The 60,948-nt window shown below is 33.7% G+C and overlaps 5 protein-coding genes and 1 pseudogene across 5 annotated transcripts; 3 read left to right on the forward strand and 3 right to left on the reverse strand.

The window, feature by feature from the left end:
- Positions 1–7,252: 7,252 nt before the first annotated feature.
- LOC108999037 (amino acid permease 4-like) lies at positions 7,253–11,026 on the reverse strand. Its single transcript, XM_018975832.2, has 7 exons — positions 10,962–11,026; positions 10,449–10,519; positions 9,260–9,496; positions 8,769–8,871; positions 8,404–8,627; positions 8,150–8,292; positions 7,253–8,083 (listed from the first exon to the last, which is right to left on the reverse strand). Exons 2-7 carry the CDS (start codon positions 10,507–10,509, stop codon positions 7,427–7,429), a joined length of 1,425 nt encoding a protein of 474 aa, XP_018831377.2. The 5' UTR covers positions 10,510–10,519; positions 10,962–11,026; the 3' UTR covers positions 7,253–7,426.
- Positions 11,027–30,857: 19,831 nt separating this feature from the next.
- Positions 30,858–34,534, reverse strand: LOC108999036 (amino acid permease 3-like). The gene is made up of 6 exons (XM_018975831.2): positions 34,414–34,534; positions 32,766–33,002; positions 32,282–32,384; positions 31,898–32,133; positions 31,575–31,717; positions 30,858–31,508 (listed from the first exon to the last, which is right to left on the reverse strand). The coding sequence occupies exons 1-6, from the start codon at positions 34,532–34,534 to the stop codon at positions 30,858–30,860; spliced, it is 1,491 nt and encodes a 496-aa protein (XP_018831376.1).
- A 2,840-nt stretch (positions 34,535–37,374) lies between these two features.
- Positions 37,375–40,320, forward strand: LOC108999057 (ankyrin repeat-containing protein ITN1-like). Its single transcript, XM_035686074.1, has 4 exons — positions 37,375–37,657; positions 37,844–37,993; positions 39,159–39,598; positions 39,727–40,320. Exons 1-4 carry the CDS (start codon positions 37,375–37,377, stop codon positions 40,318–40,320), a joined length of 1,467 nt encoding a protein of 488 aa, XP_035541967.1.
- Positions 40,321–45,174: 4,854 nt separating this feature from the next.
- LOC108999040 (cyclin-A1-4-like) lies at positions 45,175–50,028 on the forward strand. The gene is made up of 11 exons (XM_035685996.1): positions 45,175–45,447; positions 46,331–46,760; positions 46,980–47,116; positions 47,260–47,352; positions 47,590–47,723; positions 47,850–47,925; positions 48,030–48,106; positions 48,192–48,225; positions 48,556–48,705; positions 48,820–48,954; positions 49,642–50,028. The coding sequence occupies exons 1-11, from the start codon at positions 45,256–45,258 to the stop codon at positions 49,711–49,713; spliced, it is 1,530 nt and encodes a 509-aa protein (XP_035541889.1). The 5' UTR covers positions 45,175–45,255; the 3' UTR covers positions 49,714–50,028.
- Positions 50,029–55,078: 5,050 nt separating this feature from the next.
- On the forward strand, positions 55,079–56,020 carry LOC118344734 (annotated as a pseudogene).
- Positions 56,021–56,937: 917 nt separating this feature from the next.
- Positions 56,938–60,109, reverse strand: LOC109008811 (amino acid permease 3-like). Its single transcript, XM_035686075.1, has 6 exons — positions 60,009–60,109; positions 59,231–59,328; positions 58,946–59,039; positions 58,580–58,794; positions 57,750–57,901; positions 56,938–57,594 (listed from the first exon to the last, which is right to left on the reverse strand). Exons 1-6 carry the CDS (start codon positions 60,107–60,109, stop codon positions 56,938–56,940), a joined length of 1,317 nt encoding a protein of 438 aa, XP_035541968.1.
- Between the last annotated feature and the right edge of the window lie 839 nt (positions 60,110–60,948).

The raw sequence follows: 60,948 nt of genomic DNA on the forward strand, positions 1-60,948 counted from the left end.
GTTCACTTAATCTAATATAATTCACTTCATCTATCAAGCATAGGTAATTGCCCTTAATAAATAAAGTGGTTAACTCTTGCTATTTTTTTTATGGATGAAATAATAAGGATAGCCCAAAGGTTGATAGTAATAAGTAAGGATCCATAGTCTTGCCTATATAAAGGAGCTTGTGTTTTCCATTAGACTCACCCCATAAAGTTCTAAGGCAAAATACTAGAAGTCTCTTCTCTATAGAAAATCTCTACTCTTTTTTGTAGGTTTTTTAGTTCCCAAACCCAAATGGCTGAAGGCCGTAAAAGATCCAATAGATCTCTTTATTCTTTCAAGAAGATTTTACATTCTATTCTATTCAACAAAGCAATTGGACCAACCAGAATGCATGCAATTGAATATATTTTCTTAGCATTTGGTCACTCAAAATAGTTTCCATGAATTTGTCATTAAAAGTACTGCCTTACACATCTTGTAAAACTCCAATAAATTGACTAGCCCCAATTTGTGATAAGCTACATCGGTGTCCGTTCTACTGTGGAGAAAACATATGAAAATGGGAGAAAAAAATAGCTTCCAATCCTACACAAAAGGATTGTTCTATGTATGCGCATAATTTCCATGTAAAGGCTTTTACCTTTCCTACTTTCTTGGTAACCATGGGAGTGGCCACCAAAATGCTAAAATTGCGTACAGTTAGGACTGCCCTACTTAGCCAGTGGCTACAAAACTGAGGCCCTGCTCTTTTCGAAAACAAAATCTGACCAAATTTAATCATTCTATTAATAACATATCGTTACTATTTTTAGCTCCTGTTGGGCCTCTATGTGTTGAGCCCGGTTCTATTTGTGGCAACTCGGTTGATGACCCAACCTGACAATGATCCATTGCATTTTTTTTTTTAATGGATTTTCAATGATCCTTTTTGACCCGTTTAGCTCTTGATCTGACCCGACCCTCTGTTTAGGGTTTACTATATATTGTACAATACGCTTGTATGGTTGCCACATTGTATCTTTGATTATCATTAGAAATAAAGATTCTTTGTAGCTTTGTAGACATTGACACCTTGTCGAATCACGTAAACTTTGTGCAGTGTGTGATTTATTCCACTTTTTTTTTCTTATTGTTCCTAACAGCTCCCTGCTTGATAATATTTGTAACAGTTGAGCAGAAATGTAGGATGATGCAAGATTTGAACCTTTAATCAGTTTATATTTTCTTTTTGCAGATATTGGTGTCCGAAAGAAGCATATGTCAAGGCCATAGGGAGCGGACTGGCATACGAGTTGGACAAAGTGGAGTTTCATAATACCAGATGGCCGAGCATATCTATTAAAAATAATGGGGAGGATGCGAGGGAGTGGAAATTTTGGCTTTTTGAGTTGGGGAAAAGACATTGGGTTAGTTTTCTTCCGTGTTTTAGCTTATATCTTTCATTGAATTCTTGGCTCAGTATGCTGTAACAATACAGCAGTTGGACAATATGACATGAAAAGCTAACATGCATGATAAATTTTCATCAGAGTGAGATGCATTCGAAGCTTTTATTGAACTTAGGATGGCTCATGTTATAAAATAAAATTACTCTTAATCGGGTCCGATATAAGTGGGTAGCTTGGCCCCGCCTCCCCTGTATGGAAGTGGATCTCCGTCTCAAGCCGATGTCGGGGGGCTGACTAAATTAATATCCGGGTCTTCAAATGGGGCTGATGGAGGTGACCGCCTCTCGCCTAAATATATATATAAATTGTATTTATATATATATATAAAAAAAAGACCTGCATGGAACGCATCGCCATGCCCAGGTTTTTTTTTTTTAACCCACCCCCCAGCCCCCCCTCTTGATTCCCTCCCTCGCTCAGACCCTCAGTTGCTCTCAGTCTTTCCCTCTCTTTGAGTTCCTGGCGCCTCACCGAGTCCCTCTCTTTGCATCGTCGTCCTCATCACCGTTGTCGTCGCAGGATTCGCACCCGGTCCCTCTCTCTTCATCTCCGTCACCAAAGATCCGAAGGTAAGAAGCCTTAAATTCAAAATTTTTTTTTTTTTTGTGATTTATATTTTTAATAGAAATTGGAGAAAGGATATGGTTTATCGGAGATGGAGGATGAGATTTTGTGAATTGTGTACTGTGGAGCTTAGACTATGCATGTGGTTTGAACTTTGAATGAGTCTCGTGCATGTGATTTTTTTTTCTGTAATTATTATTTTTTTGTTTGATTTATAATTTAAAGAGTGCCATATTATTTGTGTCTAATTAATTTGAATTGGAACCCTAAATTAATTTAGGGCTCCAATCCGAAACCCTAAATTAATTTAGGGGTTGCAAAGATTGAAACCCTAAACGAAATACGCTAAATTAATTTAGGAGTTTCAAAGATTGAAAGCTCTAAATTAATTTAGGGGTTTAATCTTTAAAATTCCTATGCACTAGGGGTTTAAAAACAGAATTTCATGTTTCCTACCAAATTGAACAAAAAAAAAAACTAGAATGCACTAAGGTATTTCACTACAATCATCTCATTTTAACTCAAACTTGAAAGGGGTAGACCATCTTAGACTTTAGTTGGTAAGTGTATACTTCAACAAACTTGATAAGGCATTGACCATGTACAGTAGGGATGCCAATTCATATTGACATAAAGAATCAAGATGTTAGGTAAGACATGGATCAATTTTTTTTAATCATTCTTGCTCTTTCTATTTTTATTCTCGAGCTTTGTTTTAGTATTTACCTGCATATATATAACATAATTCTTTACCTAAAAATGGCAAAAAAAAAAAAAAAAGAGATAAAAAAGGCATATTATGTTAGTTCGGGCTGACCAAATATTGTTTTGACTTTGAGTATGTGATTTGAATGGTTATTATATAGTCATATCGTCTTGGACTGTATACAAATTCTATTCTAAATTTATTACAATGTGTCCTATAATGTGATTATATAAGAGATTTTGAATATCCTGTTAATTAAATTATTTATTAATACATAGATTTTATCCTTTATAATCTTCAAAAAACTAGAAGGATATTAATGCGTGGTGCCTTATAATTGTAGAGTATATGAATGTGAAGTGATACTTTTTTTTACTCTATTTTTTTTTATGTTCATTATATAGTTGCTATGCTTATAGTCATTCAAGTCTAAGAAACTATAATCTATATTGTTAATATATAGTTGGCATGTTGCTATATTTTCTATAATTTCAGATTTCTTTTTTGCTTGAGTTCATGGATATGCCAGCAGATTCTAGTGCCAGCTCTCCTTTTCAGGCCGAGGGCACCCCTATCCCTACACCTACACTTACCCCTCCTACTCATATTCCTACCCCTAGCCCTATGACACCTTGCCTTGCCCCCAAGCCCAGTAAGAAACCTACTTCAATAGTTTGGAGTCATTTTACCAAACTAGAGGGTGGTGACCCAGATAACCCCCAAGCCAAGTGTAACCACTGTGAAAAAATTTATAGATGTTACTATAGGAAACATGGCTCCTCACAATTAAAGGTGCAAATAGAAGAGCAATGCAAAAAAGGTCTAATATTAAGATCATTACAACAGAAAAACCAATCTAGGCTAGAAATTGGACTTCAAAAAATGACGGATGAGACTAGTGGGGGTGCAACTTTGAGGGGGTATACTAAGTATGATCCCGATGAGTGTAGAATACACCTAGCTCGTATGGTGATCATGGACGAGCTACATTTTCAACTTGTTGATGGGAAAGGGTTCCAAGCGTATTCTCGCTACTTGAAACCAAAGTTTAATATTCGTTCTCGCCACACGGTAGCAAAGGAGGTAAAAAAATATATTTACATTGAAAATAAGAAGTTGATGGGTCAATTGGCGGATCAATTTATTTGTCTCATCACTAACACTTGGATATCGATCCAAAATTTTAAATATATGTCTTTGACTGTGCATTTTATTGATTGTCATTGGACATTGCAAAAGAAAATTATAAAATTTTATAAAATCACCAATCATAAGGATAAGACAATTGGGAAGGCCTTGGAGGCCGCAATAAATGAGTGGGGGTTCACTCGAGTTATTACAGTCACAGTCGATAATGCCTCATCTAACGATGTCGCATTGAGACATCTGAAAACCTATCTTAGAGAGGCAAATAAGACACTCATGGGTGGTGAGTGTCTGCATATGAGATGTGCGGCACATATTCTGAATCTGATTGTCATTGATGGTTTGAGCGATCTTCATGATTCAATTGCTCAGGTTGGGACTGCTATGAGATGGGTGAGATCTTCTCCTTCAAGGTTGGAGAAATTCAAGGTTGCTGCGAGATCTACTGGTTTAAAATCTAAGAAGGGTCTTTGTACTGATATGCCTACACAATAGAACTCAACATTTCTGATGTTGGAGGCAGCCCAAGAATATAAGTTGGCATTTGCATTATTGGATGATGAAGACATCCAATATATTAAATATTTTAATAATCACGGGGGATTAGAGAAACCAGTAAATGATGATTGGGAAATTGTAGCTATTTTTGTAGAGTTTTTTAGACTTTTTTACGATGTCACCACGAGGCTATCTGTAACTTTGTACCCTACATCTAATGTTGTATGTCAACAAATATGTAGGGTAAAAGAAGAATTAGATGACATGGTCGCGGGTAGTCACATTAGGCTGCGGGAGATGATATTGATTATGAGGACAAAGTACGACAAGGATTGGAGAGATTTAACTAGGGCTAATATTTTGTTATATGTAACTGTCATCTTTGACCTGAGGTATAAGTTGGATGGTATGATATTTGGATTGGGCCTTGCATACGGGCAAGTATGGGCTGAGCTTATTGCAGCAAGGGTTCAGGAAACCCTTAATGGATTATTTGATGAGTTTTCCACTCTGTGAAGTTGTAATATTGTGGCACCTACACCTACTCCATCAGCCTCAGGCTCACAGTTTCCTGAAGTCGAGGTTGGGAAAAGACGTAGATTAGAGTAAGGCGAGAGGAATGAGCAGACCCCCTTTCTCCGGAGTTCTGTAGAGGCACAGTCAGAGATAGACAGATACTTAGTAGCAGAGATTCTACAATTTTCATGAGATTTCGATATATTAAGTTGGTGGAAGGTGAATGCCATGAAGTATCCCATCTTTGGAGAGATAGCCCGCACACTTTTGGCCATCCCTGTTAGCATCGTAACCTCAGAGTCGGCTTTTAGCACCGAAGGGCGTGTATTAGATTCATTTCAGAGTTCATTAGCTCTTGCTACTGTGGAGGCTTTGATTTGCAAGCAGAATTGGATCAAGGGAACTCCAATTCATGTTCCGGATGTTCTTGAGTATGAGGAGGCCGACGTCGAGGAGGCCGACGTCGAGGAGGAGGGTGATGATCAGCCTGGATCTGGTATTTATTTTAATTTCATTTTCTAATTTCTAATTTTAATTTATTTATCTTCATTTAACTGGTATTCATTAATTTGATTTCAAATTTAATACTTATAGTGATACATGAGACGGTGTCTACGGTTACTTCCGATGCAGTATGACTTTGTATTGGACCCACCATTGCCATGGTTTGCACAATTTCTCCCCTAATTATTTTTTGTATTTAAAATTTTGTTTCATCTTTATAACTTAATTCTAATTTGTTTTATTTTTAACTTATTAATATTTCAGGTTTTATAACTTATTAACTTTTTTATGATCTTGATTTTCAGTTTCACAGCAATCGACACAACTCACTATTTAGTGAACTCACCGCTACGGCTCCATCCCAAAATCAAATTGATCAAATTGAAAAAATATGATTTTGTTAATTTACAATTAATTGTAATGTTACTACAATAGTTAATTGTATAATTTATAATATTTATTTTTTTTAGAGGAGTTTATAATAGTGTAATAGTTTATTAATTCTCTTAATTTGTATCATTGTAAACTACTTATTTTATCTCAGCGCCTTTGTGATGATTATTATTTAATTAGTTAATAGTTAAAACTTAATATCTACTTAATAGTTCAATCTATGATTATATATATATATATATATATATATTTTTTTTCAATTTTTAAATCTATATATTTCTTAAGTTAAATTATGAGTCCAAAGTGGCCCAAAAATCGATTCTGAGCCATTTAGAGTCTAGAAAATTATACTGGGCCGAAGGCCCATTAAGAGGATGCTGGGATGCGGACGGATGGGAGTCTACCCCTGCACCCTGGCGGATGCACGGGATAGGGGTACGGGGAAAAATTCCCCACCCCTGCATATGCAGTGGTGGGGGGCGGGGGAGGGGTGGCCCCACCCATAGGGCCGGGTATCACCCCTACTGGGACAATGGAACATATACGCAGATGTAAATGTAACTTGAGAACTAACAATACCGGCACCTACGTAGGCGGCACTTTAAACTGGGCGAACCACTGCATGCTAGTGTGTATATATAAACATATATATATATATATATATATATATATATATATGTGGAGACCGAGCCAGCAGTACGCCTACTTTATAGTCAATGTTTCTAGCGATCTATTTGGACGTGCTTAAACTCGTACAGATTTTGGCGTTTCGGCCCAAAGTGGAGTTCAATACGGCTTTGCCTTCAAGTCCTAAATTTGGGTGCATCATCGTTACAATAGCTGCAGCTGCTGCCAATACTGTTGATGTTTTTCTCAATGGGTCTCATGAACCCATCATGCCCAATCGCTGTTAGGTTGAACATCGATCTTGTATTAATTAAGATTAACGTCTACAATTTGATCTTTAATATCAATTTATAAGGTTTAGCACTCTTAATTAATTTCTTGTTACTTAGAAGTCTAGAGAATCATGTTGATGATCATCTGCTGCCTAAGCCTTACCTTTTAATGATGATTGTTGTACGTTGCCAACCGACCTTTGATTACTTCATAACTTGAAAGAAAAATTCCTAAATGTATAGAATATTAATCTAATTAAGGGTAATTAGAACATGAAATTGGGTGCTTTCTTATACCTATATATCATGTGTGTGTGAAAGAGAGAGTATGTATAAATTAATTAGATATCGCACTTATTTTATCATCCTTCTAACATCATATTTAATTTTGACAAAATATATTATTTATATTACATATATGATCTCTGTCGAGAGATTTTAATGATATATTAGCGATTTACTTGGAAATTAATTAAATAAATTTAGCATGTCTTTCCTACACATTGTACGAGTTTTCCCACGATTTTCAATTATCTTACGGTACGTACCTAGCTACATACTGAAATTATATTATTCTAGGCCAGGTTGGCTGCAACAATCGCTATGATCATCATTACAAAGTAGGTCAGCAGATCAACATTTTCTAGATTTCCCTAGCTAGTACAACGAAATTATATTATTTAGATTTATAACTCATTTCAACTCATCTCACTACTATTCATCAATTTTAACCCATCCAATCATGCCCGATCGTTATCATTCAATCATGACCAATCATAACGATCGGGCATGATTGGATTATAAGAATCCTGGAGAAAAACATCGACAATATTGGCAGCAGCTGCAGCTATGGTAACGATGAGGATTCCGCAACTAATCATCTGAAGCCCCAGACCTCTTGCGCTCCACATTGGTATTTTCTTTTCCATTATATAAATCTTCACTGGGAAGTAAAATACGATGGGCCAAAATGCTAGAATCTCAATGAGTACAAGAATGTCCAAGTAAATCGCTAGAAACATTGATAACAAAGTGGTCACGATCACGAAAAATGTCCTCAAAACCAACTGGAAGAGCTTGAATTCGTAGGTCCAGATTTTAATTTTCCTCTTGATGAATTCATTATCCGGACTAAATCTTTTCACAGCAGCTTTCTCAAACATTGCGAAAATGGGTTGGACAAAAATTTGGTATGCACCTGCATAGTGGAGTACCATTGCAGAAATTGCTATGTTTAGAAGCCAATGATGTTCATAGAAGCCATAAAGGAATATGTATTCAGTGGTTTCCTCTCCCAAAGCAGCGTAACCCAGGCAGCCAAAAAATAGGCACATACAGGCTGTGGCTGGAAGGCCATAATGAATGGCCTTCCTCATGATTTTCTGGGCCTCTTGAGCTGGTAATCCACGGCCAATTGTGTCCTGTTTTACAATTTGGTTATCTCATATTGTAAGTCGAATTAACATTTTAGATGAAAATATATATACCTCAATTTCAAGAAGGACGCTAGAGAAATCGAATGCGCCAGCTATATCCCCAAGCGCATTAAAGATCAGCCGCGTCTTTTTGGCTCGAGTCATATTAATGTTACCATGAGGCTCCAGACTTCCTTTGATGCTCCAATTATTACCTTGTAATATTTATGCAAGGTGAAATATATACTGACTTGCTATTGGATATCCCTGTACGTACGTACGTACGTACATATATTTTAATCCAAAGAAAAGTTATGCATACTGACTTGCTATTTTGGTGAGAGAAAGGCCAACACCAATTGATGAATAAATTAGGAACGCCCCGAAACAGAGAAGGGTGAGCCAACGTAAGCGACGAAAATCGGAAATTTGGGAGAGAAGTATTTGAGTGACACCAAATACAATGAAATACGGTTTCTGATAAACCCAACATGGTATCTTAAAGCTGCCGTTGTTGTTTTTGGTGCATTTAGAGACCCATTGGATATCCCTGTACGTACGTACGTCAAATCAAATCAAAATCCAAGTAAACGGCCCATGCATGCATCAGCCGCATACTAATCGAGTTAAACTCCAAATGTAAGAGGGCAAATGTATATTAATCAAGATCAGATCTATCAAACAAACGTACGCCATCATTTGGGATGCTGAGTCTGTGTACAAACTGGCAGTCACAAGAAGATTCAAGTACTGAATTACCCAGCATATCTTGACATTTGCAGTACGGCCGGCACCTTGAAAAACAGCCAAATAAATTTAGGGTTAAATCTAAGATTATTCTTTGCATGGTTTTCTTATTACTTGTTTGTTAAAAACTCTTTGGATTTTATTAAGTTTCATGTTTTGTATGAATAAATTTATAATTTGTATCTAGAAATTATATTTTTAATAGTACTTTTTGTATTATATAATATAATATATATATATATATTAATACGATATGCAAGGATTATGGAATGTGTAAAAAAAAAAAAAATTAGTTACTTTTAGAATAATATAATTTCACCCCAAAAAAAAAAAAAAAGTTTATTCCTTGATCATCATCATCAAGAACAGTACTCGATCACTTTGTGATCAATTTGACCACTGATTGAAAACAAAAATTTCGTAGGATTTCAATACCTAGATAGGATCGAATGACGTCCATGTAAGCGGGATTTCTCTTGTCAGGGTCATCAGGTGAAAAATAGAAGTCGCAGAGGATTATGGAGGCAATCCAAGTAAGGAAGGAGAACAAAATTATCGCAGCAGGACCAGCAATCCATCCAAGCTGAGCCATGTTCCAAGCCAAGGACAAGACCCCAGGCCCAGCCACAGCCAGTAGTATGAAACCAGTTGCAGTCAAAACCGGCCATGGCACTGGTTTAAATTAAATTTTAACACCAAACACCAAATCAGTTTACTTTTGTATATTTTGAAAAGAAAATTCATCATTTTAATGATTACGTACCAAGTACAGGATAAGAATTAAAAGATTACTTAAACATAAGAAGTTTCAAGTTTGAATAAAAAATAAAAAAAATAAAAGCATCTAACATGTCAATTGATTTCAATGTTTTTTTAACAAATAAAGATTATTATTTATCACATAATTCCTTCTCAATATAAACTAGCAAATAATTTATAAGAAAAAGTCACTTATTTTATCAAGAAACGGCCTTATCTCAACAATATTAAAAGTAAAAAACAGACGTTCAATTTTTTTTTTTTTTTAAATCTAGTCTTAACAACGTTTATGGTTTAGAGTTTTTAATTGGCTTGTCCATATTGTTCAACATAAGTTTTCAAAACAAAAGCTAAAGAAAATGACACATGAAAAGTCATATTATGATGAATCAACGAGCATATATATGATTGATAGAGAATAAAATATATTTGAGATTAAAATAATGAAAAATGATAGTATTTCTCATGGTTTTGCCAGCTCATTTTGACAGCTGATATATTTTTTAATTATTTTTTATTTAATAGTTAAATATGTGACTATTATTGTATTCTTTTAAAAATTTTTTTATAAAAAGTATAATAATTTACACTAAAGGGCACATCCAAAGGTATGCGCTAGACAGCATAGCAAAAGCACCCAAAAAAATTTTTTATATTATAATATTCTTTTTATATTTATTCTTCCATAATTTTAGATTAAATTAATAAAAAAATATCAGAATTTCAGGAGGAGGGAATGGATCTAGATTTAGGGGATGAAACTAATTGAGTTCTTCTACTCATCATTTCTACACTCCATATTTGTTAAGGAAAAATATAAAAAATTATGTGGGTGTATATATGGTGTAGGCCGGATGTTAGCCACCTCGCGGGTCTTGGCCGGGTAGCTGCTGCCCGTTATTGTTGGTTGAACTGTTGTCCACCATGTTTGTTGATCTGAAAGGTCAGAGTGCAAGAAGTTGTGGTTAGATTGATACTGCTTGTGTGGAATAGAAATAAAATTAGGTATAATATGCAGTTTCGATGAATCTGAATAAAAGCTTTAGTAGCTTCCAGTCATCATTTAGGATAGCTCGAAAGAGAGGAGCATAAAAAGCATGAGATTGAGATAATGAGCTATCACCCTCTTCTATTATTTTCTTTGATCTTTTCTAAGATCAATATTGAAAATTAATTACAAGAATTAATATGATATTACGTATGTATGAATGAGTGGATATACAATATATGGGTGACGATTGAGTACTTATATAAAATAATAACAGAAAAATAAAAATATCTGAAACATAAATTAATTTTTTATATATGTCGAAATACAATATTCAATCAAGCATGCATGCAGGACAATCAAAAACACCGAAGGTAACCAGCTTCGTACCTCGATCAAGTTGATAAGCTAGCTTCAGAAAGACTAATGCGGTTTTTGATACAGATCTCACCCTTTGGACGAGAGTTTTGGTACAAGTGGATTAGATTTTATAGATCCACGTCCACCACTACCATGTAGAGATCATGGCCGTCTAGGCTGGTTTGGATAGAGATGTTTTCATCTCATTTAATATTATCTTATCTCAAAATTTAAATATTATAAATATAAATAATTTTTAATTTTTAATTTTTAACTTTTTTATCTAATCATTAATATATAATTATTACAATTTTATGAAACTTTTAAATAAAATATAAAAAATAAATCAATTTTTTTTCAAATTCTAAAATAAACATAATATTAAAAAATAATATTTTAATTTTATAATATTTTTTTCAACTTTTTTTCTCTTCTTTCTCAAAACTTTACAAAATATTTTAATTCAAACTATCTCACTACTATTCACAATTCTTCTCATCTTATTTTATCTCAATTTATTATTCAAACCAATCCTAAAACTGGATAAATATTACAATATTGACTATATTGTCCAAATTAAAATATAGAAGAAAACACAATATTGGTTCTTTAAAATGCCGCAAAAGCTGTCCATAAAAACTGACATTAATGTGATCATTTTCTTACATGGTAACTCTTGTGAAATCTCTAAAATATACCTTTCATTCAGCCCAATAATTATGTATTATAAAATTAATTAAAATTTAAATCTTAACGATTTGAGTATATAATAACTTTTAAATATTTTTTCTTCTTAATTTTTCAATCTAATGATCGTAGCTAAAGTAATGGTAATGAAAATTATTAAACTCTGGTAGTTGAAGGCATAAATTCAATAATTTATGATAGGCAGTCGAATTAGGCCGTATAAAAGAGAGTCAAGCGCATTTGGTCTTTCTTCATTCTAATGGTTCAATTAATATTGCCAACGAGAACACAGTTGTTTTATTAAAGTCTTTTATTCACGTGGTTGAGCTGTTTCTTTGGATTTTTATAGCCATCGATAAATTGTACGTATGTAGAGCTATTATACTCTGCTGTTTCATTAAAGTCAATTTTGACAGCACAAAGGTTGGCTGACATAATAATGTTATCTTTTTTTTTATAACATATGATGAATGCATTAAACAAATATAATAATAATAATATTTTTTAATTTTTTTTAACAACATAATACTGTCAATAAAGTAAATAGTATAAATTTAACAATACATTATCATGTGAATTCTCAATCTTTTTATTGATTATAAAAAAAATTGATAACGTTATACTATTCTCTGTTAAATATTAACATATCAAAATCTAAGATTGAAATAATAATATAGATTCTCCTTTTGCAGGAACAAGAAAGTCTTGCCAACTATAATCTAACCAATTATATGTTAAATCACATTTAAATCGTGCTTGTGTTTAGACCTGTCCTGAAACAGAAACAAATTATATAAGTTTAAGTTTTTTTTATTTGTATTGTCTAATAATATTTTTGTTATTTATACCATCTCTAATGACTTTTTTTATAGGACAAGATGGTATCACTTTTAGAAATTAATTGTTGTGGGTCTATATGATGAATTATCTGTGAACGATATTCAAATATTTCTCAGATTCTTGAATCACGTTCTGGATATTTGAGGGGCTTAGAACGTTGGGTGGAGCTTTCCTCAGCATTATCATCCTCTCCTCAAGTCAGATCAAATAACAACTCTCGAGAATTAGAGAAAGCAAAGCTCGAGATCGAACATTAGAGTTCCAAGCAAAGAGAGGTGTAGACTCAGTTAAATTAGGCAACGAATATAGAGGCAATATTAAAACAAAACGTACAGAAGAAGCTAGAGATTCAAACCCAAAAAAGTTCGAGCAGTAGTAATTAATGTTATCCCAAAACTCTATGCCACCACAATCCTAGAATTTATTTTTCTTTAGTTGTATTTTTATTATTCTCACTTAAACATTTGAACAATTTGATGTTTTAATTACAATATTTAATATTAGTTTCATATTTTTAATTTACACTATATTATATCATGAGTACCGTTCGAACGTAAAATACCCAGTTTGAAAGATAATTTGCAATTTATTACCATTCGGATGCATTTTAGCTTCCGTTTGAATTATCAATCAAAACTATTCAAATGATTTGAAAACTGTCAATTCTATTTGAATAGATTAATTGTCTGTTCGAACAGACTTCATATTTGAACATTCAAACAAATAATAATTTGTTCGAATACATTTATCATCATTCAAATATACCATATGCCTTTTGAATAAAAATATTGAACCACGCGTTTGAATAGATGTTTTCAATTTGAACATATATAAATCGTGTTCAATCAGAGTATTTTTGTTCGAACATAAATATAGATGTTTGAACAAAAATAAATTGTTTGAACACTCCATCCATACGATCAAGATCAAATACATTCGTCTCGCTCAAATCAAATTTTGATAGAGTTTGAATAGATACTTGGCCGTTTGAACAGATTATGTTCCATTTGAATGAATTTTTGGAATGAAATCTTTTCGTCCCAAACGAATATTCTCGTTCGAAGGATTTGACTGGTTCCACCAGATTTTGTTCCAAATTAGAATGCGAAAGTTGTGGATGGAACTGTACTACATGAGTGATGTCCCTATATAACAAGGCTGGGAGTATATGGGACGCGTAAAAGCGACTGAACAGGGGGTATCCAATTCCAAACCCAAACAAACCAACTCGACCAGAAACTCAGTAGATGACAGAAGTGACAGAAGTGACAGAAGTGAACATTAATAATTCCAGTGACTGAACAGTGAACCATATTGGCTGGGGGTGGCAGAAGTGATCAGTGATTAAAGGGGGAGGGGTATGAGGGTCGTCATGTACTTAAGGGGGTCTATTTAATAATAATATCCAAGGATTTAATTGAAGGACTGATTTGTTAAATAATAATAATAATTTAAGGACTGATCACTACCTTAAAAAAGGAAAAAAAAAATACAGAAAGAAAGAAAGAAAGGCTTTAATGAAACATCAGAGTATAATAGCTCTATACGTACAATTTCTCAATGATTATAAAATAATATATCTTGTAACCTTGAATTTATCTTGTAACGTAAAATAATTTATAAAATTAACATCATATTTACGTAAATAAATTTAGATTGTAAAAAAATTATGTATGTATCATTAATCTTTTAGAAGAAGACACAAGCTTCCAAATTACTTGGCCTAAAGAATCAACTATGTTGGACATCGATTAAAGGAGATTGAAAAATAATCTGCATTTTTCCATACACAGTACGGGTTGTCTTATGTACATGCGTGACAGCTAGCTCACTTTACTCTGCATTTGTCAAACGTACCTATAGATAATTATGAATGATAGTCAAGGCAAATGTCCTTAACTTGCAGGCGTGTGTTTGATTGCATGATCTGCAGAGCTTGATAGTCGGTTATCAATCGATTGTTGACTTGAGATGGATGGCTTGATTTGTTCAGTATAATTGTCATGAACAGATTTCTCTCTAACATCTATATATAAGTCTAGTCCACTTTGTAGCAAAAGTCCCGTGCAAGGACGTTAATCGGTCACAGTCAGAAACCCGTCTGTAATACCAGCGGTACCGTCTATAATTGATCCATTTGCTTCCCCGATCACTGCCTAAGAAAATGAGCCATTTTCTAAGTTTATCAAATAGTGTATTTTTTTTTTAATATATTTTTTTAATCAACATAAATATTTTTTAAAAAAATAAAAATTTCACAATATTAATAAAAATTATTTCCTTAAGTGAAAATAAATCTCATTCGAAACACCAATTTAAAATTCAAATTCGAATCCCAAAATGTAAGAAAATTCCACGGTTGCTGCAAAAGGTCTTCCACATAATGACAAAATTCGCGAAAAAGACACTCCGATTATGACATTATCGCTGCTCAGCTTTAATGGTAGTTAAAGCAGTATATTAAATTATTTATTATATTTTATATATAAATTAAAAAAAATAATAATAAAATTAAATACATTAAAATGAATTTTGAATGAAAAGGTGGCCCAATGCAGTTGGTTACAGTGGTTTAGCTGTTTCTTTGGATATGAAAACCTCTTCGAGATTTTTATAACCATCGAGAAATTGTACGCATGTATACCTATACTCTGATGTTTACTTTAAAGTAAATTTTGACAGCGTCACAGCTCCAAGGTTGGTTGTTGTGAAGTGACATCATTCAGTCTTTAATTAATGTATATTTTTTCTAGATGTATAGAGATTATTATTTCATATAATTATTATAATTTTTTAAATATTTATATAATAAATAATAAATAATTTAATTTTAATAATATTTTATTAAATTTTTAACTTTTATTTTATTTAATTGTATCTCATTTATATAATCAAATGAGGCCTAAATCCTTTATATAATAAGTTAGATGTATTTTAAAATAAAAATAAATTTATAATCTAATAAATTATAACAAACTAAATGAATTTATAAATCTATTTTGTGTAACTTTTTTTTATGACTAAAATATTATTTTTGAGCGTTACTTGATCAGCGTGGATTATTCAGTAGTTGCCATTCTCCATCTTCTGTACTAAATGGGTAGTTATAACCATCACCTACCTACACGAACCCGCATGCAGAAGTCTCCGGCCCTTTCCGAAGTCTTCCTTTTTTTTTTATTTCCTTTAAGAATAATGCTAGAGCCCCCCCGCCAGCCCCCCCGCCGGGGCTCCCGTTGGGACCTCCTGTATTTTTTTATATTTTTTTTTTTGTTTTTAGTTTTATATAAATTTTTTTAATAATTTTAAATATTTTAAAAAATAAAAAATTTATTAAATTATTAAAAAATACTTTCATAATTACGAAATAAAATATTAAAATATTAAAAAATATTTTAATATTTTATTTCGTAATTATGAAAGTATTTTTTAATAATTTTTTTTTTACTTTCTGGTCAAGACAGTATTTTTTTAATGATATTTTAAATTTATTTTATTTTTTTAAAATATTAAAAAGTATTAAAAACATCTATATAAAAAATAACTTAAAAAAATACATGAAAAAACACTGTTAGAGCCAGCAGGAGCTCCAGCGGTGGTTCTACCATCATCTTTTATAAAAAAAAATTCATAATATTATTAAACAATACTTTCTTAATCACGAAGTAAAATAAAAAATATTTTTTATAATTTTTATTTTACTTTATGATTAAGGAAGTATTTTTTAATAATTTTTTTCTACTTTTTGAAAAAAAATATTTTTAATGATGTTTTAAATTTATTTTATATTTTAAAAATATTAAAATAAAAAATATTAAAAAAATCTATATAAAAAATAACTTGAAAAAAAAAACCGTGTAAATAGTAAATACACGTTGCAGCTCCAGCGGAAGGGCATCTTAGAGATTTGGGTTTTGTTGGAGTTCCGTTTACTTTGTGTAATAGACGTGAAGGTGAAGGTGTTATTAGTGAAATGTTGGATCGTTTTCTTGCAAATTCGGGATGGTGCTCTGCTTTTCCGAATTTAACAGTTCAAAATGGAGGAGCAGCTTATTCGGATCATGTTCCCATTTGGTTAGATACTCGAGGAGGCTTAACTAGTAGGGGTGGAGTTAAACCTTTTCGGTTTGAGGCTATGTGGGTGGGTGAAAAGGATTGTGTTGCCATCATTGAAAGGGAGTGGAGGGGCGAAGAGGGATTTGCTCCTAAGTCTATTCATCAAGTAATGGATTGTATTTCAAAGTGTGCAACTGAATTGAAAAGATGGAATCAAAGATCTTTTGGTCATGTTCAAAGAGAGCTTGCCAGTGCAAAATTGAGATTTAAGAATATTCATGAAGTTGATCCAACTTGTCAGTCTATGTCACTCCATAAAGATGCATGTGATGATGTTCAAAAGTGGCTAGAGAGGGACGAGCTCATGTGGAAACAACGCTCCCGAGTCTTGTGGCTTAAAGAATGGGATAGTAATTCACGATACTTCCATTCTAAAGCTACTACCAGAAGAAGGAAGAATAAAATTTTACAGCTGGAAGATGGTAGGGGTGTTTGGACGAGTGGAGAGCAGATGACTGAACTGATCGTGGAGTATTTTCAGAGTCTCTTCACAACTACAGATCGAGTTGAAGTAGATGATGTTTTATCAGGGGTGGAGTATAAAGTTACTGGTTTAATGAATGATGACTTAACTAGACCTTATGAGGCAGCTGAAGTGGAGGTTGCTATTAAGCAAATGCACCCTTCAAAGGCTTCGGGCCCAGATGGAATGTCCCCTATTTTTTTCCAAAAATATTGTGGGGTGTTGGGTAAATCCGTAATTGAAGCTGTGCTGAATGTTTTGAATTCTGGAAATTTTTCGAGAGAGGTAAATCATACTTTTATTACATTGATTCCAAAGAAGCCTGACTCAGTTAAAGTCGCTGATTTCCGTCCTATTAGCCTTTGCAATGTTCTTTATAAGATCATGTCTAAAGTTATTGTGAATAGACTAAAACAAATTCTGCCTTTGGTTATTTCGAAGTCCCAATGTGCTTTTGTTCCCAATAGGCAGATTACGGACAATGTTTTAGTGGCTTATGAACTATTGCATTATCTTCGGAACAAGAGAAATGGAAAAAATGGTTTTATGTCTATAAAACTTGATATGAGCAAGGTGTATGATAGGGTGAAGTGGTGTTATTTAAAAAGAATCATGGGGGCTCTTGGTTTTGCACAAAAGGTGACAGATCCTATCATGAAATGTGTCTCAACTGTTTCTTTTTCAGTTCTTGTGAATGGGAGTCCAGAATGGCATATTATTCCGAGTAGAGGGCTTAGACAGGGCGATCCCTTGTCTCCCTATCTTTTCTTCTCTGCACTGAAGGTTTGATTAGTTTGTTAAAGAGGCATGAGGGTCCAGGTATGGTCGAGGGGGTTAGAATTTGTAGAGGGGGGCCAAGAGTCAATCATTTGTTATTCGCGGATGATACTGTGATCTTTTGTAGAGCTGATATTGGTACTAATGAAAAGATCCAGCTTCTCTAGGATGACTATGAGAAGGCCTCAGGGCAGTGTATAAACAAATAGAAGACTTCTATGGTCTTTAGTAAAAATGTGGATGAGGTCTTGCAAACAGAAATTATGCAACTATGGGGTGGAAGTTCTACACAGCAGTATGAAAAATATTTGGGGCTACCACCAATGGTTGGGATATCAAAACAGTGGGCTTTTTCTGGTATTAAACATCGGTTGTGGCAAAAACTTCAAGTGTGGAAAGGGAATATGATTTCTCAAGGCGGTAGAGAAGTTTTGGTAAAAGCTGTAGCTATGTCATTACCAACTTATGCTATGAGTTGCTTTTTATTTCCAAAGGCTTTGTGTCATGAGTTAGAGATGATGATGGCTCGGTTTTGGTGGGGTAATCAAGCTCAAGGAAAGAAAATTCATTGGGCTAGTTGGGATAAACTTTGTGTTTCTAAATTTTGGGGTGGTTTGGGCTTCAAGAAATTTAGTGATTTCAACTTGGCTCTACTTGCAAAACAAGGTTGGGGGCTTCTCACACAACAGAATTCTCTCCTCTAACGAGTGTTTAAAACAAGGTACTTTCCAAATTGTAGTTTGTTTGAGGCCAAGATTGATATTAATGCATCTTATGTTTGGAAGGGTATTTTTAGTGCTCTGCCTTTGTTAAAAACTGGTTGTATGTGGAGAGTGGGAAATGGTCGAAGTATTAGAGATTCTCTCAACTCTTGGATACCTGGTTGTGGACGAGATGAGGTTCAGGGAGCTATGGAGCAGCTGAATAATACTACTTTGATGGTTCATGAATTAATTGAGGATAGTACAGGTTGGTGGAAGATTGATGTGGTTAGAGCTCTCTTTGATCCAAGGTTGGCAAATTTGATTCTAAAAATTAATATCTGCTTATCTGAAGAAGACTCTTGGTTTTGGGCTCCAGAACGAAGTGGTTCTTACTCAGTCAAGAGTGGTTATAAGGTATTACAATGGGAAGCTTCTCAGACTCTAGGTGAGGGGTTCAGATGTGAACAAATTTTGAAGTTTTGGAAGTGTTTATGGCAATTGAAGATTCTCCAGAAAATGAAGATTTTTGCATGGAGGGCATGCCACGAATACTTGCCTACTTTTCAGAATTTGCGACAAATGAAGAATTTGCGACAAAGGAAGATAAAGAATGAGGATAGATGTGTTTTCTGCAATCTGTGTTCTGAAGATATAGCCCATGCATTATTTTTCTGTCCTATAATTCATGATGTGTTCCTGCAGTATTTACCTTCCTTGCGAACCTTACACTCTCCTTTATCTTTTTGGGATTTGGTGCTGCATGTTAGAGATAAGGGTGGTACTGAAATGCTTGCTACATTTTTTGTTATTTGCTGGGCTTTATGGTATCGAAGGAACTAGTTTTTATATGAAAAGGTGGTGCATCAATGTACAGCTGTGGTAAATAATGCCATTTCCATGCAATCTGCTTACAAACAGGTGCAAATATTTGATGGTTTTGGTAAGGAAGTAACAAAGGTGCTCTGTTGGTCTCCTCCCCCATCGGGTTTCCTGAAATTAAATGTGGATGGTGCTATCTTCCCTGATCAACATAAGGCAGGTATTGGGATTATACTTCGGGATGATAAAGGCTGTGTGGTTGCTGCTTGTAGTAAGTTAGAAGGTGATGTTTCTTCTCCAGAGTTTATTGAGGCAAGTGCAATGTTGAGGGGTTTACAGTTTTGTGCTCAATAGGGTGTTCAAAAATTGATGTTGGAAACATATTGTTTTGCACTCCCAAACTGAGTTTTTTTTTACAAATTTTGCATTTCTTATTCATGATATTCGACGAATGTTGAGGGGTTTTCAAGAGGTTCAGATTCTACATGTCAACCGGATTGGTAATGAAGCAGCGCACCAATTAACGAGAAATGCATGGAATGTTGAGGATATTGTAATGTGGTGGGGATCTTGTCCTTCTTTTGTATCACAAGTTGTATGGCTTGATAGAAACAATGTCTTATAAAGACTTTTCTATTTGGAATGAATGAATCATTGGTTATCAAAAACAAAAACAAAAAAACTCCTATTTTGATATTTTTTTGTTTCTTTTTTTCCCCTTTAAAATTTGTATCAAAGGTGGTGGCAAGGGAATTTCGGCTAGGTCAATGGATTGGATCAAAGGTGGCTAGGGTTAGGATTCCTAGAGTTTAGGAAATTCTTATGGAAGGCTAGGGTTACCAAATAAGGCAAGATTTGTGTATAGTAAGATGGAGAGTTAGTGGGTTTCGGTTAGGGCTGATGATTATGATGGATGAAGAGTAATATGAGATATGGACAATTAGGGCAAACACTATAATGACCGAATTATACTGTATGGATGGATTAAATGGGACAATGGAAATATATGGATGAACATGCATGAACAAGATGGATGAACAAGATGGAAAAATATGATCAAAGAATGAATGAACTCAATAAAAGAATATGAAGACTCTCTTTTTGGTTTATGTGGATATTTTGATATGCAAGAAAAGATATGAACATCAAGGATAATCGATGAATATGTATGGACATTCAAGAACACACTGATGAAAACGAAGATAACAAACCAACTTTGATTCATGAATTTCACAAAGTTGAAAGGAAACAAGATAGATTGAACTACACATATTCATATATTGCAAGGTGATGATCCTCTACTAGGGATTCACGAATATCATCCAAGTAGCTCAAATGCTAAGCATCGAATTATTCACAAGAACAAGCCAAACCGTTCCACATAGGGAAAAATGTCAAATGATCAAAGATTCTAAACTAAGGTGCTAAGGGTCATATTTATAGAGAATACAAAGTGGAAATCCTAATAGGTCATTTGATAAATAAAATAAATAAATAAGTGATAGTGGTGTGGGGACCGTGGGGGCTCACGACATTGGCTTTCTCTTGACTACACATGCATGCCTAGGACCTTCTTCTAGGGCGATTTTTTATTGGGTTTTGATGAGTTTCCAGTAGTAGCGGTGAGGCTAGGCGGTGCACGATAACGCTTGGTTGAGCTGAAAGAGAATCGGTTTGAGGCTTCCATCAGGTTGAGAGAGCTGATGAGAGAGAGGGATAGATAAATCTGAGTGATGCGTTTTACATTAAAAAAGAAAAAAAGAAAAAAAAAAAAGTAGACACATCACGTATGCTACGGATCAACTGGGAACAGGGGCTGATCTGTAGCATTACTCTTCATCTTAAATGTATGATTGGAAATGGTATCTCATCTCACTATGAGATTTGGATGAAAAATCTTGACTCGTCTCATCTACCTGGCATTCTTTGAAGACGAGAAGATAATCCCTTCTTTCTTATTTTTGCACAGTCAAACCCAAAAGAAAAGAGCATTTATTTCTCCCCCTCACACTCGACTCTTTTCGAAGCACACCTTCAGCTTCCCAAAACCTCCTACTCAGTACGTTTCTGCATGGGAAAGATGGCTTGGTCTTCAAATCCTTAGTTTCGGGTGCCTCATCGTTACGATAGCTGCTGTTGCTGCCAATGTTGTTGAAAATTTTCTCGAAGGGTCTTATAAGCCCATAATGCCCAATCGCTATTAGATTGGACATTGATGATCTTAGCGATGAATTAAGATTGTGATCTACCATTTCTTGAAGAATATTGTATTTGCAGGTTGAGCAGTACTCTTTTATATTCCTTGATTATAAAAAGTCTCGAGAATGTTGATCTGCGACTCGACTCTTAATGATTGTTGTAGCCTGCAACCTGCAGCTCGGTTTCTATAGTTACTGATTCATGCATGTGTAAAATATATAGGCCTAGTTTAGTTTGTTTTGTAGCCGCCGCCTTAATTTACTATCGATTGATTTGTAGTTTAATTGGTGTATCCCCATTTTTAGTAACAAAGTGGAGGATGAAATATTTTCCAGCTAATTTCTTGCTGGTACTGCACCAATTAATTGTCTTGGCCTTGCTTTTCTGATGACCTGCAGTATTCGGTGTACATGATTATTACTTCATGACCTATCTAATAGCTGAGAGAGAGAGAGAGTCATGCAAACTGGTTAAAATAGTATGCCAATCATGACTTTTAATTAATCCAAGTACAACAGCTTGTTTAATTAAACGAGTTAAACTTCCATCTTTAATCCAATAATCTCTCTATATATTTAGTTGGTGTTAGGTTTTGACCAACGTATTGATTAATCATCCGGCCGGTATGGACTATTTGAATTGATCTTTTAAATTTTTTTAAATCAAGCTCAAGATCACAAGACCTGATTTATAGGCTGAAAATATGCTTGTAACAGCAAACAAATATTCTGTAATAGCTGTAACAATCACGTGTAAATGTGTTGTAACTGTTACGCTTAATTTTAGTTTTCTTTCCTAGAATAGAGTATGTGTACAATCAATTGAAAATGTGTGAGAAAAATTTTCCCTTGATAGCAATAAGAAAGATCATTTCTCTGTGTTCATATCTCTCAAAACTTCATCAGATACCACTGAACGTAAGATCATCACTTAAAAGTTTTAAAAGTTTATAAAGTCGGTGAGGAGACAATTAAGTAAATTTAATTATTTTTAGTTATGTTCAAACTCTACTTAACGTCATGTGGACTACCTCCTTAATAATTGGTTTTATGTAAAATATATACTTCCAATGCATTTTTCAAAGTGAACTGACGAGATGCACGTAATCATGTCTGAAAATGATGAAATGAAAGAGTACTCTTGCGCAAGAGCCATCAAGAAAATGAAGGAAACCTAAAAAATATGATTTAATATGATCTACAAAATCAATGCACTCCAAACTTCATAATTTCTAAAAAATATTTCCAAACTTTGCAAACAAAAACAAACCCCTGAAAAACATGCGATCAAACCAAAATTGATTTTTATGTCGTCCCATTAAGTAGAAATTAGAAATGATTAGAGTACTATCGAGAATGAGAAAAAAACATGAAAGTTGTCGGTGAGAGTGTAAGTTAATTAGGGCAGAAAGGGTTTATCGAAAATATACATGAAAACCTAACTATTCCCTTCTATCTTCTCTTTCTCTACTCTCTCATCTCTTCCTGGAGGTGCCCACAAAGAGTTTCTGAGTCCTTTCTAATTCCTATTATAAATTTGGGGTGCAACAAGTAGTATCCAGAGCCATCGATCACTGTGCACTGCTTTACATTAAGACGACTAAAGGGACAAGATTCACCCAACTACAAGATGGGCTCATTGCCCTAAAAAAAGCTACAGAGTTCCAATACAATGAGATAAAAAAGACATCTGATGCAAAGTTCTCACACCTAGATACATAAATGTCTACTCTCAAAAGGCAATGAGATACGGTTATCAATACGAATGTTCAATCCCACCAACCTATCCATAGCCTAGTCAAAATACAAGAAGAAAAAGGTAACCTCTCCAAAAGAAACCCAAGAACCAGTATAAACTATTCACCTGACCAGGGAGTCTTCAAAACCCCAAACAGCTACCAAACCAAACCCAGCAAACACCACCCAAACACACCAACCTTTCCCATTCATAAAATAAGCCAAACCCAGATGAAAGAAAGAAGAGAGAAAGGCATTTATTACCATTGTGATGCAAAATGGATCTCGGGGTATAGATGTCAAAATCCGAAATTGTATTTACTGGAAGAAGTGTTTCTGGACAGTGACATTAGTGGGAGTTTTAAGGAGGAAAAGGGTGAGGAAGAGGAAGAAAACCAAGCTGTTTTTGACATGTCAATGGCTAAAACTATTCCTGAAATTTCATTACATGCAATAACCGGATCTCATAAACCATGTACCATGAGCGTGAAAGGAAGAGTAGGAAATCAATGGGTGACTATATTAATTGACACCCGCGGGTTTACACATAATTTTTTGGACCCAACAATCCTAAAAAAAATCCAACTAGCTTGTGGATAACTTGGAAAAAGTCAAGGTAAGGGTGGCCAATGGAGACCTTATTCCAAGTGAACGGAGGTGCAATGACTTAAGGGTCGTAATTTAGGGGACTGCATTCCATTTGGAAGTGCAAATTCTGGTCTTAGTTGGATGTGATATGGTGTTGGGAATGAAATGGCGAAAAGAGTTAGGTACTGTTTTGTGGGATTTTGAGAAGCTAACCTTGCAATTTTGTTATGGAAGAAAAAGAAGTTTTGTTGCAGGGACTTATAGCAGTGCAGTTGATTGAGGAAGGGGTGTTACATACCCTCCAAAAGCTAGAAAACAAAGGGATGATTCTGCAACTCTTAGAAGCAAAAAATGGCAGTACACAACAACTTACCTCACAAATTTCAACAGCTATTCAAGTCCTATTAAATCAGTTTGACGATGTGTTTTTCGAGCCAAAAGGTCTACCACCCTCACGAACCGATGACCACTCTATAAACCTCATTGTAACACTCAGGTCTAGCACAAAGCTTGTGCACAAATTTGTTTTATTTTAATTTTATTTTTTCTTTCTAGGATTTCAACCAGCTAATTAGGCATCATCTCATGCACATAGAATCTCCCTCAACTAGGGTTACTCTTGTCGTCAGTTTTCTCCACGGCATGCAGGTTCCTATCCCCACGATATTCACTACAACAGAGAGATTTACATTCACGATTATGCAGTTTTTCTCCCTCTCTTTTCCTCTAGGATTTTTCTTTTAATCACTTATAAATATGCATGTTTTCCTCCCATCCACTGGAGAAACCACCACTGTCGTAAACCATAGACCCACATTGTCATGACCTAAAGCCTTCCGCCCCTACATCTGGATGGATCGAGAGAAAATGGAGCAAAGCCACGGTTCACTACACGCGGTAGTCCACTGCCCAACCCCACGAAGGAACTGCAACCACCACGTTATCTCTGTTTCCACCCCAAAACTGCGAGCCTCCATCTCGTGTAACCACCCTCTCCCCACTGCGAACCACTCTAGCGTATAGGTTCTCCTTCCATGGTTCCTGTGAACCAACCACTATCCAAACACGTTCAACAACTTTTAGCCACCACGTCACAGCCTCCTCCCCCTGATCAGCCACCGTGCAATGAAAACATCCTCCACAAAACTGCCCACGCCTTCGTGCTCAACCACCGAAAGGAAAATCTGGACTGTTGTGCCATGTTTTTGCACACCCAAAACAAAGGAAGTGTTTCTCCCACCTTGAACCACTGCACCCACCCTCCACCGAGAGCTCCATCACGTTGAGGACCCACATAAATCACCGTCACCTCTCCTTTTCCACCGCAACCCAACTCCGCCACAACCTTTTTCCCCCACGGTGTCGCTACCTCTTAGTTTTCCTTGGGTAAGTGCTGCTGCCGCTGCTCACATCTTGGTCCTCTATTTTTGTGGTAGTTTACTAAAAAAAAAAAAAATTTGTGTCTCGGTTAACCTAATAGATGAGATGTACTATTACCATTTTTCCCCTTAGTATGATGAATCCAGATATATTATTCTGAATGTTTAGGCTAATGGATTTATATTTTAATGAGTTTATTATGTATATTGGGTTTGAAATCATGAGTTTTATATTACGTGCAGGTTATATTTTTTTATTTGGACGTTGACGTTCAACTTATAGTACTAAGTTAATATACAGATGCTTTTAACAGAGCAATTATAAGTTGATCATGTTTTAGTTTTTATATATTAAACTCACTTTGTATGAGTTTTGTTTTAAATACATATTAAATAAATATTTGAAATATATTATTAGTATTAATATATTTTTTTAGAAGTGCATAGTAGTGCAAGAATTTTATTTTGAATTCTTTAAAGAGAAACTAATTAGTCTACTTTTATTAAATGAAATATTTGCTCTCCTACTTTAATCAGTTTTGTTTTAATGAGTCGTTAAACCAGAAATGTATTTTATGGCATAATTGTATTTATTATTAATATTATTATGCAATTTTAGAAATATTCTAAGTTTAATAGTTATGTTGATATTGAAAGAATTTAGGAAATAATGATATTTTAGAGTTAAGAGAAATTTTAGGTTTTGACGTATTAAAATAAGTATTTCAGGTTTAAGCATTTGATATACGTGTTCAATAGGAAATTTATGAGAGTATGTGACTATTTTATAGGTGACGGTTGATTTTCGTTCAGTACTGCTGTGGAGAAATTCTGAAAAGTTAAGTAGTCCAGGTAAGCAGGGTTCATATACTAGTTTTGCACAAAAGAAATGAAATGAAGTTGACTTTGAAAATATGCATGTTTGTTTTTTTAAAAGCAATCTGAAAACAATCTCAAATATTTGTTCTGCATATGTATAAATTCTATATAAGTGAAATTATTTTTTGTCATGACTGGTGTAGACATTAGCGAATTTTGTACATTCTGTTTCTGACTTATGCAAAAAGAGTGAATATGAAAATCTAAAAGTTTTTGCTATGAACAAATGAAGATGTTTTGATTCTGTTTATTTTGAACATGTGAAATGATCTGAAACTATTTAGTATTTGGTTTTTATATGATGTGGCATTTGAAAATCTTGACATGAATTTCTGATTCTGTATTTGAATAATATTTGGTTCCGATGTTGTTTTGTTTTATTTCTATTAAGGCTGTCACAGGTATAATGATGGTTTATAACCGTACAACGGGGGTAAAACATGGTATACGGCTCAACCATGGGTATAATGATGGTATATAACCCTACCACAGTTGTGAAATATGATATCTGTCTCGATGAAATGTTTCGGTATGATATGAAGATGATGTCTCAGTTTATAATATGCTGAAAGATTTTTGAATAAGAAAGTTTTCTGAAAATTTGTCTCTGATGTTTTGTAACAAGTTTAGTTTATACATTTTGAAAGTAAATATATTGTTTCTGCATTCTGAAAATAAATATTTTGTTCAGCATACCAAACTTTATAAATGCTCACATTTACATGCTAGTATAAGTTCTTTACTTACTGAATTGTTGATAACTCACCCCTTATCTCCACAATATTTTTCAGATATTTTGATGGTTTAGCTGAGGATCAAGATTATGAGGTATTCGATGAGATGATTTAAGTATAGTGGATTAAGCATAGAAAATTTTTTTGAGTATTGGCGATTTTTATTAAGAAATTTTATTGTATTATGATGACTTGACATTTTGAAAAATTGGTTATATTGAAGAAACTATTTGGAATCAAAATTTCTGTATGATATTGAAAATTTGGTGTCTATTATTATACTGTTGAAATGTGAATTCAATTGATAGGAAACAACTCTTCTACCCTTGCGGGACCGGGGTATTACACTCATACCCAACACAATACCCAACACTAAGAATGAGAAGTTCCATTGTATGGTATTTAATCTATTGTTCAAATCTTACAACTGGAAATCTATTGTATTGTTGTGAGTATTAGGATTTGGGAGGGACAATTTCAGTACAAGTTTTGAAAGCCCTAAGTATTTGGGGGGGTTGGAGGGGGAAATTTAATTATATAAAAAAAATTATAATTATTTACATACTATATTAATTTTTTTAAAACATTTGGGGTCAACTTTTAAGGAAACAACTTCTCAAATGGGAAGTAAATAGAACAAGAAAGAAATTACTGCCAAACAATGTAAGCATATAAATGAGAAAATCTACTACCTTATTTGTGGTTTTTTTGCTGCCTTATAATTAGCATTTATTGGAAATGAAAAATGCTACTATGCCGCTTCACTTTGACCCTTTCATTTTTACCGCTCATATATTTAATTTTTTTTTAAATATTTTTTTATTTAATCATTAAGGAAATAACTATTAGTGTATTGATATTTTTTTAAAATGTTTAAACATGTTTAAAAAATATTTGAAATAAAAAGTATATAAAATGAAAAGTGCAAATCGCACTAGAGACACACCAAGTGAGCAAATTAATGAGGCATAGAAGCACTACTCATTCGAAAATCTACTTCTAGAAAAAAGGCTTCAATTGTTTGCCATGTTGGCCGGGGTTGTGTCTAGGATTTAGGCCCAATTTAGATAGTGAGATAAAATAAGATGATTTTAAATGAAAGTTGAAAATTAAATGAAATATTATTTTTTTAATGTTACTATTATATTAAAATTTGAAAAAGTTGAATTATTTATTATATTTTGTATAAAGATTTGAAAAAGTTATAATAATGAGACGAGATGAAATGAGATAAGATGAAACCGTTTTTATATCCAAATGGAGTCTAGTGATTGTTATTAATTTCCTAAATTTCACTTCTTGAGTACTTCCTTTTATATTTTGGGTTTTTATATCCTTGACTCCTTTTCTTAATTCTTTGTTGGTATTTTGAGGACTTCTTCAAATATTGGACTCCAAATATCAAAAGTTGTTTCTTTGTAAAATTGATGTTCTATATTGTGATATAAACAATGTAATATCTAACATGCTGTGTATTGTGTGTGTTAATGTATGTATTATTTATTTTATTTTATAAAAAATGGAATAGGCAATAAAAAAAATTCTAACATGCTTATAAAAATATCCATTATATAAAAGTTAATAAGTATAATGGCCTATAAAATAAACCCTTTTAAAAAATGTAAAAAAAAAAAACAAAAATAAAAATTCATAAAAATGCCTAACATAAACCCGATATCCCTCCGAGTTTTTAGACCCTATTTCTGTAGGCTTTTTAAAACCTGAATACAGATCATTCAAATATTGCCGGGCACCCAGATTCGTAAGTGTTCTACAGCATGGTGATAATTAACGGCTTTTTTTTTTTTGTTTTTTAAATCGGCGGCTCTTGTAGATGGGGATCTCGAGATCCTAATAATTATTTTATTTAATACTTAAAGAAGCATTTTTTAAAAATGTTATAGTTTTTTTTTTTTAAATACAATCAGAATTCCCATACGTGGCTGTCACTCACAGCATTTGATTGGATGATCCCCTACCTCATGTATCTATATAACCTTGATCTGTCTGATCTGCTTAATATCGTGTTTTAGAATTGAGAAAACCTTCTCGCAGGTCCCAACCTTCTCGTAGGTCGTATGGTGTGCGGCGGCATGCATTTGAATGTGGACGATCTGGGTTGATGGTTCTGAGGAGAAAAGAATATACGGGTGAGTGTCAAGGTCCTTGCTTTTTGATTTGCTATGGTGCAATGCAGTCCAAAATGAGAATGTGTGCTTAGGTGATGTGTTAGCTCCTTATTGGCTTCCAGTAAACTTATATTATTTTAATGTACCAATGTTTATATTCATAAGAATATAAAATATACTATTGATCATTTATCTTAACCATGATACTTACAATTGCCATCAAGTGATTCATGAAAAATTATTTTCTGTATTCTACCTAATATCAATAATTTGATACGACATCATGATAGATAAAAGAATTACAGTGAACATGATAACGAGTAGCATTTTTCTTTATAAGATCATTTAAACATGTATCATGTCAGGCAAATTTATAATTCTAGCAAGAAAAATGAAATCTTGATCACTAAGGCAACACCCAAGTCATATTGCTGAGAAGAAGATTACTAACCTGAAATCTTTTGGGAATAAAACTATATATATATATATATATAATATTTTGCTTGAAATTAGTTGTTCTTTGTCGATCATTATAAAGCATGCATTTATATCATTAATATCTTCGCTAAAACCTTCACAAATGATCCTTTGTATAATAGCTGTCTATAGCGCCATCATCGTTCAGAGTTGCTCTTGTATAGTGGTACTATCAATGTGTTTGTGTTAGTAATAATATTGAGATGACTCCAGACTCGCTGTTGTTTTCATCAACTGAATTTGCTTAGTAAATAATTCGCAGCACAGTGAGTACTCTACAATATCTATGTTTTACTCACTCAAACATTACATTAATTCTCAATTAGTAAAGTGTGTCAATTCATGTACAAACCTATTACACTTCATAATTGGCAAGTTGTAAAATGAATTTTCAGATACTTGCACACCTTCAACCATGGTTTATGCTTGCGCAAGTCTTTCTCTACACAGCTCATCATGGCTTACTTTGACACTAAATGGGCTGGTTGCCGGATAATGGGCGTTCCCCTGGTGGTCATTGCATTTTTCTTGGTCCAAACCTCATTTCTTGGCGAGCCCAGCCTTAAGCAACATATTGAGGCAAGAAGCAGTATAGAATCTAAGTCCCGCTCCCTTGCTAACACCATGACTGAAGTTCAATGGCTACAACACCTTCTTCAAGAAATCGGCCTTTTCCTTCCCTCTCCACCCATCCTTGATCGGGTGTGATAACATTTGAGCTACTTATTTGTCTTCGAATCCTGTTTTTCATGCTCGAACAAAGCATATCAAGCTGGATTTTCAATTTATAATTGATAAAGTCTCCTCTAGAATGTTGGATGTTCGATTCATTTTAACTAAAAGATCAACTCGCAGACATATTTACCAAACCTATTGTCGCCGCAAGGTTCCAATTTCTCACTTACAAGCTCAACGTCCAATACACGCCGTTTCACTTGATGGGGTGTGCAGAAGCAGATGACTCTCAACAAAAATTCAAATCTAATAAATGTGATTCAGCCCAAGAAAATAGCAATTACTATGATAACAGATCAAAATGTTCACCTGTTATTAAACATCCAACAGATAACATGAGTTTTAAAATTTGTAAATATATACTTGGATAGATAGTCTTTTGAATTTCAAATTCTAATATATCCTCTGTAATCTTATCTCTAGTCTACACAATATAAATAAATTTAGCATGTCTTTCCTACACATTGTATGAGACGATTTTCCCATGATATTCAATTATCTTACGGTACGTACCTAGCTACATATATACTGACATTATATTATTCCAGGCCAGGTTGGCTGCAACACTCGATATGATCATTACATAGTAAGTCAGCAAATCAACATTTTCTAGATGTCCCTTTCTAGTACAACGAAATTACTCTGGCCAGAAATTGAACAGAATCTAATAATAGCGATTCGGCATGATTGGATTATAAGAATCCTGGAGAAAAACATCGACAATATTGGCAGCAGCTACAGCCATGGTAACGATGAGGATCCCGAAACTCATCATCTGAAGCCCCAGACCTCTTGCGCTCCACATTGGTATTTTCTTTTCCATTATATAAATCTTCACTGGGAAGTAAAATACGATGGGCCAAAATGCTAGAATCTTAATGAGTTCAAGAATGTCCAAGTAAATCGCTAGAAACATTGATAACAAAGTGGTCACGATCACGAAAAATGTCCTCAAAACCAATTGGAAGAGCTTGAATTCGTAGGTCCAGATTTTAATTTTCCTCTTGATGAATTCATTATCCGGACTAAATCTTTTCACAACAGCTTTCTCAAACATTGCGAAAATGGGTTGGATAAAAAGTTGGTATGCACCTGCATAGTGGAGTACCATTGCAGCAGTTGCTATGTTTAGAAGCCAATGAGGTTTATAGAAGCCATAAAGGAATATGTATTCAGGGGAATCCTCTCCCAAAGCAGCGTAACCCAGGCTGCCAAAAAACAGGTACACACAGGTTGCGGCTGGAAGGCCATAATGAATGGCCTTCCTCATGATTTTCTGGGCCTCTTGTGCTGGTAATCCACCGCCAATTGTGTCCTGTTTTACAATTTGGTTATCTCATATTGTAAGTCGAATTAACATTTTAGATGAAAATATATATACCTCAATTTCAAGAAGGACGCTAGAGAAATCGAATCCGTCAGCTATATGCCCAAGCGCTTTAAAGATCAGCCACGTCTTTTTGGCTCGAGTCATATTAATATTACCTTGAGGCTCCAGACTTCCTTTGATGCTCCACTTATCACCTGTAATATTTATGCAAGGTGAAATATATATAAAACCCGCAAAAGTCTCTAAAAATGATTAATATTAACATATATAGCTAATGAAATTTGTCATTTTAAAAGAGTAATGATTAGCTATATATATTTAACAGTACTAATTAAGATAAATGAAATAAACAAAGAAAAGTTATATATACTGACTTGCTATTTTGGTAAAAGAAAGGCCAACACCAATTGATGAAAAAATTAGGAACGCCCCGAAACAGAGAAGGGTGAGCCAACGTAAGCGACGAAAATCGGAAATTTGGGAGAGAAGTATTTGAGTGACACCAAATACAATGTAATACGGTTTCTGATAAACCCAACATGGTATCTTAATGCTGTCATCAACATTAACGTTGTTGCTGTTGGAGCATTTAGAGACCCATTCGATATCCCTGTACGTACGTAAGTCAAATCATATCAAAATCCAAGTAAACAGCCCATGCATGCATGCATCAGCCCTATATATACTAATCGAGTTAAACTCCAACTGTTAAGGGCAAATGTATATTAATCAAGATCAGATCTATCAAACAAACGTACGCCATCATTTGGGATGCTGAGTCTGTGTACAAACTGGCAATCACAAAAAGATTCAAGTACTGAATTACCCAGCATATCTTGACATTTGCAGTACGGCCGGCACCTTGAAAAACAGCCAAATAAATTTAGGGTTAAATCTAAGATTATTCTTTGCATGGGTTTCTCATTACTTGTTTGTTAAAAACTCTTTGGATTTTATTAAGTTTCATGTTTTGTATGAATAAATTTATAATTTGTATCTAGAAATTATATTTTTAATAGTACTTTTTGTATTATATAATATAATATATATTAATACGATATGCAAATGCAAGGATTATGGAATATGTATAAAAAAAATTAATTACTTTTAGAATAATATAAGTTCACCCACAAAAAATAAATTAGTTAATTCCTTGATCATCTTCATCAACAACAGTACTCGATCACTTTGTGATCAATTTGATCACTGATTAAAAACAAAAATTTCGTAGGATTTACGTACCAAGATAGGATCGAATGACGTGCATGTAAGATGGGTTTCTCTTGTCAGGGTCATGAGGTGAAAAATAGAAGTCGCAGAGGATTATGGAGGCAATCCAAGTAAGGAAGGATAACAAAATTATCGCAGCAGGACCAGCAATCCATCCAAGCTGAGCCAAGTTCCAAGCCATGGACAAGACCCCAGGCCCAGCCACAGCTACTAGTATGTAACCAGTTGCAGTCAAAACAGGCCACGCCTCTGGTTTAAATTAAATTTGAACACCAAACACCAAATCAGTTAAGCTTTTCATGTATATTTAGAAAAGAAAATGCATCATTTTAATGATTACGTACCAAATAAATCAACTAGCTATCCAGCCATGCATGACAGAAACCGGGAGTACAAAGGCAGGATTTATGTAAAGGGGCCGTAGTATATATAAAAACTTATACAGGACAAAATTAAAAGATAATCACTTAAAAGCGTGCATGAATATATAAGAAGTTTCAAGTTTGAATAAAAAATAAAAAATAAAAGCATCTAACATGTCAATTATGTTTTTTCAATAAATAAAGATTATTAATTATCACATAATTCATTCTCAATATAGGCTAACAAATAATTTATAAGAAAAACGTCACTTATTTTATCACGAAACCTTATGATCTCAACAATATTAAAAGTCAAAAACATAAGTTCAATTTATTTTTATTTCAAAATCTAGTCTTAATTACAACGTTTATGGTTTAGCGTTTTTGGCTTGTCCATATTGTTCAACTTAAGTTTTCAAAACAAAAGCTAAAATAAATGACCCATGAAAAGTCATACTATGATCAATCGATGAGCATATATATGATTTATAGAGCATAAAATATATTTGAGATTAAAAAAATGGAAAATATAGTATTTTCCTTTAGTTTTGTCATCATTTTGACTGTTTATATATTCTTTATATATTTTTTATTTAATAATTAATAAAGCGACTATTAACGTATTCTTTTTTAAAAATTAATAATCAAAACGGTATCATGTCTGGACAGCATAGTAGAAGCATCCTAGAAAAATTTACATATAATATTCTTTTTTTTTTTATTCTTACATAATTTTAGATTAAATTAATAAAAAAAAATATCAGAATTTCGAGGGGAGGGGATCCTCTAGATTTGTCCCTGACAGAAACGATAATTATCATGTTAATTAAAGTAATATTTATATATATAAATATATATATATATATATATGTGTAGGTTTTGTTACTTATTATCATCTCTATATTATATACTACACATATATTTTTTATTTTTTTATTTTTTTTGCCTACTAAACTAATTAAGTTTTGCTGCTCATTATCTCTACACTGCATACTTATTAAAGAAAAAAATAAAAAATCATCTATGGCTTAGGTATGATAAAGTTTTCTATATAGGGTAGTAATAGTGTTACTACTCATCTACTACTCAAGCGCATTTTAATTTTTTTTTTATCATTTTCTTTTAAGTATTTTTTTAACATTCTTAAACATTAAGAAAAAAAATAAAAAAATATATAACTTTACTAATACTCACTTTCTTAATTAGTAAGTAAAATAAAAAATTACAAAAATTACAAAAAAAAGTAGTAGATGGATAATATTTGGATAGTAATCATATCATTATTCTTCTATATATACCAGTTGGCAGCATGGAGCCGTGGCCATCATGGTCGGCCACCTGTGAGCCACCTCGCCGGGGCAAATCTTGGCCGGGTATAAGCTGCTGCCCGTTATTGTTGGTTGTACTGTTGTCAACCATGTTTGTTGATCTGAAAGGTCAGAGTGCAAGAAGTGGTGGTTAGATCGATACTGCTTGTGTGGAATAGAAAATTAGGTGTTTATAATTTATAAGTAGCTAGCTAGTAACTTATATATACATTGGATGTGCCCACTCAAGCATAAAAGTTAATGTACGTACTGCCTACTCAAGACATCAGGTACTGGGATTACTTGAAAGATCAGACATTCCGATCCCTCTAGACTGATCACAGAAGGCGTGAAAACGAAGTACTGTAGAATCTGCACTTTATTCTCAACGTGGTTTCTTCGCGATGGCGACATAAATTCGACAATTTCTTACTATTTATATAACTTCCACAAATTATTTTTTTTTTAATTTTTATTATTTTTTTCTTTTATCAAATATTTAATATATGAATAATGAATAGAAGAATTGAATTAATTTAAAAAGAATAAACTCAAAAAAAAATATTAAAAATTTATAAAATTTAAAAAAATATTGTGTGTGGAAATTGTGAATCATTGCTCAAATATATAATAAGCGAATTACGTAACGAAGGATCAACCGTACTTTAAAAGTCGCTGAATGAAAAAAATGCAAAATGCATGCATGATGGCGAAGGATCAACCGTACTTTAAATCCGACAATATTCGTAAGAATCGTAACGGGAGCTAGTCCGACATGATGTGCCGTTTGGGCGAAGCCTCCATGAACATCTAAGCTTTATACTGAAGTCCCTAAAATGGACATGTTCTTCTTTTTTTTAAAGCTTCCACCATCCATTTTTAAGGTGTAGGTCCCCTTAGATGCCTCCAAATTTGGTATGTTTTTAATTACGCGTTTGAGTGATGAAATCTTTAAATATCATTCTTTATGTTCGATCTGCATGTGGTGCTTTGTGTTCGATGTCCCTACCATTCCATGCTACTTTTGTTGGTTTTCATGATTTGCTATTAATTTTTTAAAACTCCAAAATTTACTACGAATCAAGGAAAATAAAGCATTAGGCAATGTGGGGTTAAAAGAAAGGAAAAAGCAAGAAAAGAATTCCATTGCTTGAAACCAAAATCAATGACCAGAAGGTTGTGTTTGGTTGTTAGACCAAACTCAACTCATTTCAATTTATCTCAAACCCATTATTGATGGAATCTACTACTTATTAAATTTCCTATATGTAAAAAAGCTAAACCCATTTCAACTTCATACATTTTAACCTACAAACTTAAACTCATCTCAAGTTAATTAAAGTCATCTCAATAAGATCTATAAACTACTGCTATTCACAATTCAACTTAACTTATTTAAACTCATCTCAACATCTAAACACAGTCGAAGTCTTCATCCAACTGAGCATTAGTGGAGATCAGTATTTCAAATGTGTATAATCGAGAACTCCTAAGTGATGTGGAAAAATTCTGTAGGTAAATAGGAGGGCAATACTTCTTGGCCACACAGCAAGAAAATACCTCAGTTAAAAGGTCAGCACATTTGCCGACCAATTAACCGACATATATACAAATTTCAGGAAAATGTACATTAGCATCATTTTTTACACATCCATGCAAATAGGTGAAAACGAAGCCATCTTAAGAAACAATATTAAGTAATATACACATTCTTGATTAATTAATATTGTATAATACGTGGATGTTATAAATTTATAAATCTAATTCACTTTGTGGCAAAACTCTCGTAAAAGGTTGAGACTCGAGAGCATAACACCCCACTTTCTCCCTCTAATTTCCTTTGAGGTCTAGCAATCTCTCTAATATGCACTACAAGAAAACTGTTTATTTGCTACTATTTACAAGAAAACTGTCGTAAATAGTCTTTTTTCGTTGTAATAAAATAGTCACAAATACCCATTTTTCTTGTAATGATGGCTTTTTTGGATCAGTAAGTATGTTAATAAAGGAATGATTTAACCACAAATAGATTTTATAAAAACAAATCTATAAACTAACGTAATTTGATCATGGTACGTCGGATTGTTTATAAAACTATTTTTATTGAAAGTAAATCAAACATATCATATGAATCCATATCAATTTATATGTTTACTTTTATATTTGATATAATACCTTTGATCATATTGATAGTGAAAGTAATAACGTGTTTTCTTTTGTCTTTTAATTTGGTCTTATAATTTGGGCAATAATGTAAATTGCAATATATTCCATACTTGTTTAACACTGTAGAATGCCGGTGGAGGTGGATCTTTAAATCTAATCCACTTTGTAGCGAAATTCTCGTGCAAGGTTGAGAGTATCAATTAAAAACCTCATTTGCTTGGAGTAAAATGTACTACACGCAGTCTCTGATCTAAAGCTACCTCATTAATTTCTAACTGCAAATTAAGGTTAGCAGTTTAATTTGATTGTCCTGCAAATTATTTTTGGCTCAAAAATCATGATAAGACGTAATATCACATGAATGCATGAATATTGTATTTCGAAATATATAGAAAATTAATTTATGTTTCAGAGGTTTTTATTTTTCTATTTTGTTTTTACGCATTAATCGTGTTCACCAGGCCATATATTGTTTATCTACTCACCTAATTAAGAATCTCATGCATACATACATATAATATCGTATTAGTTCTTTTAATTTTCAATCATAGAAAAGATCAAGGAAAATAATGGAAGAGGGTGATAGCTAGCTCATTATATCGATCTCAAATCTTTTATGCTCCTCTCCTTCGTGCTGCATTACAAGATGACTGGAAAACTACTGAAGCTTTTATACAGGAAAATCCAAACTGCCTTGGAGCCCCCATAACAAAAGAGCCAGGCACAGCTCTTAACAATGCTGCATGTGCAAAAAGCACCCATTTTGTAAAAGAACTCGTGAAACGGATGATACCGGAACAATTAGAATTGAAAAACAACCAAAACTGCACCGCCCTTTTTTATGCCGCTCAATCAGATATCGTAATAATTGCAGAGGTGATAGTGAAAAAAAACAACAATCTGCCATTGATCCCCAAGGATGACATCCAATCTTTACCACTTTACGAGGCAATAAAGACTGGAAATAGAGACATGGTGTCGTATTTATACTTTGTGACTCATATTCAAGACTTGGCTTCTCAGGATCACATTAATCTCCTTAACACTACTATTTCCACCGATTTGTATGGTATGACCTACAGTACTTGTGATCATCAATTTGAGACAATTAATTATGAACAATTAACGCTATTGTTCTTTTAATATGATACGTTTTTATAAATAACTTAATTCATATATTAACCAATTATTAAATGGTAGTTACTTGAAATAGACTAAATAACAATGACTAATGTGTCTTGGTTTTTATGAACAGATACGGCACACAAAATTCTGGATACTCTAAAGTTAGAACCTGGAGAGAAGGAACTTCTTTGGAAACCATTGGAAATGTTGGCCAGAAAACCTTCGGAAATTGGCAACAAAAGTCAGCCATCAGTATCATGGAAAAGATGCTTAAACTCCTGTTAGTTTATTTCCAAACCAAACTATTAACCTAAATATATGTATGTATGTATATATGTAAGTATACATGTGTATATTTATAACTGGACTGGAGGAATTTTTTGTTTAATCAAGTATATAAATTTACCAAGTGTCCGGCCTTAGAGAGGTGTCATGCGTGCCTTCTACGTTGTGGTAGACTGCTGCTACGTACCATTAGCTAGGAAGTTATCTCATAATTTGTTGTTCACGCTAGTTTTGTATATTTTAGCCATAAAGAGATTACACAAAAGTAAACAAACAAACTGATGTGGCTTAATATGGTATATCAAATTGTAAAGTTACTTTTATATAAAGTAGATATAACGGATTCTATGAAGTCATGTCAGTTTGTGGATTTATTTTGTGTGATCTCTTTGTATCTATAGCAATTCTCTATATTGGACTTCCTTCACTCAGACATACTCTTCTATCCAAGTCCATCTTCTATATTTTCCTTTGTCACGTTTCCTAATATACCTCTCCACGTGGCACTGCGAGGTAGATAGGAGGCCATGAATAACTCTATTCTTAGGTCTCTACACCACAAACTACCTTGCATAATTTGATTTGAAAAATAAATTCTAAAATTTAAGTCTTACAAATAAAACTATGTCATATGGATGGTGTGTGGTGTAGAGATTTTAGAATAGCATTTCTCACCATATTAATTCTTTAACTACTTATAAATGTTAAATTATATAGATCTTTTTAGTGTTAATTATTCTTTTTCTCAGTGCGATTTCCTATTTAAGACTAGGCTAGTCATCAAACTAACGAGTCCAAATAACCAGTACCTAATTAAATTTGAAGACGATAATCTCAGAGACTCTTAAAATAAATTTTTTGTCACTAATTGCAATTAAATCACGACCCATGTGTATAATTAATTCATGATCAGAAATTAATTAAGCTATTTCAATTTTATAGGAGTCATGCAAGCTATATAGCTATAATAATTAAGAAGCATATATATTGGAAAATAAAATGTATATGACGACGTTGAAGCAATGAAATAATGATCCATTAATATATATAAGAACTAATTATAATATATCCTAAACGATATGATATTGATCTTTTGGCATATAGAATTAATATTTCTGTTTAACCAGACGATCTTAATTCTCTTAATCCTAACTATTTAGGCTTCAGAGGTCGGTTCTGCAACAAAGCTTTGATGCAAGCATCAGCCCATCAATTAGTTGACCTTTTGGAAGAACTCAGAGATGATAAAAATTTCTCGTCAACTGCGGCTGCTGACAAGCATATGATGAAACTACTTGTTGAAGCTGCAAAAGTAGGGAACCTTGAATTTCTAATTATACTCATACGATCTTATCCTGATCTCATATGGCAAGTTGACGAAGGATATGGAAGTTTATTTCACGTTGCTATTAAACATCGACAAGAGCGTGTTTTTAATTTAATATATGAGATAGGTGTTTTGAAGGACAACCTTGCGAGCTTGTATGCCGAAGGGAATAAGTCCATGCTGCACTTAGCTGGAGAATTGCCCTCTACAGATCGACTGAATATCGTATCAGGAGCAGCTCTTCAAATGCAACGAGAGTTGTTGTGGTTTCAAGTACGTACAAGTAAATGGGTGTTAAATATCATTTCAACATCTTTTATTCTCGTCGCATACGTATTGCATGGAATGGACTCCCCCTTTCAATAATATTTTATAATTTACAAGTAATTGGGCTATTGCAGGAGATTGAAAAGATCGTGCCGAAGTCATTATATCGTGTGAAGTACGAGGATATCAATAGTGGACAAAAACAAAAAACACCTAGGGAGATATTTATGAAGAACCACGAAGACCTGCAGAAGAAAGGTGAAAAGTGGATGAAGAACACGGCAAACTCTTGCATGCTCGTGGCAACACTGATTGCCACTTTGGTTTTTCCAGCGGCCTTCACAATACCGGGTGGCAACAATGAAGACACAGGCATTCCTATATTTATGGAAAGCAACTGGTTTACGGTATTTTTCGTATCAGATGCAGTAGCAATGTTATTCTCTTCGTCTTCGATATTAATTTTCTTGACAATTCTCACGTCACGCTACACGGAAAAGGATTTTCTCGTATCATTACCTCGTAGGTTGGCCTTGGGACTTGCTACACTTTTAATCTCAATAATAGGCATGATGATAGCCTTCACTGCAGCCTATTTTTTGGTATTTAAAAGCAAGTGCTTCGATCCGTATAATTGTTGCGGCGGCTACTGTCCCAATTTGTTTGTTTGTTATCCTAGATTATGGCCTCTAGTTGGATATATTCTACTCAGCATTCTGTTCAAATAGGTCCCTTTTTCGGTCACATAATAGTGTTTTCAAGCTGCAAACATGCTAGCTAGGGAAAGAATGACCACCGGCCAGTCATGCAATTTCTTAGTATGAAACTTGACCAAATTATGACCAAGGCTTCAGTTTGATCTTCATTAATTAGGTAGGAATGTTGATTTTTTACGTACAGGTGTGCGCGCATATATAATGTGTTTCTCGTTGTGCTTTCCTTAATTTGTAAATTAATCATCCCATGGGAACTCATGGGCTGCTTCTAGTTACTAAAGGACTCTCGAAACTGTCTTGTAAGATAAATGATGTTTGCCACTTTATATATCATTAATATGTTGTTGAATATTCTGAATTTTTTATGATATTGTAACGATCATAATCTTATCGGTCACAATCATGGAAGAAACCCCTCTGCATTACCTGCTGACTATCAATTGATCCATTCACTTGACCGATCCCTGTCAAAGAAAATTCCACCATTGCTGGAAATTTCTTAGACATAATAATGACAAACAAATTATACGGCAATTTATATACTATCGTTTGGACAGTGAGTTGTGAAGAAAATTAAAAATTGAATAAAATATTATTAGAATATTATTTTTTAGAGGTATACTACTCATCATTCCACACTGCACTTTAAATATTTTAATATTTTTTTATTTTTTAATATTTTAATTTTATTTTATTTTTGTTAAACTAATTGAGTTAATATTCTATTTATCATCCATATACCACATATTTGTTAGAGGAAAAATGAAAAAAAAAAAAGTGTGTGTAGATAATAAATAGAATTATTCAAATAATTATAATGATGAGATGAGATGAGATGAAACACTTTCACTATCTAAACGGGCCTTAATTTTGTTGTGAAGTTCGCATTGATGAAGCAATTGATATAGATAACCCTACTGATCATATATGTATAAATAAAAAAGGAGATTTATAGTACTTATCCGTACCCCTAGCATTGTTCATACTTAAATGTGTGTTTTCTCCTCACTTTTACAAAGATTTCTAAACCTGAAATAGTTTTATTATTCATCATTTCACACATCACATTTTTATTTTTATTTTTTTAGTTTTATTCTTAATAAATTAATTAAATTCTTTTACTCATCATCTCTACATCACATTCTTGCTAAGAAACAAAAAATATAAAAAGACAAAATCATGTGTGGTGTATAGTTTAAGGATAATAACTAGAATTTTTCTACCTACAAAGTCGACATTTTATTTTTTATAAAATTCATATCCAAAAATATAATGAAAAATGTTAGGGATTGACACGGAGTCCATACTCCATATACACAGAGCACTAACGTAAACAATATTTTCACCCGTCCCAACCGGTGCTCAAATACAATCCTCGTAACTAATTTTGTTTTAATAGAAAATCGATACATATAATAGATTTTTTCAATTCGAGTAATTCTACTCATCATCTCAATTCTCATTATCTCATTATGTGTCATTAGATGATTAGAGATTATTTATTATATTTTACTTATAAAATTATCATCTAAAGCAACTTTATGGAATGATGAGAAAAGAGATGATGAATAGATTTTTTCAATTTTTTTATTACGGCCAATTTTACTGTGAATTTAACCTAGAATCCCAATTCATTAAAAAAAATATTGAATTGTTTTTCATTTTAAATAGAATTGTAAAATAAATTATACTAGGCAATGCGATTATTATGAAGATTCTAATGATACTTGCGTATGAGAAACCAAACATAGACAAATCTAGTAGTGTACTAATAGATTATTAAAAAAATTAGTATTTTTTATATGGATCTCATATTTATTTATTTTTTTCAAAAAGATTGTACAGCGTTTGCTCACTCCACGACTGTAAATATCATTTCTCTACAAAAAATCATAATTCATAAGGATTAAGGGTTCATATTGTAACGCTCTGGTCCCGAAGGGGATCGGAGTGTTAACTAACACTTATATCTTTCTCTGATACCAACTTTGACGCCTCAATCCTGAAGGTGTAAGAGTGTTATTTCCTTAAACTTAAACTTAAACTCTGATACCAACAAAATAATTACAGACTCCAAAATACAAAATCTTTAGAACATGTCACAATTTCTTAATAAAAATCACCAATACTCATAAAAACTTTATGTGCTAAAATCCACTATACTTTAATAATCATCTCAAACATGCTTCATAATCTTGATCCTTAGCTGACATATTCAAACTCATCTGAAAAATATTATGGAGATAAGTGGTGAGTTATAAACAACTCAGTAAGCAGAAAATATATACTAGTATGTAAACATAAGCATTAACAAAGATCAGAATGCATAACAAAATATTTTTATTTTCAGAATGCGGAAGTAGAACATGTTATCAAAATTTCAGAGTGAAGATTCAGAAATATTTTTATTCAAAAATCATTTGGCATAGCATAACTGATTTATCATCATCATCATCATATCAGAGCATCATATCATAACAAAAGCCATATATAACCCACGTGGTAGGGTTGTGCGTCTGTGGATAACCGAGCAGTTGCATATCAGAACAAAACAGAATACCACTATTACCACCCATGATTGGGTTAAAGCAGAACAAAAGCAAAATACCACTATTAGCACCTGTGGAAGGGCCGTAATTGAATAGAACAGAAACAAAATCAAGTATAAAATCAGAAAGTTATGCCAAAAGTTTTTTAAATGCCATATCTTATCAAACCTAAGTATTGAACATAATCATATCATCTTTGTTTTTAGAACAGAAAACAGAATGTGTTATCAAAATATCAGAGCGAAAGTTCAGAAATATTCTTATTCAAAAGTGTTTTGGCATAGCATAACTGATCATCTTCATATCAGAACAAAGATCATGTTTAACTCCCGTGGTAAGGTTGTGCAAAGCTCGGTAGCTAACTGAATAGAAACAGAATGTGAATCTTCCCCTTATTCATTTTCGAAGCCCCGAGTGTGCACATAGGAAAAACCACGCAGAAAAAAACTTTGTTTTCAAAATGGGTGCACCAAAAGAAAAAAGTTGATTCCAACCCGAACAGAGGCCATAGCTTTACACTCGTGGTAATGTTAGAAGAGAGCAGTAAGAGAACCATATCCAAAATTAGAATATCATACCAAAAGTTTTCAGACGTCACATCTTATCAAAATAGATACAAAGTCTCTTCATATAATTATGCACAATTTTATATTCGCTCTTTCTGCACAGTTTAGAAAAAAAAATGTTACAAATAAGCTCATGTCACACCAATCATGACAAAATACTTTCTCTTTCATACATAGTTTATGAGTGATGTCGAACAAATAATTAAGCTTGTCGTCACATTTCTTTTCAAAACATATAATGCATATTTTCATAAATCAACCTCAGTTTATTTTTTTTTTTATACAAAATTTAATATAAAAACCCCGTTTACTTAAACTTCTTAACTTTTCAAAAATTTTTCACAACAATGTCAAACAAATATCAATCATCACCTATAGAAAATCATATAACTTGAGTAAATTTCCAATTAAACAGATACCTTGTATTTACACTTGAAACACTTAAATTGCCTATTTTAATTCCCCAAAAACCTAAAAATTCCCTTAACCCTAAAATATTATTATTCCTAAATACTTTGATTTCCACATAATTTCTCTAAACAATTGTACGGTTAAATCATGTTGCTTCAAAAATTAGTCTTATAATATTTTCCATGAAAACACGTGAACTTAACACCAAAATTATTGTTATAAAAAAAAAAAACACCAAAATTATTAAACCCAAATCACATAAATATTATAAAGGTATAACCAAAAAATTACCAGGCCCAAAATGATTTAGGGCCCAATCCAAAGCACACCAGCTGAACTTAGAAGTTAGAATATCCATCCTTGTGTGATCAAGGATGGCCAGTAGAAGAAAAATAAGCCCAACTTAAGATCGAATCCACCATTAATAAAAGGCCCACCCCAAGCCGACAACATGCCATGTTTGGGAACCGAAGTTGAGATCATTCTATTACTATTTATTGTTATTTTATATTTTATCATTTTTTTATTACTACTTATATATCATCTACGACCACTTCAGTATCCAAACGTAAGGCTGTGTTTGGAAGATTCGTAAAAATATTTTATTTTATTTTATTATTATAATTTTTTTTAAATTTTCACATCAAATATAATAAATAATTTAACATTTTTAAATTTCAAAATAATAATAATATTAAAAAATAATATTTGAATAATATTTTATTTAACTTTTAACTTTTATCTCAACTCATCTCATCTGATATCATTATCAAAACCGTACTAATAAAATTACTTCAACTCATCTCAAACTAATCATTGATAGGATTCATTATTTTTTTAACTTCTATAAAAAGTTAAAATTCATCTCAACTCATTTCATACATTCAAACACATATATTAATTTATTTACATTCAAATAGATTTTAATGAGATTTATAAAATATAATTATTTACATATCAATTCCAATTATCTGATGTCATTTCAACATCTAAAGTAGTCTTGAAAATATGAATGATATATTTATTATCATTAGATATTTTTTATTGAATGATTATTTTTTATCTAGGATGAAAGTATGTTACTCATATGTCAAATCTGATTGGGTGGCACAAATTTGGGCCCACGGGACGTATCTTCGTGAGGATTTGGACTCTTGGAGCGGAGCGGAGTTTCCAACTCCGCTTCAGAAAACAAGACACAGACGGTCCAGATCCATCCTACTCAAACAAAGACGGTCAGGATCTCTTATCTTTCAAACCTACACGTTTTCGCGCTCTATTGCTCTTCATCAACAAAAATACGAACCCAAAAGAGAAAAGAAAAAGAAAACAAACAAACACACACACAGTGACACACTCTGTAATCGCTGAAGCCAGAATTCGCACCGAAATCTCCACTACAGGTTAGGGTTTCGACCCAAATGTCGACCCACAACCACGATCCCCCACCATCTTCGTCTTCGTCTTCGGCCAAGATGCCCCCGGTTTCGGACAATCCAACCGGGAAGTTAACCGCGGCGGCCAAGAAGCGACCCGCTCTCGCTGACGTCACCAACCAAAGAAATGGCTCTAAGAGTAATTCACGCACCTTGCTCCCTCAGTCCAGGCCTCTGGTGCGCTCGAACTTCTCTGAATTCGATTCTTTCTCTTTCCCTATACCTCTTATTCTTGAAAGGGATAATTGGATGATTGATTAAGAGTATATATAATATGTATCATACCATGGACTTTTATAATTTCTAGTCTTTTTTTGGTAAATGTGCTACGCAGCTCCGTTGGCTTCTTTGCTGCTGTGTAAGTTCAGTATTCTCGTTGATTTTTATTTTCCCCACCTCTAAAATAGTATGGTGTTGCCTTGATCCAATTTCAGACCAAAGAGCTGTTCTTCAAACCCGCGTTGGTTTAATTCCTTCCATACACGACAACAAGGAATATGTTCAAAAAATAAATAAAGAGATTAAGAACATGCTTAATGTATTTTCATGAATAAGCTTTCAGTAAATTAAAAGAAGAATATAAATGGAGAGGGTAGCCAACAAAACACCCTGTTGTAACCAATTAAGCGCATATAATAAAAAATAAACAAGGGGCAATGGAGCCAAATAATTGATCCGAGCCCATATTTCCTCATGTAGATTGAGGAAATGACCGCCAAAGGCAGTTTATGAAACAGAACCATGAAGGTTTTGTAGAACTGATCTAAAAGCCATAGTGGGTAATGGTGCACCGTAGTCGACTGCTTCAAGATATCAATTTTGGTGGTTATATTTTTCTGAAATTATGTTGTACAAGACGGATAGTCCTTCCGATTTTTTTTTTTTTTGGAAAAATGTGTTTGTAGTTGAGAAATTCCGTTGCACCATTGTTATTATAAGCATATGATCTTTCGTCTCACAATTACATGGGACAGAAGTTTTAGCTTTGAGCTTACTGCCACATCGCGGTGTACTTGTTTTAAAATTTCAGAGAAAGATTAACTGAGTTTAGTATTTAAAGGTGCCATGTGTTGCCAAAATTGCCAAGACCAAGAAGAAAGTTTCTGCTTGCTCAGACAATACAGGCTTCCTTGAGAAAACTTTGCCTTCATCCTTGGGCTTGAAATCAAGTGTCTTTGTTCTGTCAGAGGATAAATGTTTCCCAGGAAGTGATCAATCGGTGGCTAGTGTTGCAGCCGATTCTGCTCCACGCGGCGTGGAAGTCGGTCTTTGTGCTCTGAATAGCATAACTCGTGCTCCCAGAGGCATGGATATTTCTCCAAGTAGCTCAGCTAGTGGCTGCATTTCTTTGGACGAGAGCATGTCTACGTGTGAGTCTTTGAAGAGTCCAGAATTTGAATATATTGACAATGAGGATGCTTCAGCAGTTAGATTGATAGAGAGGAAGACAAGCAACAGTCTCTTCATTTCAGACAATGCAGAAAAAACAGGTTTTTATTCTAAGATTTTTTTATTCACTCTCAATTTAACTTCATATATGTTTAGGCTCTTACTCATTTAATTTGTAAATAGGGATTTGATATCTGTCCCAAGTATCATGCCCAATTTGGGCCGTAACATCTTGTTCTACTTTTATTAGCTGCAAAGTGTGTGCCTGGAATATTTACATCATGCCCTTTCTAATTTATTTTCTCTGATATTGATTCCAGGGAATGTCTGTGAGATAGGTATGCTTGTGGAGATGGAAACATTTGATCAAGTTGTAGATATTGATAACAATGTCATGGACCCTCAATGCTGTGCAACCATTGCTTGTGATATTTATAAGCACTTGCGTGTATCCGAGGTTTGCATACTTCTCCACAATATGTTGTATTCACTGTGTTTCTCTTCTTCTTTTTTTTCAAATTTCTTATTATTATTTAATGAAGTTCACATTTCTTTCCTAAGTTCTGCACATTGTAATTGATTCATTTCTTCTGTTTTTAGGCAAATAAAAGCCCATCCACGGACTTCATGGAAAGGATCCAGAAAGACATCAATGCCAGCATGCGTGCTGTACTGATTGACTGGCTTGTGGAGGTAATTTATGGTCGGTGATGATATTGCCAATGTGATTAATATAATCCAAGAAGTTTCCGCCCCATTCCATCCCACTTTTCTGGATCACACTTATTCATTAACAAGCACCAAATATCTTGATGAGTGGGGTTGTACCTGGCATTATAAAGTTGCTCGTTGTCAATATCATCAAGCATTTCTTTTAGTGTGCAGTTATTTTGGCTTTTTTGTTATCTTACCTTCTAGTGTTAACTGTAGGTTGCTGAAGAGTACCGGCTCCTACCTGATACACTATTTTTGACTGTTAACTATATTGATCGTTATCTTTCTGGCAATGTGGTGAATAGGCAACGGTTGCAATTGCTTGGTGTTGCATGCATGATGATTGCTGCGTAAGATTCTATAGTAGATTTGCTTGCTAGTTTGACCCTGTGTTTGTACTTGTGCATGTGCCTCTGCCTAACTTGTAACTATTAGAGAATAATGATTAATAACATGTGGTGCAATTGTCTTGCCAGCAAGTATGAGGAGATCTGTGCACCCAGTGTGGACGAGTTCTGTTACGTAACTGATAATACATACTTCAAGGAGGAGGTTTGGTTCCATTTTTTGTTGTCTGAAATTCTACTATTGTATGCTTCTTTGAATTGGCTTTTTATCACATTCCCCATAGACATTGACTGAAGGAATTTCTGCAGGTTTTGCAAATGGAATCTGCTGTGCTGAATTCATTGAAGTTTGAAATGACAGCCCCAACAGCTAAATGTTTTTTGAGGTGATAGCTACTTTTTTATTATTGAGTGGAATTTCATTCATGTTGCTTTGGGTTTTGACTTTTGTCATTCATGACAATTGTTCAGGCGATTTGTTTGTGTTGTTCAAGCCACCAGCAAGGTATCACCTTCTTGGACTTCCAAGTGTATTAATTTTATGTCATACCTTCAAGACTTATTGGGTCATATCAATGGATTTTGGCTGTTAATTAATGTAACATATTAACAATCTGTCAATTAAAATTGTAGGTCGAAACTTAGCTGGTTTTTTTTAAGTATGTGTGAGATAGATACTAATAGAAAAAAAATGTGTAAAATAATGGCTGCCAATGCTGTCAGTTTTTGTTATGAAGTCTTGTTAAAATCTGAGTGATAAAAGTTGTTTTGTTTCATTGTGGTGCTGATCAAAATCTTGTTATGGTGTGGTGTTGGTGCCTGCTACTTTTCCTAGGTTCCATCAATGCAGCTGGAGTGCTTGGCCAACTACCTCACGGAGTTATCCCTTCTCGAATACAGCATGCTTCGTTATTCTCCATCGCTAGTAGCTGCTTCTGCTACTTTCTTGGCCAAATTTATACTTCTCCCGTTAAAGAAACCCTGGGTATGTGTGGAGAATTATTATACAGATTTTACTTGTGGCTAAGATGTTTATTATTCCATCTCTTCTGATAAAGGTATGTAACGTGGTTTCGTTTTGTATGTATCACATTTACAGAATTCTGTATTGAAGCATTACACGCTTTACCAAGCTTCTGATTTGAGTGACTGTGTCAAGGCGCTGCATAGCCTGTGCTGTAATTGCAGGAATCCTAATCTACCCGCAATCAGGGAGAAATACAGCCAACATAAGGTGTGTGAAACCTTTCTTCCTCTCTGGGTGAAGAGTAAAATATGAGATACATCAGCAACACAGATTTTAAATCAGTTCAGCACAGCCCCTTTTAAGCACTTCTATACGTTCTATCTTCAGTATAGATTTAATCTTTATATAGATTTCTGGGTTTCGTTAATTACTGGGTTTCTATAAGAGGATTAAAGATGGTTGCTACCAAACTGAAGATAGAAAATGTTGCGTTGAACAACAATGGCACACAGTTTCAGTGAGCAAAATATTATAGAGAGGTTTGTTTCTGAATGTTAAAATGTGCTCAGATAATTTTAAACAAAACAATTACTTCCTGAAAAGCATAACAGGAGTTCTGCTGGACTCATCCAATCACCATGAAAATTTAAAGGTTCAGGTCATTAAATCTTGCAAGTTTGCATGTGGTGCAGGAGATACTGCAGTTGAATCTCAAATTCTTAGCATATTTTTGCCACTATGACAGAATCACATCAATTGTTTGTAGATATAGCTCACGTCCTGACAACTTACTGATTGTAGTGATGACTCTAGATTATGCTGTATGGAGGTGTTGCGGCTTCCAAAACGAAAATATACTATGATTTTAGATAAAACTTTTTTTTTTTTTGGTTTATTTTTTTAATTTATGTTCATATGAACTGATTTGAACTGACATGTTTCTTTCGGCATCAGTACAAGTTCGTGGCAAAGAAGTACTGTCCTCCTTCAATACCTCACAAGTATTTCCAAGAACTGAGCAACTAGACATGGACATCAGTGTTCCAAATTAATTCGGTGAACATGTCTTCTGTGAGTTGCTGTTTTTTGTTTTTTAACCTCAGATCCAATGTATAGAATTTTGTTTCCAGTAGTAGTGGTGTGTCTATGGTTGGATATTCAGGCGATTCTTTCATCGTACTGTTTTTCTAAACATAAACTTGTATCTTGTATCTTGTATGGTGTTCTTGAATTGAGTTTTCAATGTATAGTAAGGCTCAAAGTGTATACATGAAGTGGTTTTCATAAGGACTTTTATGATACGTAATGATTTTGTTAATGGGTACTGAAAGCTTTAATAAAGGAAACAGAAACGCTTTTGGCCAGTGTCTCCTATAAAGTGGCTTTATCGGAGACTAATAAAAAGTTGCCATGTAAGCCTTCCTCAATTCTTACTTTGGGAACGCATTGTAGGGGATTACATGGATTCTTGTTCCTGCTCAAAGCTCTCTCCCGAAATCCTCCCAATGTCGCTCGAAGTGCTCTCTCTCTCTTTCAATATGGAAATCCCTCCTGAAATTGAAATCCCTAATCTCTCACTCCTTCCCTCTCTATCATTCGATCTCTCTCCTTCGATCTTCAAGAAAGCAAATAGAGGCCAAAAAGCAAATAGAGGCCAAGACAATACAACCACATGACATGCAATTTCTAATATCTGCCATGGAAGACATCCCCTTGCTCTCGCCGTTCAGTCTCGCCCCCACATCCTTTCGGTCTTTACTATATGCAATTTTTCTCTCACCTTTTCTTTTTTCAACAAGCAATCTAAACACATTTTCAGTTTTTCACTGCCTCTTTGTTTTTTAAAAGTAAAAAAGCAAAAACAAAGAGAAAGAGAGAGAGAAATTTTCTTTATTAGAGGTCTGCTGCATCTATATCTATATTTGTGTCCACTTTGGCCTTTTGTTTTGGCTTTTGCGTGTTTGGTTCTATCCATGTGAGTCATTTTCATTGATCTTTAATTTGTTCTTGTCAAAAAAAAAAAAAAGGAAGAAGAAGAAGATAATGGTATAGGAGTCACAGAGTCGGTCTTGTTTTAGGCCAAGAAGCAAATATTCCATACAAGATTAAATGTGTTATTTTCTGCTTTGTTGTTGATATGTTTATGGTTGTGTCTTGTCTTTTCACATTGATGTGTATCGTTTGCTTGCACTATCCCTAGTCATTAGAACTCATGATGTTTTGTCACAGAAAATTGAGATTTTGATTTTTGAAGTCCATATGGTGTATCAAATGTGCTCCTTCGAATTTGGGACGGTCTACTTTCTAGTAAGTTTGGTGTTGAGTTCAAGACTCTGGATATTCTAGTTGCATGCTGTTTGTTTTTTATTCATTTAAATTTTGTGCTCCCTGAGTACTCTGATTTATCATAAGCTGCCTTCAACACTTGAATAATCATTAGAGTTTTTTATGCATCTGGAGTTTTCTTGACTCAGCACTCACAAGTGTAGAGAACAACTGCATACTCACATGGTCTCCATCTTTCTGATCAAGAGACACAGAGAGTGAGAGAGGTAGCGTGAGGGTTTGGATTTTCTTGGGAGGCTCAGGAGAAAGAGAGAGTGAGAGAGTTATTCTTTGTTTACGTGGTTGGCATTTCACTCATGATCTCCTGACGTGGCAAGCTGGCATTGAAATCATGGTGCGGAGAGAAAATCCAACGCGTTGCCTTGCCACTATTGCTCTAAGTCGTGTCCTGCATCACTTAGTTTGCAACAACCATTCAAAAGAACTAAAGCTGTGACAATTGGAAATGGATCCAAGCTTTCTATTGCAAATACTGGTTCTTCCACATTTGTCTCTAATAAATTGAGTAAAAATTATGTTTTATGATTTTTCTTTCATTTTTTATATTTTATTGACTCAAATATAATATTGTTATAAAAAGAATTGAAATTTAAAAAAAAAATAGTTTTATTAATTCAAATTGAGTTTGTCAAATGGTATACTCTTTAGAAGGGTCCTTCCACACTATAAATACTATTGGTGAATAATTTGTTTTGTTTAAACATTGAATACTTGAGGATTTACTTGATATCACTGTTTCTTCATATTTTAAAAAATATATGAGACGAAAAATAAGTAATTATGTTAAAAATGAAAATGAAACATTATTTTCATCTTTTGTCAGGCAAAGGAAGATACTTCCTAGGAAGCCCACCTCACCAATAGCCCACTAGTGATCTTGGGCATGGACCCATAACCCATTGGGATGCATAGGTCGTCCGGTGGGGTCGAGGTGATCTGCAAGTCTTAGATATAAGAATCTGCTGCCCCCCAATATTTTGTAGAAAAGTTTTGGGGGGTAAAAGAAAAGAAAAACCTGAAAACGACTTCACATCCACTTATAGTTAGAATTAAACTACATAACTATATATTTTGATGTGTCAGCTATTGAAAAAAATATATTATATAATTCAAAATTTAAAATTTAAATTTAAAAAAAAACACTAATAAATCGTATAATATTGTATATAAAATTATACATACATGTAGGACTATTCGTCTTCTATTCTATGAAGTATTTTTGGATTGCTAGGGAGTCACAGTAACAACCCCAAATGTTCTTTAAATCATGTACTCAACACCTCGAATATTATTTTTTTTCTTTTTTTTTCAATGGTTTTTTTTTTAATTAACACATCTAACACGATTTTATAAAAAACATAAGAGAGTTTCTAAAGAAGTGACGTTATTAAAAAAATATTATTTTGAAGCATGCATATTGCGTAGGATTTTTTTCTAAGCAAAAGGGACATAGAATTGGTAATGAGTTTTTTCTATGAAGTATTTAGAGAGCTTAGGAGAATGGAAGTGAAAGTGAAAATAAAGATCCAATTAGAAAAGTCACTTTTTTCTATTTTGACTAACCTACCCAAAACACATCCACGTTCATGAATTAGATCATATGATTTATTTATACTATTAAAATATTATTTCCTCTTATTTTTTAGACAAATTGGCAATATATAAACAACTTCTTGAACATAATATGAGCAAATTACTGAATATAATAATTTTAATTAAAAAATTCAGTCAACCAATAAATGAAATTTATGTTTGTGTGTACGCATAGCTGTACCACAACAGTACCACTAAGTTAGGTTTGTATTGAGAAACACCATCAACCCATCTCATCTCGATCCATCTTATCTCATAATTACAATTTTCATATAAAATATAATAAATAATTTAATTTTTTCAAATCTTAAAATAATGATAATATTAAAAAATAATATTCTAATAATATTTTATTCAACTTTTTAACTTTCATATCAACTCATCTCACCTCAACTCATTATCCAAACCTAACCAAAACAAGAGCCTCTGCAAGGCGTGAATGGACTTGGTGAAATTAAGGACTCGTTTGGTTAGAAACATGAAATCATGAGATGAAAGTAGAATAAAATATTATTAAAATTTAATTTTTAATATTATTTTTATTTTACAATTCGAAGAAGTTGAATTATTTATTATATTTTATTTAGAAATTTAAAAAAGTTGTAATGATATTATATATATATATATATATATATATATATATATATATGAGATGAACAAACCTGCTCTAAGAGCTAATGAAATCTATAGTTGCTTGGAAAAGAAAGTAATAGTAATAAACTATTAGTTTAGCTGAGTAACAATGTATGAGATATTTGGATAAGAACTGTAGTTGTTAATTTCTTAACTTCATTACAGACTTCTTCAACTGATCCATACACAGTTTTTGTTGGACTATATATAAATTCGTATAATTAGATCTATATTAACTTACTATATTGTTTTGTAATATGAGGTACTTATTATAAGTATTTATGTATGTATAAGTGTATTGATTCTTCAAAATTTGTACATATAGTCATTATATAAGATAAAAATTATTTATACATGATTTATTGCAAAAAGGAAAAAAAAAATAATATTGAGTAATAATTTATTTTTCAAAAAAATTGATATACTGATGATTTATATGACTTTATGAAAATGAATATGATCTCAAGTAATGTTGATGTTTCTTTTATATGAGAAATAATAAATTAAGAACGGCATGCAGAAGTTGATATGAGAGTGGTTGTGTACTGCAGTAGTATACATGTATTTGTATGTGTGCGTTTTCTCTATATACGGCCATGTTCTCTATATACAGCCATGTTATATATCACTACAAGAAAACTGCTTATTTGTGGCTATTTAATTCCAGCGAAATGATTATTTACAGCCAAAATGAGTATGTTTTGGTCACAAATAACATTTTCGCCGTAATTAAATGGCCACAAAAGTCCATTTTTCTTGTAGTGATCATGGGCCAGCTAGGTGTAAAAAAGTTGGTTTATATATATATATATAAACCGAAAAATTTAGTAAAATAAACGTCAGTACCACTAGAGATCATATTCATTTTCATAAATTCATATAAATTATTAATTAGTATATCTGATCAGCATCCAGATCATTGAGAAGTAGTTCTTCTCTGCAAATATACAATATTCGACTGCTCCTCATGATGATTTCTTTGCAAATTATATGCATTGAAGAAAGTGTAGACCAAAATATGAATATGATCATTAATAGTTGCAAGGTATGAGTACTACACACCCTTGCATTCAGCTCCACTAGCCACGGCAGCAAAATCTTTGATCTTTGTTCTAACAACGTTGATGCCATGCACGGTCAACACTTGCATTCAGCTCCAGCACTACCCTTAGATTGTAGAGCTTGGCCTGAAAAACAACGTGCATGGTTCTATTACAAAGGGAAGACAGGGAAATTGAGTCTATCAACTTCACCATCTAGCTAGATGATGGTCTATTGTTGTCATGAGGATGATGCCAACTAAATTATCCGAAGTTCAGGTAAAAGACAGGTTTTACATATGCTAATTGCTATGTGTAGTCCAAAGTGCTTTTTCTAAAGTACCGTGGTGTCAATAATCTGAATAGGCATATCAAGGTAGGGTAAAGAGAAAAAATCAACCCGCAATAGAGGTGAACTGCTTAATTGTGCCAATTAAGTCTCAAACAATAGAAAGTTCTATATTTGATGATGTCCTTTTCAAAATGACAAGCAACCCATTCCAAGTTGTTTTCTGTCATTGAATTCTTGTACTTATATATGTTCCCCATTTCTTTCCGAACCACAAACCTACTGTTTCTTTTCCTTTAGCTTTACTCAGTAGCTGGCATAGAAAAAAACGATACTATATACTATAAAGGTGTTAGCGTCAAAGCATTAAAAGAAACAGATCCATGATATCCAGGCAATGTCTGGAGCGTGAGTGCTATCATGTTGAACTAACAATATAATATAAATTAAACAGGACAAAGTTGAATCCCCACCATCGGGGTTGAAGAAAATGAAGAAGGCCATTATGATTAGCCCTGCCTTCATGACCTTTTTGTACATGCTTTGTCGCTGTACGAGTTTATATGCTGCTTTTGGAGATCAAGCTGGCACCCCTAGAGACCTCCTCGCTGATTTCGGTTTCTATAACCCATATATATAATTGGTTGCTTGTCACAGCAAATGTTGCCTTGGTCATCCACTGATCATGTGTTGGTGCATGTATACCAAGTTGATTCTCGAGCACTCTCCGCGATGTGATATATTGAGGATGCCGTGACACAAAGATTTCCTACCCTCACCAGAGAGATCGATCATAATCCCAAGTTTCCACCCCTACAAACTCAACCTCTTCCGATTGGCCGTTTGGAGAACAATCTTTGCGGTCACAGCCACTCTGATATCAACGCTTCTGCCGTTCTTGATCAACGACGACGTGGTTGGACTTATTGGAGCTTGGGGAGTGAGATGAGAATTTTATATTTTGTTTAAGAGTTTAAAATATTGTATTTTAATATTATTATTGTTTTAGGATTTGAAAATGGTGAATTGAGATTTGAAAAAATTGAATTGTTTATTATATTTTGTATGAGAATTTGAAAAATATGTAATGATGAGATGAAATGAAATGAAAATTTTGTGTTTCATCCCACTCCCAAACCTACCCGTGTTTTGGCCTCTCACTGTTTACTTGTTGAAGATAATATGAAATCAAAGTAATTTGATAATTATAAAAATCAAATCAACTTAATATCAAATTAAATTATTGATTTCAATGTACATTACTTTCCTGTGCAGATGTATATAGTGCAAAAGAAGATACTAATTAAAGTGGAGCACTAAATATTGGATTCTCCTTCAAATCATGAGCGTCTTGTGCCTCATAATCACCATAGCTGCAGCAGTGGGCTCCATTGCTGGGTATGTTCTTGATCTTGAGACTTACAAGCCTTAATTTCATGAAAAACGACCAGGCCAAGCTGAAAACCAATGCATGCTAGCTATCGCCATTAATGACAGAATTGAAGGTGTTGAGGACTTCAATCCTTGTTTAATTAGTTCCGTAAAAAGCAGCTAGGTTTGGTCAATAATATTGGTAGTACTGTTAATTGACCTAAAATACAGCCAGAACAAAACTGGTGTTGAGGACTTCAATTAATGCTGCTGTTACGTCCACGCGTTGTGTTGGGAACTTAGGGGGTGGGTGCTCCTTTTGACATGCTTGCTTTGGTTGCTTTGCACTCTTGAAAGGCTAGATTTTATATTTATAACTTTTTCTTATAATGCTCTAGAATACTTTTTTGTACTGTTACGTTTTCGTTAAGGTTCTGAACAGAAATCTTAAAGAATATTAAAGATGTAATATATATCAATTAACAGCAAACTGAAATTAATCTATTCTTTTAAGTAAAAAATCTAAGAATTATTTTAAATGTGTTGTTCTATTTTATATTTTAGAACGTATCCAAATTATGTTAAATGAAAGTTAAAAGTTAAATAAAATAGTGTTAGAGTATTATTTTTTAATATTATTTTTATTATAAAATTTTTAAAAAAATTGAATTGTTTATTATATTTTGAGTAGAAATTTGAAAAAATTTATAATAATTAAATGTGTTGAGATAGTTGAAATGATTAAAAATGGGTTGAGAGTATGATACTGTTCGTCTAACCAAAACAAGACCTAAATGCGCGCGGCCATGCATGTCATTGCATGTAACAGCATTAATTGAAATTTGAAGTCTGCATGAACACCAGTTCGATCTGTTCTGGCTTCATTTTAGGTCAATTTAACAGTACCAATATTGACCAAACCTGCTTTTTAAGGAGTCCTTAATGGCGATATCTATCATTGGGTTTCTGCAGCTTGGCCTAGTCGTTTGTCTTGAAGGGCTTGTAAGTCTCCAGATCAAGAACAAACCCAGCAATGGAGCCCGCTGCTGCAGCTATGGAGACGATGAGGCACAAGACGCTCATGATTTGAAGGAGAATCCATTTAGTGCTCCACTTTGGTATCTTGTTTTTCTCTATATACATCTGCACAGGGAAGTAAACTGTGAGAGGCCAAAACCCTAAAGCTCCAATAAGTCCAACCACGTCGTTGAAGAACGGCAGAAGCATTGCTATGAGAGTGGTTGTGAGCGCAAAGATTGTTCTCCAAACCAATCGGAAGAGGTTGAGTTTGTAGGGGCGGAAACTCGGGATTATGATCTCTCTGGTGATCTGGGCAGGAAATCTTTTTGTCACGGCATCCTCAATCACATCAGAGAGTGCACGAGAATGAACTTGGTATGCACCAACACACTGGATGACCAAGGCAACATTTGCTGTGACAAGCAGCCAATTATATAGGTTATTGAAACCGAAACCCAAATCAGCGAGGAGGTCTCTAGGGGTGCTGTGATCTCCAAAAGCAGCATAACTCACACAGCTACAAAGCATGTACATAAAGGTCATGAAGGCAGAGCTAATCATAATGGCCTTCTTCATGATTTTCTTCAACCCCAATGGTGGGGATTCAACTTTTTCCTGTTTTATATTATAATATTATATCGTTAGTTCAAGTTCAACACACACACACACACACACACATATATATATATATATATATATTATTTTAACTCATTTGCCAAATACAAAAAAAGAAAAGGTATAAATTCTGGATCGAAATAATAGTCATGTACCTGAACTTCACAAATGGTGTTGGCGGAGTAATCACGATATGCAAAAGCTATATCTCCAACTGCTAGGAAGATCCTAGATATCTTTCCCTTTCCAAATAGAGACACTGTACCGATGCTTATTCCAGTCAAGCTACCCCTAAACTCCCCAGTTTCTATTAATTGAGACAGCAACAAGTCAGAAAGTTATGCTAAAAACATAATTGACGAGGTAACAAAATAAATGCATATTCATCAACCTTATTAAGATGCGCGCTTAACGAATATCATTTTAATGTATATCGTAATAATTAGTAACAAATCATCATGTATTACAAGTCATGATTTTCTCACTTCAACCAAAAAAACAAAACAGTGTTTTGATTTGGATTGGTAATTTAAGGAAAACATTTTTTTTTTTTTTTTTTTACTTTACTTACTTCTCAGTAATGATGGTCAAGATTTTATTCAAGATTCGGGCTAAATTTCTTATTTTAACAAATTAATATCTCTACTTATTTTTTATTTAGACCTTTTTAATTAGGACTCGATCGAGAATTTGTTTCAAGCTTATATATATATATATATATATAATATAATATAATTTATATATATATATTGATCAGGGATTAAGGATGAGTACTTTTTGGATTTTGGTAACATTTGGATCAGGGGCTAATTAAGGTTATTTTAAAATTATAGCGACGAGATTTTTTTTAATACTTTTTTAAGTATATATATATATATATATATATATAGGAAATGAATTTTATAAGCTTGTATTTATATCTTAAGATAAATGTTATTTATATTTTAGAAAGAAAAATGGTAAAGTGCAATATTAATTAATGGACCTGAAATTTTGGCGATGCCAAGAGCAATAAGAAACGTTGAATATATGAAGGACAGGAAGGGTTCGACATAGAAGAGCTGCCACAGCTGATCAAAGGCAGGAATTTGAGAGAGAAATACTTGAAGGAAGCCAATAGCAATCATAAAGGAATTTATATTCATGTGGCATCCATCTTTGCCATGGTTGACATCGAAGCAATGAAATTTCATGAGTGCCCTGCAATAATTAGCATACAACATGAGTCATTATAAATTAATTAGTATATTTCATACAGATCTAACCCACCTTAACCATATAGTGTGTGTGTGTGTATATATATATATATGTGTGTGGATAATCCAAAATCGAAATTCAAGCATGAGCTTACATCATGCTCAAGGATGATGCTATTATGTCCCCTATTGTCAGTCCAAAAAGGTTCAGACCATGAACTATTCTGTACATCAGGACATGTATTTCACCTGCAGGCCGGAAAATAGAAGTAAAAGATTTAAATCCAAGCCAATTAAGTACTACGTCTCAAACATGATCATGATCTTGTTCCACATATATATTCACCAAGAAATGTTCTGATGGCACCCTGGAAACCCAAAGTCGGTTCCACGTGAGATTGATGATCATAACATTCAGAAATAAAAAAAGAGGTGGAAACCGTCACAGCGAAGAAGAAGAGCATGACCAAAGGACCACTTATCCATCCCAGTTGGGCCATAGCCCATGCTAAAGGAAGAAACCCATTCCCAGTCACAGCTGCCAAAATGATAGCACTCACCATCCAAACATTGCCTGTATATTATATGATGCATGGTGGCAAAACATCAGAAAAAAAAAAAAAAAAAAAAAAGAAGAAGAAGAGAGAGATCATATTATGCTATACGTGATCAATTAATTACCAGTTCTCCTCTGACGGCCGTGATCATCGCCTTGATACGTTTGCAGGTAATTGGTCATCTCGATCATCTTGTTCGTCGTTCCAGCTGATGATAGGGTACCAAGTTAGATGAGAGGTCGTGCACAGATTTAATGTTTTAGTTACTGGTTTCTTTACGTTATATAAATGATTCTCGCCATGCATCAGGAACTGTTTCCCACTCCCACACTACACACAAGTTTTTGTTTTTCTGTTTTTTAAATGTCAGAGACTAGTCACCGAATTCAACCCATCTCTCTCATCGACTGAAGGAGATTTGTTGTCGTGATCGTTAGATAGTGCTGGCAAGTTAACTAAACCAGAAAGACGAGATACCACCTCTCTCTCTTCCTCTCTCTCTGACTTCTCTCTAGCCAAATTAAACCTATCTTTTTGTTCAGTGTTGCCGGCTCTCAGCTGCACTCCGTCTATGTAAAGTTGACACGCGCCCCACCATCAAGTTCTCCTGCCGCCAATCTGCTGGGATAACGAAGAAACGCGCAAATGTATGCGCGTATACATCACGCGCCGCCGCACATCAACGGCTCCAAATGCTACACGCGCCGCACCAGCAGATTCCTCACCCTCGGATCCTTCAGGTCCAGCTGACACCACCTCCATACGATAGGCGCGTGTACTTCACGCGCTACTCCAATGGCCTGGGTTTGCTTCCCCTCACAGATCTACTCTTCCAATACTAGTCTATCTTGATTATCGCTTTCCTTAATTGGTAATTGTATTGGTAATTTTGTAAAAGAAACTAAGGATTTCTACAAAAAAATTTAAAGACACCGGATTACAGTGCACTTACACACTTTCTAATGGTGTCTTGCCTTGTGAACTTTTTTAAGACGGTACTCTCTTTATAAGGTTTGGATAGAGACTATAAAATTAATCTCAAAATCTATTTTATTTTCTTTTTTATCATTATTTTTGCACTATAATTATTGTAGTGTAGTATTTGTTAGAAATCCAACCCTTATAATAGTATCTGTTAGGAATCTCACGATTCCCACCTTTTAACATATATTATTTTTTTATTTTAATCAAGTTTACTTACTTAGAAAAAACATAAAAAAACAAAAAAAATCACATCTCTCTCCTCAATCTCTCTCTTCGACCTCTCTGTCCTCAAGCTCTCTTTCTTAAAGTTCTCTCATCAATCTCTCTCTTCTCAAACCCCTTCTCTTCTACCTCTCTTTCTCCTCAAGCCTCCTTCTCTTTGTCTTCGACCTCTCTCTCTGTTCAAGCTCTCTCTCTCCTCTCTCTACTCAATCTCTCTCTATTATCTCTCTCCTCAAGCCATCTCTCTATTATCTCTCTCCTCAAGCCCTCTCTCTCCCTCTATCTCTCTCTAACTTTTCTCTTCTCAAGCCCTCTCTCTCCTCAAACCCACCTCTCTCTCTCTCTCTCAGACCTCTCTTTCTCTCCTCAAGTTCTCTATCTAACTTTTCTCTCTC

Source organism: Juglans regia, chromosome 15 (assembly GCF_001411555.2).
Source record: "Juglans regia cultivar Chandler chromosome 15, Walnut 2.0, whole genome shotgun sequence".
Classification (NCBI taxonomy): Eukaryota; Viridiplantae; Streptophyta; class Magnoliopsida; order Fagales; family Juglandaceae; genus Juglans; species Juglans regia.

What these genes read in the sequence shown, in the direction of transcription:
- LOC108999037 (XM_018975832.2), bottom strand. Translation starts at nt 10,509, where the DNA reads ATGGTGGACAACAGTTCAACCAACAATAACGGGCAGCAGCTACCCGGC. An exon ending in TCAGCATCCCAAATGATGGC is followed by an intron (nt 8,628 to 8,768) that starts GTACGTTTGTTT and finishes ACGTACGTACAG; the next exon opens with GGATATCCAATGGGTCTCTA. An exon ending in TTCTCTCACCAAAATAGCAA is followed by an intron (nt 8,293 to 8,403) that starts GTCAGTATGCAT and finishes AAATATTACAAG; the next exon opens with GTAATAATTGGAGCATCAAA.
- LOC108999036 (XM_018975831.2), bottom strand. Translation starts at nt 34,534, where the DNA reads ATGGTTGACAACAGTACAACCAACAATAACGGGCAGCAGCTTATACCC. An exon ending in CGGCTCCATGCTGCCAACTG is followed by an intron (nt 33,003 to 34,413) that starts GTATATATAGAA and finishes AATTTAAACCAG; the next exon opens with AGGCGTGGCCTGTTTTGACT. An exon ending in GCGTCCTTCTTGAAATTGAG is followed by an intron (nt 31,509 to 31,574) that starts GTATATATATTT and finishes ATTGTAAAACAG; the next exon opens with GACACAATTGGCGGTGGATT.
- LOC108999057 (XM_035686074.1), top strand. Translation starts at nt 37,375, where the DNA reads ATGATACCGGAACAATTAGAATTGAAAAACAACCAAAACTGCACCGCC. An exon ending in GAAAAGATGCTTAAACTCCT is followed by an intron (nt 37,994 to 39,158) that starts GTTAGTTTATTT and finishes CTAACTATTTAG; the next exon opens with GCTTCAGAGGTCGGTTCTGC. An exon ending in GAGAGTTGTTGTGGTTTCAA is followed by an intron (nt 39,599 to 39,726) that starts GTACGTACAAGT and finishes GGGCTATTGCAG; the next exon opens with GAGATTGAAAAGATCGTGCC.
- LOC108999040 (XM_035685996.1), top strand. Translation starts at nt 45,256, where the DNA reads ATGTCGACCCACAACCACGATCCCCCACCATCTTCGTCTTCGTCTTCG. An exon ending in TCCCGTTAAAGAAACCCTGG is followed by an intron (nt 48,706 to 48,819) that starts GTATGTGTGGAG and finishes TCACATTTACAG; the next exon opens with AATTCTGTATTGAAGCATTA. An exon ending in AGAAATACAGCCAACATAAG is followed by an intron (nt 48,955 to 49,641) that starts GTGTGTGAAACC and finishes TTTCGGCATCAG; the next exon opens with TACAAGTTCGTGGCAAAGAA.
- LOC109008811 (XM_035686075.1), bottom strand. Translation starts at nt 60,109, where the DNA reads ATGGAGGTGGTGTCAGCTGGACCTGAAGGATCCGAGGGTGAGGAATCT. An exon ending in TGGCATCGCCAAAATTTCAG is followed by an intron (nt 57,902 to 58,579) that starts GTCCATTAATTA and finishes CTCAATTAATAG; the next exon opens with AAACTGGGGAGTTTAGGGGT. An exon ending in ACACCATTTGTGAAGTTCAG is followed by an intron (nt 57,595 to 57,749) that starts GTACATGACTAT and finishes AATATAAAACAG; the next exon opens with GAAAAAGTTGAATCCCCACC.